The sequence below is a fragment of the Cherax quadricarinatus genome, unplaced genomic scaffold, assembly GCF_038502225.1.
Source record: "Cherax quadricarinatus isolate ZL_2023a unplaced genomic scaffold, ASM3850222v1 Contig4, whole genome shotgun sequence".
In the NCBI taxonomy this organism is placed as follows: Eukaryota; Metazoa; Arthropoda; class Malacostraca; order Decapoda; family Parastacidae; genus Cherax; species Cherax quadricarinatus.
The window spans coordinates 536,153-608,241 of record NW_027195030.1 but is presented as its reverse complement, the minus strand read 5'-3'; the positions used below and the strand labels follow the sequence as shown (position 1 = coordinate 608,241).

Genomic DNA, 72,089 nt, shown 5'->3' with positions numbered 1-72,089 from the left:
GGTGGGGAGAGGAAGGAACAGCAGGGTAGGACAGGTGGGGAGAGGGAGGCACAGCAGGGTAGGACAGGCGGGGAGAGGGAGGGTAGGACAGGTGGGGAGAGGAAGGGACAGCAGGGTAGGACAGGTGGGGAAAGGGAGGCACAGCAGGGTAGGACAGGCGGGGAGAGGGAGGTACAGCAGGGTAGGACAGGTGGGGAGAGGAAGGGACAGTAGGGTAGGACAGGTGGGGAGAGGGAGGCACAGCAGGGTAGGACAGGCGGGGAGAGGGAGGCACTGCAGGGTAGGATAGGCGGGGAGAGGGAGGGACAGCAGGGTAGGACAGGCGGGGAGAGGTAGGCACTGCAGGGTAGGACAGGCGGGGAGAGGGAGGGACAGCAGGGTAGGACAGGCGGGGAGAGGGAGGGACAGCAGGGTAGGACAGGCGGGGAGAGGGAGGGAGAGCAGGGTAGGACAGGCGGGGAGAGGGAGGGACAGCAGGGTAGGACAGGTGGGGAGAGGAAGGGACAGCAGGGTAGGACAGGCGGGGAGAGGGAGGGAGAGCAGGGTAGGACAGGCGGGGAGAGGGAGGGAGAGCAGGGTAGGACAGGCGGGGAGAGGGAGGGACAGCAGGGTAGGACAGGCGGGGAGAGGGAGGGAGAGCAGGGTAGGACAGGCGGGGAGAGGGAGGGAGAGCAGGGTAGGACAGGCGGGGAGAGGGAGGGAGAGCAGGGTAGGACAGGCGGGGAGAGGGAGGGAGAGCAGGGTAGGACAGGCGGGGAGAGGGAGGGACAGCAGGGTAGGACAGGCGGGGAGAGGGAGGGTAGGAAAAAGATGGGAATGATTGGAAGAGCGAGATAAATGAGAATGGGGGGAATGAGAGAAAAATATTAGATTTTTTCTCCCCGTCTCTCTCTCTCTCTCTTTCTCTCATGAGAGAGCACTTCAACTTACTTCAAAGTTGTGCCCCAACGAAAGCTGACATTTTATGTGTCTCTACAGCTGACTTAATTATCAACACGGACTACGGAATGGCTGCCCGTCTTGTTAAGTAATAGCTGCTCTTTTGGTGTCATAACATCTTACCTCACCCCCCTCTCCTTCCTCCCTCCCTTCCTCTTCTCACCTCTCCCTCTCTCCAACATTCTCACACTCCCACACTCACCTCTCTCACTCCCTCACTCACCTCTCTCACTCCCACACTCATCTCTCTCACTCCCACACTCACCTCTCTCACTCCCACACTCACCTCCCTCCCTCACTCACCTCTCTCACTCCCTCACTTACCTCTCTCACTTCCTCACTCAACTCTCTCACTCCCACACTCACCTCTCTCACTCCCTCACTCACCTCTCTCACTCCCACACTCAACTTTCTCACTCCCACATTCACGTTTCTCACTCCCTCACTCACCTCTCTCACTCAACTCTCTCACTCCCTCACTCACCTCTCTCACTCCCTCACTCACCTCCCTCACTCACTCACCTCTCTCACTCCCACACTCACCTCTCTCACTCCCTCACTCACCTCTCTCACTCCCACACTCCTCTCACTCCCTCACCTCTCTCACTCCCACACTCACCTCTCTCACTCCCACACTCACCTCTCTCACTCCTTCACTCACCTATCTCACTCCCACACTCACCTCTCTCACTCCCACATTCAACTCTGTCACTCCCACACTCACCTCTCTCACTCACACTCATCTCTCTCACTCCCACACTCACAACTCTCACTCCCACACTCACCTCTCTCACTTCCTCACTCAACTCTCTCACTCCCACCCTCACCACTCTCACTCCCTCACTCACATCTCTCACTCCCTCACTCACCTCTCTCACTCCCACACTCACCCCTCTCACTAACCTATCTCACTCCCGCACTCACCCCTCTCACTCCCTCACTCACCTATCTCAATCCCACACTCACCCCTCTCACTCACTCACTTATTTCACTCCCACACTCACCTCTCTCACTCCCACACTCACCTCTCTCACTCCCACACTCACCTCCCTCACTCCCACACTCAACTCTCTCACTCCCACACTCACCCCTCTCACTCCCTCACTCACCTATCTCACTCCCACACTCACCCCTCTCACTCACCTATCTCACTCCCACACTCACTCACTTATTTCACTCCCACACTCACCTCTCTCACTCCCACACTCACCTCTCACTCTCACACTCAACTCTCTCACTCCCACACTCACCCCTCTCACTCCCTCACTCACCTATCTCACTCCCACACTCACCCCTCTCACTCCCTCACTCACCTATCTCACTCCCACACTCACCCCTCTCACTCACTCACTTATCTCACTCTCACACTCACCTCTCTCACTCCCACACTCACCTCTCTCTCTCCCACACTCAACTCTCTCACTCTCACTCACCCCTCTCACTCCCACAGTCACCTCTATCACTCCCACACTCACCCCTCTCACTCACCTATCTCACTCCCACACTCACCCCTCTCACTCACTCACCCCTCTCACTCCCTCACTCACCTATCTCACTCCCACACTTATCTCTCTCACTCCCACACTCACCCCTCTCACTCCCTCACTCACCTATCTCACTCCCACACTCACTTAGTTCACACCCACACTCACCTCTCTCACTCCCACACTCACCTCTCACTCCCACACTCAACTCTCTCACTCCCACACTCACCCCTCTCACTCCCTCACTCACGTATCTCACTCCCACACTCACCCCTCTCCCTCCCTCACTCACCTATCTCACTCCCACACTCACCCCTCTCACTCACTCACTTATTTCACTCCCACACTCACCTATCTCACTCCCGCACTCACCTCTCTCACTCCCACACTCAACTCTCTCACTCCCACTCACCCCTCTCGCTCCCACACTCACCTCTCTCACTCCCTCACTCACCCCTCTCACTCCCTCACTCACCTATCTCACTCCCACACTCACCTCTCTCACTCCCACACTCACCTCTCTCACTCCCACACTCACCTCTCTCACTCCCACACTCACCTCTCTCACTCCCACACTCACCCCTCTCACTCCTTCACTCACCTATCTCACTCCCACACTCACCCCTCTCACTCCCTCACTCACCTATCTCACTCCCACACTCACCCCTCTCACTCACTCACCTATCTCACTCCCACACTCACCTCTCTCACTCCCACACTCAACTCTCTCACTCCCACACTCACCTCTCTCACTCACACTCATCTCTCTCACTCCCACACTCACCCCTCTCACTCCCACACTCACCTCTCTCACTCCCACACTCAACTCTCTCACTCCCACACTCATCTCTCTCACTCCCACACTCACCTCCATCCCTCACTCACCTCTCTCACTCCCTCACTCACCTCTCTCACTCCCTCACTCACCTCTCTCACTCCCTCACTCACCTCTCTCACTCCCACACTCACCTCCCTCCCTCACTCACCTCTCTCACTCCCTCACTTACCTCTCTCACTTCCTCACTCAACTCTCTCACTCCCACACTCACCACTCTCACTCCCTCACTCACCTCTCTCACTCCCTCACTCACCTCTCTCACTCCCACACTCAACTTTCTCACTCCCACATTCACGTTTCTCACTCCCTCACTCACCTCTCTCACTCCCACACTCAACTCTCTCACTCACCTCTCTCACTCCCTCACTCACCTCCCTCACTCACTCACCTCTCTCACTCCCACACTCACCTCTCTCACTCCCTCACTCACCTCTCTCACTCCCACACTCACTTCTCTCACTCCCTCACCTCTCTCACTCCCACACTCACCTCTCTCACTCCCACACTCACCTCTCTCACTCCTTCACTCACCTATCTCACTCCCACACTCACCTCTCTCACTCCCACATTCAACTCTCTCACTCCCACACTCACCTCTCTCACTCCCACACTCACCCCTCTCACTCCCTCACTCACCTATCTCACTCCCACACTCACCCCTCTCACTCCCTCACTCACCTATCTCACTCCCACACTCACCCCTCTCACTCACTCACTTATTTCACTCCCACACTCACCTATCTCACTCCCAGACTCACCTCTCTCACTCCCACACTCAACTCTCTCACTCCCACACTCACCCCTCTCACTCACTCACCTATCTCACTCCCACACTCACCCCTCTCACTCCCTCACTCACCTATCTCACTCCCACACTCACCCCTCTCACTCACTCACTTATTTCACTCCCACACTCACCTCTCTCACTCCCACACTCACCTCTCTCACTCCCACACTCACCTCTCTCACTCCCACACTCACCTCTCTCACTCCCACACTCAACTCTCTCACTCCCACACTCACCCCTCTCACTCCCACACTCACCCCTCTCACTCCCTCGCTCACCTATCTCACTCCCACACTCACCCCTCTCACTCACTCACTTATTTCACTCCCACACTCCTCTCTCACTCCCAGACTCACCTCTCTCACTCCCACACTCAACTCTCTCACTCCCACACTCGCCCTTCTCACTTACTTATTTCACTCCCACACTCACCTCTCTCACTCCCACACTCAACTCTCTCACTCCCACACTCACCCCTCTCACTCCCTCACTCACCTATCTCACTCCCACACTCACCCCTCTCACTCACTCACTTATTTCACTCCCACACTCACCGCTCTCACTCCCAGACTCACCTCTCTCACTCCCACACTCAACTCTCTCACTCCCACACTCACCCCTCTCACTCCCTCACTCACCTATCTCCCACACTCACCCCTCTCACTCCCTCACTCACCTATCTCACTCCCACACTCACCCCTCTCACTCACTCACTCACTTATTTCACTCCCACACTCACCTCTCTCACTCCCACACTCACCTCTCTCACTCCCACATTCAACTCTCTCACTCCCACACTCACCCCTCTCACTCCCTCACTCACCTATCTCACTTCCACACTCACCTCTCTCACTCCCACACTCACCTCTCTCACTCCCACGTTCAACTCTCTCACTCCCATACTCACCCCTCTCACTCCCTCACTCACCTCTCTCACTCCCACATTCAACTCTCTTACTCCCACACTCACCCCTCTCACTCCCTCACTCACCTCTCTCACTCCCGCACTCACCCCTCTCACTCCCTCACTCATCTGTCTCACTCCCACACTCACCTCTCTCACACACTTCTTACACTTTCTCATTTTCCACACACATCTCTAACATTCTCACCTCACCTCCCCTCCACATCACCTCCCCTCCACCTCACCTCCCCTCCGCATCACCTCCCCTCCACCTCACCTCCCCTCCGCATTACTTCCCCTCCACCTCACCTCCCCTCCACATCACCTCCCCTCCACATCACCTCCCCTCCACCTCACCTCCGCCTCATTTTTCACATGTACTCTCTGATAAATGAAGGTTCTGTAGTGGAGCTGATGCTTGCCCAGGATGACTATATCAGGTCACCTTACATCTTAGTGTTGCTGAGTACAAGTGTGAGTAGTGTTGCTGAGTATAAGTGTGAGTAGTGTTGCTGAGTACAAGTGTGAGTAGTGTTGCTGAGTACAAGTGTGAGTAGTGTTGCTGAGTACAAGTGTGAGTAGTGTTGCTGAGTACAAGTGTGAGTAGAGTGAGTTGTTGAGTACAAGTGTGAGTAGAGTGAGTTGTTGAGTACAAGTGTGAGTAGAGTGAGTTGTTGAGTACAAGTGTGAGTAGAGTGTGTTGCTGAGTACAAGTGTGAGTAGAGTGTGTCGCTGAGTACAAGTGTGAGTGGAGTGTGATGCTGAGTACAAATGTGAGCAGTGTCTTGCTGAGTACAGGTAGTAGTAGTGTTGCTGAGTACAATTGTGAGTGGAGTGTGCTCCTGAGTACAAATATGAGTAGAGTGTGTTGCTGATTACAAGTGGAGTTACGGAATATAACAGAGAAACAAAGAAACTAGCTTTTGTTCCCACTGTATAACTATTATACAGAATAATGTTGCAGAACACGGCTGATATCACGTCCCCCACTCACCACTCCCCCACTCACCACTCATGACTCCCCCACTCACCACTCATGACTCCCCCACTCACCACTCATGACTCCCCCACTCACCACTCATGACTCCCCCACTCACCACTCCCCCCACTCACCACTCATGACTCCCTCACTCGCCACTCATGACTGCCCCACTCATGACTCCCCCACTCACCACTCATAACTGCCCCAATCACCACTCATGAATGCCCCACTCACCAAATATGACTGCCCCACTCACCACTCATGACTGTCCCACTCATGACCCCCACTCACCACTCATGACTCCCCCACTCACCACTCATGACTCCCCCACTCACCACTCATGACTCCCCCACTCACCACTCATGACTCCCCCACTCACCACTCATGACTCCCACACTCGCCACTCATGACTGCCCCACTCATGACTCCCCCACTCACCACTCATGACTCCCCCACTCACCACTCATGACTCCCTCACTCGCCACTCATGACTGCCCCACTCATGACTCCCCCACTCACCACTCATAACTGCCCCAATCACCACTCATGAATGCCCCACTCACCAAATATGACTGCCCCACTCACCACTCATGACTGTCCCACTCATCACTCATGACTCCCCCACTCACCACTCATGACTGCCCCACTCACTCAAAACTCTCTCGTCCTCAGTCTTCGCTTTTGGCAGTACCTACTTCATCCTGTTCATCGCCCGGGCGGTCCAAGGCATTGGCTCCTCCTGCTCCTCCGTGTCTGGTAAGTCACCACTAATATCTTAACTGTCCATGGATACGTGGTCAGTAAGTGTCCATGGATACGTGGCCAGTAAGTGTCCATGGATACGTGGTCAGTAAGTGTCCATGGATACGTGGTCAATAAGTGTCCATGGATACGTGGTCAGTAAGTGTCCATGAATACGTGGTCAATAAGTGTCCATGGATACGTGGTCAGTAAGTGTCCATGGATACGTGGTCAATAAGTGTCCATGGATACGTGGTCAGTAAGTGTCCATGGATACGTGGTCAGTAAGTGTCCATGAATACGTGGTCAATAAGTGTCCATGGATACGTGGTCAGTAAGTGTCCATGAATACGTGGTCAATAAGTGTCCATGGATACGTGGTCAGTAAGTGTCCATGAATACGTGGTCAATAAGTGTCCATGGATACGTGGTCAGTAAGTGTCCATGAATACGTGGTCAATAAGTGTCCATGGATACGTGGTCAGTAAGTGTCCATGGATACGTGGTCAATAAGTGTCCATGGATACGTGGTCAGTAAGTGTCCATGGATACGTGGTCAATAAGTGTCCATGGATACGTGGTCAGTAAGTGTCCATGGATACGTGGTCAGTAAGTGTCCATGGATACGTGGTCAATAAGTGTCCATGGATACGTGGTCAGTAAGTGTCCATGAATACGTGGTCAGTAAGTGTCCATGGATACGTGGTCAGTAAATGAATATTCAAACACTCCAGTTAATAAAATATACAATAAAATATATTTCTCTATAAGAAAAACACACCCTCGCATATATATATATATATATATATATATATATATTATATATATATATATATATATATATATATATATATATATATATATATATATATATATATATATATATATATATATATATATATATATATATATATATATATATATATATATAATATATATATAATATATATACAATATATTATATATATATATTATATATATATATATATATATATATGTATGTATGTATGTATGTATGCGTAACAATTCGCAAACAGGCGAAATTACTTATAAACATTGTCTCTACGTCCACAGCAGGACTCGAACCTGCAAACTCTGTATCAAAGTAACAGTACTTTACCACGGAGCCAAACCCCAGATAAGTATGGGCGCCTAGCCGTAGCTAGAAGATGTTACCCCATATCCCAAGGTACCAGGCTTGTTTTTAGAGTTATTTCATCCAATCCTGCCACATGCAGTTGACAACATATACCCTCTGTATACATGTATTGTTTGTAAAGGCTTGACAAAGCTCCTGGAGAGCGAAACGTTGCCACAATAAAATGTCGCATTAGTTGCGCCTGTGTCCTTTTACCCAACATATTGTCGGTAATTCTACCAACCGTATTACAGGTATGGGCATGTTGGCGGAGCGATACCCAGACGACAAGGAACGAGGGAATGCCATGGGCATTGCCCTTGGAGGCTTGGCACTCGGGGTACTAATAGGGCCACCCTTCGGCGGTGTCATGTTCCAGTTTGTGGGCAAGACGGCACCATTCCTCATTCTGGCAGTCTTGGCACTGGGAGACGGACGTGAGTGCCTTAACTATTTCTTATGCAAAACAACCACGGTGGAGGGGGGGGGGAAGTTGAATGGCAGCTCTAGGCCTTTCGTTTTGCAATCAACACATCATCAGAAGCTTGCAATCTTACAGAAAAAAACGGAATTCTAAGGATATACGTTCAGATGACGCGTCATCTGTAATTCCTCCCTATTTCTGCAACATTGCAAATTCCTGATGATGTGTTGATTGCAACACGAAAGGCCTAGAGCTATCACTCAACCCCCCCCCCCCTCCGCAGTTGTTTTGGATTTTGTATCGTTTGTTCGCGATTATCGTATATTTCTTACACATATTTTTTTACGCTTTATTATATTCGTGGGGAAAGGCAAAAACCCTCGGGGTAGCTTCAGTTCCTTGGATCAAGAGCCCTCCACCAGCATCAAGGCACCTTGAAGGGTTTTATGAAATGAAAAGCCTTGATATCTCCCCCCAAAAAATTACGTTCTTTCAATTTTTCAAGCTTTTTTTTTTTAATTTTTCAGCATTTTTTCCGGTATTTTTCAAGCATTTTTCAGCATTTTTTCAAGCATTTTTTCAAGTATTTTTTCAAGCAATTTTCAGCATTTTTCAGGCATTTTTTTCAAGTATTTTTTCAAGCATTTCTCAGCATTTTTTCAAGTATTTTTTCAAGCATTTCTCAGCATTTTTTCAAGTATTTTTCCAAGCCATTTTAGGAACTTTAAATTTTTTCAATAAAACATATTTTGGCATTAAAAATCAATATAATTGTTTATATTATACATAACGTTTCGCATAGCTTTTAAAAAACCACATAGACATTTTAAAACTAGGGGGAGGGAGAGAGGCTCTTGATCCAAGGCGGTGAAGGTAACCCTCACCTTCGCTGGATCGAACCTGATTATCACCCATCCCCAAGAGGCCGTGTGAGTCTTACGTGTTTAGAGCTTCCCCATGCAAGTCTTGCCTCTCTCTCGCCTCAGTAATGACTGGTTCGTGGTAATTAGTGACGAAATACTGATGATATAACTGTGCTCTATGTAGAGCTCCACAAAGCTCTGCGTAGAGCTCCATCAAAGCTCCGCGTAGAGCTCTGCATTAGAGCTCTCCCACACGCCGTGCAACACAATCACTGACTCTCTAATCCTGTACATTGCACGCCTTTCCCCGGTGGTGGTCGTACCCAGTGTTGCAGCTACTGGTGCTTCAGCCAGCCGTCGTGAAGCAAGAGGAAGAGGCACCCACCCTGGGGGAGCTGGTCAGTGACCCGTACATCATCATCGCTGCCGGTAAGTTCCAAAGAGTGCCACAGTGTCACTGTATCTCAAAAGAGTGACTATTGTAGTGGTGTATTGTGGTGACGGGAGTTACATTGCTTTTCTCCCCCCCCAACTCTCACTTTTACTGCCCACTTCCCCTCCCACACAGGGGCTATCACCATGGCCAATATTTATCGTCACTCCTCCCACAGGGGCCATCACTCACCTTCACTCCTCCCACAGAGGCCACCACTCACCTTCACTCCTCCCACAGGGACCACCTCTCACCTTCACTCCTCCCACAGGGGCCACCTCTCACCTTCACTCCTCCCACAGGGGCCACCTCTCACCTTCATTCTTCCCACACGGGCTACCACTCACCTTCACTTCTCCCACAGAGGCCACCACTCACCTTCACTCCTCCCACAGGGGCCACCTCTCACCTTCACTCCTCCCACCCGGGCTACCACTCACCTTCACTTCTCCCACAGGGACCACCACTCACATTCACTCCTCCCACAGGGGCCATCACCTTCACTCCCACAGGGGCCACCACTCACCTTCGCTCCTCCCACAGGGGACATCAATCACTTTCACTCCTCCCACAGGGGCCACCACTCACCTTCACTCCTCCCACAGAGGCCACCACTCACCTTCACTCCCACAGGAGCCACCACTCACCTTCACTCCTCTCACAGAAGCTAACATTCACCTTCACTCCTTCCAAAGAGCCATCATTCACCTTCACTCCTCCCACAGGGGCCATCACTCACCTTCATTCCTCCCACAGGGGCCATCACCTTCGCCAACATGGGGATCGGCATGCTAGAACCATCGCTGCCACTCTGGATGATGGACACCATGGATGCACCTGAGTGGCAGCTGGGAGCGGCCTTTATCCCAGCATCCATCTCTTATCTGATCGGCACCAACCTCTTCGGTCCACTAGGTCACCTGATGGGTAGATGGCTCGCCTCCCTGATTGGCCTCTTCATCATCGGCATCTGTCTGATGAGTGTTAGTGTGTGTGTGTGTCTGTATATTTTTCTGAACGTGTTTGTGTACGTTTGTGTGTATGTCTCTGTGTATGCACCTGAGTGTCTGTGTGTATGTCTATGTGTTTGTCTTCGTGTGTGTGTGTGTATCTTTGTATATGTGTGTCGTCATGCGTGTCTGTGTATGTTAATATGTGCCTGTGTGCGTATCTGTATGTGTGTGTGTGTGTGTGTGTGTGTGTGAGAGAGAGAGAGAGAGAGAGAGAGAGAGAGAGAGAGAGAGAGAGAGAGAGAAAGAGAAAGAGAGAGCAAATCTTTAAATCATTTCTGTTAAATATTTCCATTTTATTACAGACGTCATCTATGTTCCAACACACTGTGAATATCTGAATCATTTTCCCCAAGCATATACATATTTTTAAACTCACCTATTAAAATACACGATTAGCGTAGCAGCACACTGCTGGTGTTCCCACTATGTAACTATCACACAGATTAGGGTAACATATACTGCAGGTGTTCCCAGTTGTATTCTATTAACACCACTTGCCGTCACTCAGATCCCCAGCGCCACTAGCATCAACCACCTGATCGCCCCCAACGCCGGCCTGGGCTTCGCTATAGGGATGGTCGACTCATCCATGATGCCAGAACTGGGCTACCTGGTCGACCTTCGTCACTCTGCCGTCTACGGCTCCGTCTACGCTATAGGCGACGTCGCTTTCTGTCTAGGCTTCGCTATTGGTGAGCTATGAGTGACAGAGAGAGAGAGAGAGAGAGAGAGAGAGAGAGAGAGAGAGAGAGAGAGAGAGAGAGAGAGAGAGAGAGAGAGATTGAGAGAGAGAGAGAGAGAGATTGAGAGAGAGAGAGAGAGAGAGAGAGAGAGAGAGAGAGAGAGAGAGAGAGAGAGAGAGAGAGAGAGAGAGAGAGAGAGAGAGAGAGAGAGAGAGAGAGAAAATGTGTGTTTGTGTGTATTCATCCAGTTATCGATTCATATTATTATTATTATAATCAAGGGGGAAGCGCTAAACCCGGAGGATTATACAGCGCCTGGGGGGGGGATGTGGAAGGCATTCAGGCTTAATTCGGGGAACTGGAGCACAGATCCAATTCCCCAAATCAAGAGCCCCTCACCAACATCAAGGAACCTTCCTTGAGGGGTATCGATTCATAGATCCTGGCTCTACAGTGGTTTTGAAACATTATTTCACCATAAACCAAGACGGACCGAAACGTCGTCTAAAGTTTCTTCTCTAAATTCTGGATCAGTAGTGAATCGTTCGTTTCACTCTGTGTTTACAGAGCTCACCCCTTATTGCACTACAACAGAAGGCGCGCTTCCTCTCACTGTATGACAGTAACTAGTGCCTTCACTATGACAGGCCCTGCTTTTAACCAGTGCCTTTACTCTGACAGGTCCTGCACTCTCTGGCACTCTAGTCCAGGCCTTCGGCTTCAAATGGATGCTGTATGGGGTGGCAATCATTAACTTCCTGTATGCACCATTTATGTACTGCCTTAAGTCTCCTCCTGCCAAGACCGGAGAACAACAGGTAAATCTCTCTCTCTCTCGCTCTGTTTTATTTAGATTCCATTATCTGATTATATAATTATTCTTATTTTAATTCTAACACTATAGTATATAATAATAATAAATATTTTGAATATATTCTGAGAAGTGTATCTCTCTCGATGTGTGTACGCAAAATAGTGTATATACAGAGAAAGGCATATATCATACAGAGTTTGCTTTAATCCCTAAATTAGGGATTTAAGTATCCTTAACTGGTATTGTGAAGGTGACATGAACCAGCCTTAATTACTTTAATAACTATGAGACTGTCACTTCCTCGTGTATATAATAATAGTAATAATAATAATAATAATAATAATAATAATAATAATAATAATAATAATAATAATAATAATAATAATAATAATAACGATGATAAATTAATTCACCGCTTTTTTGCAGAACTTGATTTACGGAGAGAAATCTTCAGTACGTTACGTTACCTACAAGAACGAGGAGGAAGAAGAAAACTATCCTTAAAATATCCATAGCGTGAAGGAAACTATCCTTAAAAACCCACTGCGTGAAGAAAACTATTCTATAAGATCCATAGCGTGAAGAAAACTAGCCTTAAAAGATCCATAACGTGTAGAATGTCCCGGGGAAAGGATTTGTTTTGCGAAAACTAAAGCGCAATCGGAGTGTGCTCGTGTGTGTATTGTTGTAAAGTTATCTTCCAAAAGGGCTAAGCAGCCATCTGGATAAATTTATTTTAAGCTATTTCGCTGTGTGGAACTAAGAACCTAGTAGCTCTGCAACTTCGCGAGCCGCACTGGTCAAGCCCCTCAGGCGCAGCGTCTTCGAGAGTTGCACCCGGCAGACCAGATCGAGTCGTGGGGTGCGAAGTCCGTGTTTGACACGCTCTTCTGGACGATGCGTGCTTGTGACAATGCTTTTCACAGATGATGCGCGCTTGTGACAAAGGCTCTCCAGGTCGACGTGAGGCGTCCATATTCCTTCTCGAAGAATGACTAGGAGAGACGCGGGTGGCGCAAGAAATAGCCGCTGTGCGATTGTTTCGAAGTGACTCAGGTTTTGATCAAAAGGCAGAAGTTGCGGTGACGGGAACAATGCCCCTACCCCCTACCGCACTGAATGTCTGAGATGGGTGGTAGACGCGTGAATTTACTACTGAGACGGTTGGTGGATGTGCGAATCTACCCTGAGAAGGATGGTAGATGCGTGAATCAACCCCTTGAGAAGTTTGGTAAATGCACAGTAGATGATCTACTACTGAGAAGGGTAATAAACAGTAGTAGTTGCACGAATCTACGACGTCTTGAACCTCCCAAATAATTTCTCCCAGACAGCTCGAGATGCACAAATTAAAAGTGAAACTCGTCAGAAGGGAGAGACTGAACGAATATTCTGACTACAACGACGATTTGCTAGGAGCCAGCGAGCAGCCAGCTCCGGCACCCACCTTCATAACAAACACAGGCACCTTCACCAACCTTATTCTGTTGCATGTAAATGAGAAGCATAGCCGTAAAAGAAACACCCATTACGAAATATATTTTCATAACTTAGAACGATGATGAGAAACACATTTCAGGCTGCACCCTGTCTTACCGATTATGTCTACACAACATGAAACAACATTCAACGGGACACTGAGCTGTCTCGTTCCTCGGTATAGATACCAAAACTGACTATCAGACGAGCATATAATGAAGTGGATAGGATACTGCATTTCTCGCGCTTCACACCTCTTTTTCTGGCTTATGTAGGACTGGTTACTGTATTTATTTTTGTGTCTATTTCTGCCTTATAGAAGCCCAGATACTACATTTCTTGTGTGTCATACCTTTATTCTGGCTTATATACGACAGTCTGCTACGTTTCTCAACTTTTTCGGCTCAGCCAGCTACTTTTCTGGCTTATGTAGGGCTACTATTGTATTTCTGGCTAACGTGTCAGCAATTAGATTCCACTGTAGTGCATAGAGTTGACCCCGCACATCAGCCTTGGAGAAATCCAATGCTTTTCTTATAAGTATAAAGGCCATTGCAGCGTAATTCCAATTTGCATGGGGTCAATCGAATGCATTTATGGTTTCCACACTGCTTGTCTGTCCACGGAAAGAGAAAGGTCAGTGACGTAACGACTTGGAAAGTGATGAATACAAAGAAAAGACTTTTACTAAATAAGCTTGTATACAACCGCAGTGCGCTGTTTCTTAATACTATTAAGTAATGGACAGAGGGAACGCGAAGAGAAGGAAAGAGGCGTGATGTGCTTAGCGGAGGGGGAGGGAGAGAGAGAGAGAGAGAGAGAGAGAGAGAGAGAGAGAGAGAGAGAGAGAGAGAGAGAGAGAGAGAGAGAGAGAGAGAGAGAGAGAGAGAGAGAGAGAGAGAGGTGAGGGACCTGGAGGAGATAGTCTGGTTCGTATACATGACCACACCATCGGTCAAACTTGGGAAGCACTCTATACTGCTCAGATGACCTTCTCTGGCACCTTATCTCTCTCTCTCTCTCTCTCTCTCTCTCTCTCTCTCTCTCTCTCTCTCTCTCTCTCTCTCTCTCTCTCTCTCTCTCTCTCTCTCTCTCTCTCCCTCTCTTTCTCTCTCTCTTTCTCTCTTTCTCTCTCTCTTTCTCTCTCCTTCTAGCATCTAGAAAAAATAGTTAGCTAGGTTATTTACTGTTTTGTGAGCAATGTCCAAATAATACCACAACTACCAGCACTACACAACGTTCTACCAGAAATACCAGCACTACACAACGTTCTACCAGAAATACCAGCACTACACAACATTCTACCAGAAATACCAACACTACACGACGTTCTACCAGAAATACCAGCACTACACAACGTTCTACCAGAAATACCAACACTACACAACGTTCTACCAGAAATACCAGCACTACACAACGTTCTACCAGAAATACCAACACTACACAACGTTCTACCAGAAATACCAACACTACACAACGTTCTACCAGAAATACCAACACTACACAACGTTCTTCCACAACTACCAGCACTACACAACCTTGTACCACAACTACCAGAACTACACAACCTTGTACCACAACTACCAGCACTACACAACCTTGTACCACAACTACCAGCACTACACAACCTTGTACCACAACTACCAGCACTACACAACCTTGTACCACAACTACCAGCACTACACAACCTTCTACCACAACTACTAGCACTACACAACCTTGTACCACAACTACCAGCACAGCACAACCTTCTACCACAACTACCAGCACTACACAGCCTTCTACCACAACTACCAGCACTACACAACCTTCTACCACAACTACCAGGACTGCACAACCTACCACAACTACCAGCACTACAAAACCTTCTACCACGACTACCAGCACTACACAACCTTCTACCACAACTACCAGCACTACACAACCTACCACAACTACCAGCACTGTACAACCTTCTACCACAACTACCAGCACTACAATACCTCCTACCACAACTACCAGCACTACAAAACCCTCCACCACAACTACCAGCACTACACAACCCTCTACCACAATTACCAGCACTACACAACCTTCTACCACAACTACCAGCACTGCTCAACCTACCACAACTACCAGCACTACACAACCTTCTCCCACGACTACCAGCACTACACAACCCTCTACCACAACTACCAGCACTACACGACCTTATACTACAACTACCAGCACTGCACAACCTTTTACCACAACTACCAGCACTATGATGTGTTGTTTGTCCGTCGATTCGACGAGGACCATCTAGTCATCCTGGGGTCGAAGTTGGTGGGTACGCAGATGACTTGTCAGGCCAATCCGCGCACGAAACGTTCTTTGGCAGTGTGGACAGGGAAGGGTGGCGGCATCGAGGGGTCTGATGGCTCTGGTCTTCCTCGCCTGCCTGCGCTGCTCAGCACTACACAACCTTCTACCACAACTACCAGCACTACACAACTTTCTACCACAACTACCAACACTACACAACCCTCTACCACAATTATCAGCACTACACAACCTTCTACCACAACTACCAGCACTGCACAACCTACCACAACTACCAGCACTACACAACCTTCTCCCACAACTACCAGCACTACACAACCCCCTACTACAACTACCAGCACTACATAACACTCTACCACAACTACCAGCACTACACAACCCTCTACCACAACTACCACCACTACACAACATTCTACTACAACTACCAGCACTGCACAACCTTATACCACAATCACTAGCACTGCATTAACACATACACACAAACACACAACACACACACACACACACACACACCACACACACACACACACACACACACACACACACACACACACACACACACACACACACAACACACACAACACACACAACACACACAACACACACACACACACACACACACACACACACACACACACACACACACACACACACACACACACACACACACACACACACACACACACACACACACACACAGACACACACACACAGACACACACACACACACACACACACACACACACACACACACACACACACACACACACACACACACACACACAACACACACACACACACAACACACACACACACAACACACACACACACACACACAACACACACAACACACACACACACAACACACACACAAACACACACACACACACACACACACACACACACACACACACACACACACACACACACACACACAACACACACACACACACACACACACACACACATACACACACACACACACACACACACACACACACAGTTGCCAGATACCCCCATGTTTTATCAACCTTACATCATCAATGTTAACATCCTACGGTCACTGCAGTATCGCCAACAACGATATCAGAAGAGTTCTTCCAGCTGCTTTATGCAAAAATCAGTGTTGCCACCACCAAGGCACAACATCCTCTCAGTCATACCAGCTTCTAACCCCCTAGACGCCTAGAGCATCGTAACCAGAGACATCCAGATATACCTATTTAAACCTAGATACCTATTTAAACCTTTTTAAAAGCAGATATCCCCATTACCTTATTGCCATATATATATATATATATATATATATATATATATATATATATATATATATATATATATATATATATATATATATATATATATATATATATATATATATATATATATATATTATAGCTTTTTCCACTCATGGTAGAGTATTACGTACCTATGGTACTTCATCACTTAACCACTATGGTAGGTGAGCACTTGACTATGGTAGGCTAGCACGTAGCAATGGTAGTTGATTAGTTAATCATTGTAGGTAAAAGAGCTATGGTTTAGAAACTATTTTCAGCAGTATCCTAAAACCACTTAACACCATTACCATGGTAGGGAAGCAGTTATTTCCATTACCATGGTAGGGAAGCAGTTATTTCCATTACCATGGTAGGGAAGCAGTTATTTCCATTACCATGGTAGGGAAGCACTTAACACCATTACCATGGTAGGGAAGCACTTAACACCATTACCATGGTAGGGAAGCACTTAACACCATTACCATGGTAGGGAAGCACTTAACACCATTAACATGGAAGGGAAGGACTTAACACCATTACCATGGTAGGGAAGCACTTAACACCATTACCATGGTAGGGAAGCACTTAACACCATTACCATGGAAGGGAAGCACTTAACACCATTACCATGGTAGGGAAGCACTTAACATCATTACCGTGGTAGGGAAGCACTTAACACCATTACCATGGAAGGGAAGCACTTAACACCATTACCATGGTAGGGAAGCACTTAACACCATTACCATGGAAGGGAAGCACTTAACATCATTACCATGGTAGGGAAGCACTTATTATCATTACCATGGTAGGGAAGCACTTATTACCATTACGATGGTAGGAAAGCATTTACTACCATCACCATGTTAGGGAAGTACCTAACACCATTACCATGGTATGGAAGCACTTTACATCATTAGTATGGGAGGGAAGCACTGTACACCATTACCATGGAAGGACAGTACTTATTACCATTACCATGGTAGGGAATCACTAAACACCATTACCATGGAAGGGAAGCACTTAACACCATCACTATGTTAGGGAAGCACTTAGCACCATCAACATGTTAGGGAAGCCCCTAACACTATTATCATGGTAGGGAATCACTTAACACCATTACCATGGAAGGGGAGCATTTAACACCATTACCATGAAAGGGAAGCACTTAACACCATTACCATGGTAGGGAACCCCTTATTACTATTACCATGGTAGGAAAACACTTAACACCATTACCATGGGAGGGAAGCATTTAACATCATTACCATGGAAGGGAAGCACTTAACACCATTACCATGGTAGGGAACCACTTATTACCATTACCATGGTAGGGAAGCACTTAACACCATTACCATGGAAGGGAAGCACTTAACACCATCACCATGTTAGGGAAGCACTTATTACCATTACCATGCTAGAGAAGCACTTAACATCATTACCATGGTAGGGAAACACTTATCAACATCACCATGGTAGGGAAGCACTTAACATCACCATGGTAGGGAAGCACTTAACATCATCACCATGGTAGGGAAGCACTTAACATCACCATGGTAGGGAAGCACTTAGCAGGACCATGGTAGGGAAACATTTAACACCAGTACCATGGGAGGGAAGCACTTAACATCACCATGGTAGAAAAGCAGTTAACAGCATTACCATGGTAGGGAAACACTTATCGACATTACTATGATAGGGAGGCACTTAACATCACCATGGTAGAGAAGCACTTAACATAGCCATGGTAGGGAAGCACTAATCACCATGGTAGGGAAGCACTTAATATCACCATGGTAGGGAAGTACTTAACATCACCATCGTAGGGAAGCACTTAACATCATCACGATGGTAGGGAAGCACTTAACATCACCATGGTAGGGAAGTACTTAACATCACCATCGTAGGGAAGCACTTAACATCATCGCGATTGTAGGGAAGCACTTATCATCATCATGGTAGGGTATCCCTTATTATCACCATGGTAGGGAAGCACTTAACATCGCCATGGTAGAAAGCACTTAACATCATCACCATGGTAGGGAAGCACTTATCACCACCATGGTAGGGTAGTACTTAACATCGCCATGGTATGGAAGCACTTAACATCGCCATGGTATGGAAGCATTTAACATCGCCATGGTAGGGAAGCACTTAATACCATCACCATGGTAGGAAAGCACTTCACGCAATTACCATAGTAGGTAGGTACTTAACATCACTTTAGTATGAAAACACTAATCATCGCCACGGTAGGGAAGCACTTAACATTACCATGGCAGAGAAGTCCTTAACATCACCATGGTAGGGAAGCATTTAACATTATCACCATGGTAAGGAAGCACTTAAGACCGTCACCATGGTAGGGAAGCACTTAACACCATCACTATGGTAGGGAAGCACACACCAATACCATGGTAGGGAAATACTTAACACCATCACCATTGTAGGGAAGCACTTAACATCACCATGGTAGGGAAGCACTTAACATCACCATGGTAGGGAAGCATTTAACATCATCACCATGGTAGATAAGGACTCAACAACATTACTATTGTAGAGAAGCACACACGTCATTACTATGGTAGGGAAACCTTTAACAACATCGTCATGGTAGGGAAGTGCTTATCACCATGGTAGGGAAGCACACACAATTACCATGATAGGGAAGCACTTAATATCATGGTAGAGAAGCACTTAACATCACCATGGTAGAAAACACACACCATTGCTATGGTAGGGAAGCACACACCATTGCCATGGGAAGGAAGCACTTAACATCACCATGGTAGGGAAGCACGCACCATTACCATAGTAGGGTAGCATTTAACAACATTGCCATGGTAGGGAAGCACACACCATTACCATGGCAGGGAAGCACTTAACATTATGGTAGGGAAGCACACACCATTACCATGGTAGGGAAGCACTTAACATCGTTATGGTAGGGAAGCACACGTCATTACCATGGTAGGGAAGCACACACCATTACCATGGTAGGGAAGCACACACCATTACCATGGTAGGGAAAGAGTTAACATCAATTTGGTAGGGAAGCACACATCATTACCATGGTAAGGAAGCACTTACCACAACCATGGTAGGGAAGCGCACACCATTACCATGATAGGGAAGCACTTAACACCACCGTGGTAGGGAAGCACTTAACCCCACCATGGTATGGAAGCATTTTCCACCATGGTAGGGAAGCACTTAACATCACCATGTTAGGGAAGCTCTTAACACCACCATGGTAGGGAAGCACACACCATTACCATGGTAGGGAAGCACACACCACTACCATGGTAGGGAAGCATAAATTCTCCACAATCCTTATATATTTGAATCTGTTACTCTGCGAGGCACTTACCATGTACTAGCTCACTCTGCAAGGCACTTACCATGTACTAGCTCACTCTGCAAGGCAATTACCATGTACTAGCTCACTCTGCAAGGCACTTACCATGTACCAGCTTATTCTGCAAGGCAATTACCATGTACTAGCTCACTCTGCAAGGCACTTACCATGTACCAGCTTATTCTGCTAGGCAATTACCATGTACTAGCTCACTCTGCAAGGCACTCCCCATTACCAGCTCAGTCTGCAAAGCACTTACCATGTACTAGCTCGCTATGCAAGGCACTTCCCATGTACCAACTCAAGTCACCCTGCAGAATTAAAATTACTAAGTAGGCTTACGATTTCCCTGTTACTGTCTATGGTCTGTTTATCCACTGGTCACAATGGATACAGTACACAGGGCCTACGATACTTTTTTACACCCATCATAATCTCCAAAGAATGAAAAACGTGAAAACTGATATATCAAGCTTCAGCAATTTGCTGTGAATTATTGTCATTGTACACAATGAATAGATTCCACTGGAACCATAGACACTATACAACGCGATTATCTATAGGCCTGTTTTAGTGGCCTACGAGACTTGAATCTTGCCCTGATGTTACCAGGTAGGTTTGTTCTTAATATGCAGTAATGCCACAAGTAAGCGTTGAAGAACAATGAACTGACACTAAACGCTGGTGGCATATAAAGTAACTATTTTTTACTTTCTGTGATCGTGTCGCTAAAGTTTTGTTTACATCTGCTTTATGTCGAGTTTCTTGTTTTCGAAAAAGCAGAGGAAGTCGTAGGTTGTCTTTAAATTCTTGTCTTCGCCAGATTAAATGAAAAATGGTTAATGTTGTTGCAGCTACGCTTTGAGGTTAGTTTAAAATCCTGATGTTACTGCATACATCAGGAAAAATTCTCAGACACGCTGCTGTAAGCAGTGTTGGCACGTACATACGTGTTATGTATTAGTACTACTGCAGACTCAGCACAAAGCACCAGCTGCTGTAGAAGGTGGTGTCTACTGACGAACGCGTGAGTGTGGTATTGAGTGGTCCCTAGGACTGGTCACAGCAGTGCTACCGTTGGCTTGCTAGTCGGACTCAGGTGGGGTCGAGTGGATGGCTGATTCAGCTGAAGTTGGATAAACGTTAGGATATCAGGTGTAGTGAGGCGGTCGTAGATGGACAGGCAGGGCAGGACGTGTTACACGATATACTGAAATGGATTAATTTTCATATATGTAAGAATTTATCAAAATTATCAAGTTAAACTAAAAGGATAACCGTGTCCGGTGTGAATGGCTGCACACTGAACATAGGAGCCACCATAAAAATTAGATATGAAGTTCAATAGTCACAAGGTGTCCATGTTTACGTCCTGGCCCTTGTCAGGCTCTGCCGACGCCCACGACGAGAAGGATACTGGCCGAGTATTACAGTATAAAAGACAATATACAGTCAGTTTCATAGGTTTTTGGGGAAAGTACTTGCTCTTCTTCCCTCTTTTCATTTGCAACGATCAAGACTGTTGTCAGTAAACAGCGTCTTGTACCAGGGAAGTGTTTGTTGTGGTGGTGACCATGTTGGATGACCTAAGTGAAGAGAATATAACATCAACCAGTTGAACTCTTCAGTGGACGGGTGTTGAACATCGATAAGCTGAACTTGTAAATTCAGCACCAACCAGCACCGCTTTCGCAAGTGCTGTGAATGTTAGCGCATCACAACTGTGATCAGTTTGTCATTCACCTATATAAAACCAATTTTACCTCCTTTCTTAAAGTACATGTATACATTTTATTTTACGATGAATTCATATACATAATTTTCTTTCACTCCGAGTGTATACATGCACTTTCAGCAGATGTAAGCAAGGTTTCTCAGTGTACAACACTCTATCATTATATTTTATATTTTTTGATAACTATTGTTTGGCTGGCTAATATAACAAAAAGAGAATACAGTGTAGATTAATAGATCCAGAGAGTTGAATTATAGAGCATTATACACCAATGACTGCAGTTTACAGAAGCTTCGATTATTAATGAATCATTTTATTTTTAAGAACAGAGTTGAAATCATTGCAGAGGTGCCAACAAGCGTATGTATGTTCGTGTTCTCTCAATATTTTACTCACACTGGTGATGGAAATGTGTAGCGAAGATTTTATATATATGTATATATATATATATATATATATATATATATATATATATATATATATATATATATATATATATATTATATATATAATTTACTATTGTTTTTAGTGTAGATGTTTGTTATTGGTAGTTTTATTATTTAATCCATACCCATCCTGTGGGCGGTGGTTAAAAAAACTATTATAGTCACATAATGGGCCATACAGTAAATGAAGCCCTCAAGTCTTCCAATCTTCTAATTGAATTATTTCGTGCCATAAGGTTTTCTGTTGTGTGTGTGAAAGTATGACTAAGAGGCTCTGGGTCACCTATGTCGGGTTATCCCTTGAGAGAGGCTTTGATACTTTGGTCTTCAAAGTTGCTTTAAGACGTTCACTTCGAGGAGAATCAAGATTATAATTTGTAATTATAAATTCATGTTAAGCACTAAACCCATGTGGGCTATTCAGTGCAAGACGCGAGACAGACACGAATGTACCCGGCCATTTGGCCAGGTACATTCGCTTTCGTCTTTCTTGTCGGAGTTCCTCGGTTCCAACCTACAGCGTTGACTCGTATCGTCGATGAAAAGTTAAAAGATATTTTCCCCCATGACTGCTTAGCTAAGTGACCTCGAGTGAAGATAACTATACAGAAGGAAAAATACCCATAGAATGAACAACTTTTCCTGGACACCTACAGTGATATACGTTCACTTTGCTTGAAATCGTTAACATGTCTATTTTACATTTGCCACAATATTGTTGCATCTTGCACGTGAACTGCATAGGCATGCAACGGAATTTAATGACGATTTAACCAAGGATAACTATTACAAATTGTAGGGTAATTTCCATACATAGAGCCAAGTATTTTTGTATTCCTGAAACTAGTCACTGAATACAACGAAGGGGCGGTTCCTCAAGCTCTGCTTGTAGACTTGACGAACCGCCCTCCAAATACCGAACTTGAGTCACCCATGTATTTATTGCGGCACGCAACCCGTTTTCTCCGATGAGTGGCCAATTACCATCCGTTTTCTCTGATGGGGAGCCATTTACCACCCGTTTTCTCTGACAGGCAGTAAATGGCCACCCGTCAGAGCAACTACCATCCGTACTTTCTGACGGGTGACCAACTGGACACACCACCCGTTCTATGACGGGTGACCAACTGGACACACCACCCGTTGTCTATGACGGGGATGACCTACTGGACACACCACCCGTTGTCTATGACGGGGATGACCTACTGGACACACCACCCGTTCTCTATGACGGGGGGTGACCTACTGGACATACCACCCGTTCTCTCTACATGTGACCAACTGGAAGTGAGAAGCTATCCATTCCGTGAGGAATCTTCAACAACCACCAGCCAAGCTCCAGGCGGGAGTTGACTGCATCAGTGTTGTATTTGCTGTGATGAAGAACAAAAACCTAACGTGTATCCTATGTTAGTAAAGGGATACATTGTTTCTTGTTGTTTTAATTTCATCCTCCTCCTCTTCCACCATCCGTGTGGGTTTCATGGCTGTCGGCTACATGAGGGCTGGATTGTTAAGTTGCACTGCCGACAATGGTGAAAGGCCGGCTTTGCAGGACAGGCTTTCAAAGGCGCAGCATTTCGATCTGAGTTCGTCTTCATCAAGTCTTGACTTGATAAACAGCGACACAGATCGAAACATAGACACACTAAACCTCGTTCTAAACAGATCTTCAATACACTAAAGTTATTAAATTGTTTGTAACCCTTGTACATCACTCCTCGAAGATATAATCTCTAACAGAGGGTATAATGTGTCAAAATACATACACAATGATACGCACTGAAGTGCGTATCATTGTGTATCATATCTATGCTCCTGCGATAATATTTTTTATTCAGGGAAATCTACAAATCTTTTTCCAGTCAGTGACGTGAATTTATGTAATGGTCCTGAAGGTACGAAGACGTTACAGGCATACAACACTGGCGCTTTACATAGGCTACATGAGAAATTACGAGGGGGAATTTCATAGGTACAATCCAGAATTAACATTTCACACATATAACTGGGAGAACTTTGGTACATCAAAAACAGATTACATTTACTGTTATTGATGTACTTTGGAACAACACTAGGTCGCACTTTCTCAGCTCGACAAACTTACACATTTGGACCTTAAATTATTTGAACATATAATTCTTAAAATTATTTGGAAAAAAAATTATGCCAGTAACACTTACAAATTGCATGGAATGGATATATATTCAGTAGTATCAACTACTTGACCTGAGTAAACTGATTAATATATATATATATATATATATATATATATATATATATATATATATATATATATATATATATATATATATATATATATATATATATATATATATATATATATATATATATATATTAATTACATAATTAGAAATTATTATTATTATAATCAAAAAGAAGTGCTAAACCTACAAGAGTACATAATTAGAAAAAAAAACATGAACATTTAAATATTACTCACCAAATTGTGATCTTGGTGATATATCCTAACGCCTCCCTATCAGTAGGCAACTAATATTGACCAAGTTACATTACTTGTAGTAAGATTTAATTCACACTGGGAAGTGTACAAGTGCTGATACATGTGGCTGGCAATGTAGTCTCCAGCAACCGTTCATGTTTTCATTCGTATCATCCTTATCTTAATAGTTTCACTTTATATCTGAACCCGTCCGGATACACGTTAAATGCACTTATTATATACGACACTATATTTGCCGATACTATTTCTAGCGTCTTAAATTAGACGAAATTAATTCTCCACAAATACCCGGCCTACTCCGTATTACTCCGCCATTTTCGTTGTTCTCTCCGGAATGTTGGTTCTTCTCTGACTTGACATTTTCTAAAAGTCACATCAACCCTAAATATCTACATTGCGTTATATAAACACTATTATGTACTTCAATTATTACCCAGATTACAGGAAAATTATCAAAATTTTCCACAGACCCCATCTAGGGCAGGGTTGCCCAACCTATGGCAGGTGTGCCCAAGGTGCCTAGAAATAATATATCGTTGTCACTGTTTTACTGCTGGCATAAGTTTTTTATATATTTTTTTATTTGAGCAAGTAAATATATACATTATATAAATATATAAATATATCTATATATATATATATATATATATATATATATATATATATATATATATATATATATCTATATATCTACATATATATATATATATATATATATATATATATATATATATATATATATATATATATATATATATGTATATATATATAAATATATGTATGTATAATGTGTGTGTGTGTCTGTTGATTTTACTGGATTCATAATGTTTATTTTCTTGGCTTACTGCTCTGTCTCAATAAATGTTTTAACCTCTAAAAACAATACCTTAAAAATAATTTTCTTGAGTTTCTGATGTATTGTCTCTGAATCAATCAACAAATCTTCGACATCAAACTTTTTCATGAGGAATGTCTATCTTGGGTGGTGTCTTGAAGCGTGGTGTATGATCACCTTGCTACTGATACTTCCCTGGTGTGAGAACCATGGGTAGTAGATCACCAGGATTTTTTCGAGGAGGATCTGGGATGGTGTCCTGGGGTAGTAAATCTTGAAATCCTTGCAGATTACCCACGAGGAGAGGACCTGGGGTGGTTGTATCTTTGGGCAGTAGGTCACCAGCTCCTTGGAGACGACCCACATTTAGAGAACTTGGAGTGCATGACGATCTAGTGTTTCTCACAGCTGCTGCTGTAGTCTGAAGGAAAAACCATTGACTTATTATTTTAACTCACATAACCTCAGAAACAATTTGAATAATGGCAGTAGGTACAAGGAGACTCATTTTAGCCTAGGGATTTCGATCCCTCGCCATTAAAAAAAATTATCGTAGCAGAACGACATATGTTATAATAGACAGTTTCTTACACAATTTTTATGTATTTGTTTCTTCTATACTTATTGATGTGAGAAAATATAATGAAAACTATAACACTCGTAGCGCAACGTTTCTAAGTCACTGACTTAGGCGCAAGCACAGAACACTAATACAATATTTATCTTAAAATCTAAGGAATAATCTTACCAATAGAACAATAAATGCTCGTCTGTAGCTTGCCTTACTTTAGTGAGCTGCAGGCCCGGCAGGAGCACCGCCAGCAGCACCAGCACAGGCACCAGGTACTCATGAATGATGCGGTACATGACAATGTCAAGCCATTTGTAGTTCGCCCAGCCATCCACCTCCGTCGCCTGAAACACCACATCGTCCTTTGGTGCGACACTCAATCCCATACAGTGTACTGGTTCGGTACCCAACACCATATTGTCCACCGCTACAACATTCAACTCCATACTGTAAGCACTAATGGCTGGCGTAGAAGGGCGAGGTGCCGCTGACACTAACACGCAGACTTGATATTTATATAGTATATGCCAGTCTCTAAGCAGCAAGAGTACGTGGTGGCGCTTTGTACCAGTGGATTATATTCGATGAGTCAATGTGGTAGTGGTGGTGGAAGATGTGTTGATGCTCGGGTGATCATGGTCTGTAGTGGAGATGAAAGGAAGTACAAGCTAGAGAAGACAAGCACATGCTGGAATATGAGAGGAAATAGTCTTAGCAAGTTTCTTTAGGTACAGGCACACATAAGTATATTTATCATACATAGGGTAAATTACCTTGGATACCCCCCCCCCCAAAAAAAAAAAAATGGTCAGACAAAGTGACTTATTTCTTCTCAGTACCGTGTCTCCTCTCCCAGGATAACCCAATACAGCCGACTTCAGACTAGCTTATTTACATCGGGGTCTGGTAACACCAGCCGATTAACCCTCAGGTACCTGTTTACTAACAGGTGAACAGGGGCAGCAGGTGTACGGAAACATGCTCAATGTTTCCCTTCGTTTGGGAGGTCGAGCCCCTGTCCTTCAGTGTGTGAGCTGAGGCCGCTATCAAACAGGTTCCAGCATCTTTACTACTTTTTATAATAATAATAATAATAATAATAATAATAATAATAATAATAATAATAATAATAATAATAATAATAATAATAATAATAATAATAATAATAATAATAATTCACACTGAGTAAATTCCGTCCAACATAACCTCAATTAAAACATGACCTGGTAGGCGGGTTGCTTATCAGGTCATGTTGGGCGTGTTTCCTTATACCTGTTGTTCCCGTTCACCTAGCAAGCAAGTAGGTACCTGGGTGTAAGTCGACTGGTGCGGGTCGCATCCTGGGGGACAATGGAAATAAGACAGGCAGTCCCTCGATGCCGAGCTGACTTTCTTGGGTTATCCTGGGTGACGAACCTTCCAGGGTTAAAAATCCAAACAAAATCTTACCTTACCTTATAACGACTTAGTATCTAGTATTTTTGGAATTACCGCATCTATGTGAGTATATATTTATTAATTTCACGGCGGAGAGCTAAATCCGTAGAGGAAGAATTGTTTGAGGAATCGTGGTTAATAATGGTGAGTTCATAATTAACTGAGGCAGTGTATGCCAGAGATGTTTGATCACGTCATAGGACTGGCAGGCTGTGACCGAGTTAATGTAATCCCAGCAAGCTTTTCAATGATCACGTCAATACATCACACACACACACACACACACACACACACACACTTTAAGAAGAGGTATGATAAAGCTCACGGAGGGAGTGCCCTAGTAGTGACCACTGAAAAGGCGGGGTCAGGAACTACTGACTCGACCTCAGCAACCACCATTAGGTGAGTATATATATATATATATATATATATATATATATATATATATATATATATATATATATATATATATATATATATATATATATATATATATATATATATCCGTATTGCAGTGGCTCTGCGCCTTGCTGCCCCAATTCACACAGAATATATGTGTATTTGCGGCGAAGTGCAAGCAGACCAATACGGTCTACATGGTCTTAACTGTTCCAAAACTAAGGGCTGGCATGCAAGACACAATGAGGTCAACGACATCATTAAGAGAACCCTTGCTACAGCTGGATGCCCAGCCGAGAGGGAGCCACGATCACTTGCAGCAAACAATACCCACAACCCAGCAAACCGCCCCGACGGGATCACCATCTATCCTTGGAAGAATGGCAAGCTCTTAGCATGGGACTATACCTGTGTGTCCACACTGGCTGACATCTATATCCATCACAGTGTGGGGCGACAGGGAGGAGCTGCTGACCACAGGGAGGAGTACAAGATCAGCAAGTACAGGGACATCAGCCAACAGTATCAATTTGTCCCAGTGGGATCAGAGACCTTGGGATCATGGGGAAAAAATGCCACACGTTTCCTTAAAGAATTGGGTTCCAGACTCATCGACACCACCAGGGACCCAAGGGCAGCCACTTTCATGTTCCAGCGCCTCAGCGTCGCCATTCAGAGTGGAAATGCTTGCTGCATACTTGGCTCACGTCCAGCCTCGGAGGAGCTGGAGGAAATTCATGATCTTTGATACATTGTGCTATTGTAATCATGTTTATGTTTTTTCTGTAAATGTATTTTGTTTATTAATAAATGTTCACATAGAATAAAAAATATATAGGGGGTGGTAGAAGAAAATATTCAAACAGCTCCGGGGAGAACCTTGAGTTTTCCCTTAGGTACGTTTATTGTCTTCTCTGAGGATGAGGGTCCCCATTCCAGCTATAGAGGTGGTACTTCCCTATATATATATATATATATATATATATATATATATATATATATATATATATATATATATATATGTGTGTGTGTGTGTGTGTGTGTGTGTGGTGCCGAATATGTAAAACTGGTCAATTAGCAAGAACTCTTTTAAAATTAAGACCTTTCTGAAATTTTCTCTTATACGTTTAAAGATATATTTTTTTTCATTAATGTTAATGAAAAAATTTTTAATTTTGCTCCAAAAGAATCTTAGAAAGCTTACCTAACCTTATTATAACAAGAACAATTTATTTTAGCCTAACCCAACTAAATATATTTTAGATTTGTTTACTATAATTTAATACTAAATAAACACAGTGAATTATATTTTTTCGTTAGGTTCAGAATGATTTTGGCGAAATTATTGCATACACAAATTTTCGCTTGTCCTATATGGCAAGATGAGCGTTGCTATTTAAGCCAAGATAGCAAGTTCTGCCTATTCGGCACGACATATATATATATATATTTGAGATATATATATATATATATATATATATATATATATATATATATATATATATATATATATATACCATATATATATATATATATATATATATATGACATATATATATATATATATATATATATATATATATATATATATATATATATATACATATATGCAAAACAACCACTGTGAAAGAGTAGTGAAATTCCAAGCGCTTTCGTGACTACTCACATTGTCAAGGAACTATATATACCAACATCCCTAAAAAATCTAATAATAAACGGTGAATTACAGGGGTTGGAACCTGGGGGAAGGGCAAGAATTTACAATTGTTATTATTGCATTCATAAAGTAGCGCTAAACCCGAAGGGGTAATATAGCATTAGAGAAATTGGGATTTTGAGGCAAACAAATTCGATCCAAGGAAAGGGATGGGAGTAGTTCCAGTTCCATGGACCAAGAGCCCTTCACCAGCATCGAGACACCTCCCTCGAAAGGTAAGAATTCATAAGCCATCCGGTCTTCCGCCGGACTTGCAAATGATCACAGAATGATAGTTGTAGAATCCTCTCTGTGAGCTCCATGGAGGAGTGATTCACAGTGTTAAGCTGCTATGTGTATGGACCAGGCTCAGAGTCCCCACCCACTATTCAGTTGCGTCAAACTTACATCTCGAAATCCTGGTAGAGAAATTTTGTTCTACAGTTGCAATGTTTGCCTAACCTATTGGCATGACCTACTTCCACTAGTGGGCTCTACCCACTCAAAGGTGTACCGCGACTCAAAGGTGTCTCGTGGCTCGGTTGGCAATATGCACTCGCCTCACGTTCGGTGTCCGTGGTTCAATCACCGGCATGAGTAGAGACATTGGACATGTATCGTTACACCTGCTTTTCCTGTTCACCTAGCAGTAAGCAGGTACCTGGGCGTTAGTCAATTAGTGTGGATCGCATCCTGGGGGACAAGATTAAAGAACTAGACAGATTTAAAACAGTTCCAGGTATTCCAGGTCCCTGATGACGCACTTTGGGTTAAAAATCCAAACAAATCTTATCCGTACTGTTTAACTTCAACTTTCTCTGTAAATAAATCTACATCATTGGGCACTGGAAGCGTTAAAGCCGTAGGGAGTTATACAGTGCTTGGAGTAAGCAAGCAAACAAGTTTGTTAAGGTACAACTTCACATTCTTGGATGATTACAATTGTCTTAGTACAAATATGTAAATTACGTAGTGCTGGATGGCCCTTGTGTGTTTAGCGCTTAGCTATGATGATGATTATGATGACGATGATGATAAAAATAATAATAATAATAATAATAATAATAATAATAATAATAATAATAATAGTATTGTGTAAATTACATAGGATAATAACCTCCCCAAAAAAGTCTCCATTGGTGTCCCTGAGGATGGGAAGTGTTAGGCTGTGAAGGATTTATAGAACAAAAAGTTAGAGATAAGATAGATCCCCTTAAAAATAACTCTGGGCATCTCACTGACAAGGAGAATGAAATGGGCTCTATTCTTAATAATTATTTTCACTCAGGAAGACACTAACAATATCCCAGTAATTAATTTTTATAGTGGGCCTGATGATGATAAATTATGCAATATCACAGTCACTACCGAATTGGTTATCAAACAGATAGACCGGTTAAAGCAAAATAAATCCCCGGGCCCTGATGAACTTTTTTCAAGGGTTCTTAAAGAGTGTAAAATGGAACTTTGTGAACCATTGACTAATATTTTTAATATTTCTCTTCAAACAGGTGTAGTGTCTGATATGTGGAAGATGGCTAATGTAATTCCTATTTTTAAAACAGGGGACAAGTCGTTACCGTCAAATTACCGCCCAATAAGCCTAACCTCAATTGTAGGCAAATTACTAGAGTCAGTTATAGCTGATAATATAAGAAGCCATCTGGATAAGCACAGCTTGATTAATGATACTCAGCATGGATTCATGAGGGGCCGTTCCTGCCTAACTAATTTATTAACCTTCTTCAGTAAAGCTTTTGAGGCCGTTGATCATGATAAAGAATACGATATTGTTTATTTAGATTTTAGTAAGGCTTTTGATAGAGTACCGCACCAGAGACTGTTAAAAAAAGTGGCAGCTCATGGCATTGGGGGAAGTCCACTCCTTCAAATTACCGTCCAATAAGCCTGACATCTATAGTGGGCAAGTTATTAGAATCAATTATAGCTGACATTATCAGAAGTCACCTTGAAGAGCATAACTTGATAAATGAATCTCAGCATGGATTCACGAGAGGTCGTTCCTGCCTGACAAACTTACTGACGTTCTTCAATAGAACATTTGAGGCAGTTGACAGTGATAAGGAATATGATATTGTAAAGTAAAAGGACACAAGTGCAACTAATGTGACATTTATTGTGGCAACGTTTCGCTCTCCAGGAGCTTTATCAAGCCATTACAAACAATGATATTGTTTATTTGGATTTTAGTAAAGCCTTCGACAGAGTACCTCACAAGAGACTCTTAAGAAAAGTGGCAGCTCATGGTATAGGAGGTAAAGTTCTAGCATGGATTGAGGCATGGCTTACCAATAGAAAGCAGAGAGTTACCATTAATGGAGTGAAATCTGAATGGGGATTAGTCACTAGTGGCGTTCCACAAGGATCAGTTTTAGGCCCTATCCTGTTCATAATTTACATTAATGACCTTGATGAAGGGATTGCTAGTGACATGAGTAAGTTTGCTGATGATACAAAGATAGGCCGTATAATTCACTCTGAGGAGGATATCAATGAACTCCAGGACGATTTGAACAAATTAATGTCTTGGTCTGAAAAATGGCAGATGAAGTTTAATGTGGATAAGTGTAAGGTACTTGCCCTTGGTAATGAAAATAACCTTCGAAGCTATAATCTAGGTGAAGTAGAGCTTGGTCATACAGAATGTGAAAAAGACTTAGGAGTCATGGTAAGCAGAAATCTAAAGCCAAGACAGCAGTGCCTTAGTGTGCGCAACAAGGCCAACAGATTACTTGGATTTATCTCAAGAAGTATAAGCAACAGAAGTTCAAAAGTTATTTTACAGCTCTATACATCACTAGTGAGGCCTCATTTAGATTATGCTGCTCAGTTTTGGTCCCCTTACTACAGGATGGACATAGACTCATTAGAGAACATACAGAGAAGAATGACTAAAATGATTTACTGTGTAAGGAACCTCCCGTATGAAGATAGACTTAAAGCCTTAAATCTCCACTCTCTGGAGAGGCGTAGATTATTATTATAATCAAAAAGAAGCGCTAAGCCACAAGGGCTATACAGCGAAGGAGAGGCGTAGAATGAGGGGAGATATCATTGAAGTGTATAAGTGGATGACGGGCATAAACAAGGGAGACATTAATAAAGTACTGAGGGTGTCGAACCAGGTAAGAACTAGGAATAATAGATTTAAGTTGGATAAATTTAGATTTAGAAAGGACATAGGTAAGTACTGGTTTTCTAACAGAGTTGTAGATGCGTGGAACAGTCTTCCCAGTGGGGTGATAGAGGCTAGGACCTTGGGTAGCTTTAAGAAGAGACTGGACAAATATATGAGTGGGAGGGGCTGGGTTTGATTGGTGTCCAGGGGTACAGGAGTTATTTCTTGAGTAGCTTTAGGTAGATGTCGTTTTGATAAGGACCTGCCTCGTATGGGCTAGTAGGCCTTCTGCAGAATCTCCACGACTATGGTGCTCTTCGCACCTACTCCTAGGTTGAGGGACTGATTACCTCATCTTCTGTACATAGTTCTACTGTCTTCAAGTTATGTCCTAGAATTTGTATTGATAAAGCCACTGGATGGCGAAACGTCTACAATAAAGATACCCAGATGTTGCACATGTGTCTTAATCTCACCTTCTGCAGTGTTCCTACATTCTTATGTTCTTATGTTCTTATGGATCGAGTCATGGCTCACTAATAGGAAGCAGAGAGTATGCTTAAATGGGGTTCAATCCGAGTGGGGATCTGTAACAAGTGGCGTACCACAGGGATCAGTCTTAGGCCCGTTGTTGTTTATAATATATATCAATGACCTTGATGAGGGTATTACTAGTGATATGAGCAAATTCGCCGATGACACAAAGATAGGTAGGATAATTGATTCAAACGTAGATGTTAGGGAACTTCAGGAGGATTTAGACAAACTCTATTCTTGGACAGAAAAGTGGCAGATGCGGTTCAATGTAGATAAATGCAAGGTTCTGAAGCTCGGGGGTGTCCATAACCCTAGGGGGTGTCCATAACCCTAGCACTTATAAGTCCTGGAAATAATGTAGAACTTACATATTGTCGGTAATTCTACCAACTTTATTACAATGTAGAACTTAGCCATACAGATTGCGAAAAGGACTTGTGGGTTATGGTGAGCAGCAACCTTAAACCAAGACAGCAATGCCTAAGCGTACGTAATAAGGCAAATAGATTATTGGGATTTATATCAAGAAGTGTAAGCAACAGAAGTCCAAAGGTTTTACTGCAGCTTTATACATCATTAGTAAGGCCTCACCTAGATTATGCAGCTCAATTCTGGTCTCCATATTACAGAATGGATATAAATTCGTTAGAAAACATTAGTAAGTAAGTACTTACTTAGAAAACATTCAGCGTAGAATAACTAAATTAATACATAGCATTAGAAATTTTCCTTATGAAGAAAGATTGAAGACTCTTAAATTACATTCTCTTGTTAGACTAGACACATGTGCAACTCTTGGGTATGAGACACTTATGCAGCATATGGGAATCTTTATTCAGGAAACGTTTGCATAAGTGTCTCAATCTTCAACTTGTCGGTTTTTCAAACCATTCATCACAACTCTTGGGTATCTTTATTGAGGAAACGTTTCGCCACACAGTGGCTTCATCAGTCCATACAAAGGATAAACTTGAAGAACAGGAGGAGAATGAGGTAATCAGTCCCTCAGCCTTGAGTCGATGTGGTCAGTCCATCAAGATTGATGGACTGACCTAACTGTTGCATATGTGTCTTACCTAACAACCTGTCGGTATTTTATACCATTTTAATGTTCAATCTGTCAGACACTGCAACACAAGGGTATCTTGGTACAGACCTGAAATCAACTTCGACAACCTCTACTAGTGAGAACGGCTGGATTTGAGAGGGACCTGACCTCCCAACATCTACGTTCTACTAGTGACCTACGTCTCACCTCCTGGCGCTATATAAGGCTCCATCCTGTCACCCGCGTCAGGAAACATTTGTCCTGTTTCCTGACGAACCTTACCTAACCTAACCTAACTTCAACTCCATATTGTTTCAGACTATGGAACAATGCTCTTCTCCAGACTGAGGGACTGACCACCTCAAAACTTTAAGGGTGATGGACTGATTACATCGTCTTCAAGTCTCTTCTGCTTCTATCAACTTTTCTGTACTCGACTGAAGAAGCCTACTGTGTACCTGGAGTTTACCTGGAGAGAGTTTCGGGGGTCAACGCCCCCGCGGCCCGGTCTGTGACCAGGCCTCCTGGTGGATCAGCGCCTGATCAACCAGGCTGTTGCTGCTGGCTGCACGCAAACCAACGTACGAGCCACAGCCCGGCTGATCAGGAACTGTCTTTAGGTGCTTGTCCAGTGCCAGCTTGAAGACTGCCAGGGGTCTGTTGGTAATCCCCCTTATGTGTGCTGGGAGGCAGTTGAACAGTCTCGGGCCCCTGACACTTATTGTATGGTCTCTTAACGTGCTAGTGACACCCCTGCTTTTCATTGGGGGGATGGTGCATCGTCTGCCAAGTCTTTTGCTTTCGTAGTGAGTGATTTTCGTGTGCAAGTTTGGTACTAGTCCCTCTAGGATTTTCCAGGTGTATATAATCATGTATCTCTCCCTCCTGCGTTCCAGGGAATACAGGTTTAGAAACCTCAAGCGCTCCCAGTAATTGAGGTGTTTTATCTCCGTTATGCGCGCCGTGAAAGTTCTCTGTACATTTTCTAGGTCGGCAATTTCACCTGCCTTGAAAGGTGCTGTTAGAGTGCAGCAATATTCCAGCCTAGATAGAACAAGTGACCTGAAGAGTGTCATCATGGGCTTGGCCTCCCTAGTTTTGAAGGTTCTCATTATCCATCCTGTCATTTTTCTAGCAGATGCGATTGATACAATGTTATGGTCCTTGAAGGTGAGATCCTCCGACATAATCACTCCTAGGTCTTTGACGTTGGTGTTTCGCTCTATTTTGTGGCCAGAATTTGTTTTGTACTCTGATGAAGATTTAATTTCCTCATGTTTACCATATCTGAGTAATTGAAATTTCTCATCGTTGAACTTCATATTGTTTTCTGCAGCCCACTGAAAGATTTGGTTGATGTCCGCCTGGAGCCTTGCAGTGTCTGCAATGGAAGACACTGTCATGCAGATTCGGGTGTCATCTGCAAAGGAAGACACGGTGCTGTGGCTGACATCCTTGTCTATGTCGGATATGAGGATGAGGAACAAGATGGGAGCTAGTACTGTGCCTTGTGGGACAGAGCTTTTCACCGTAGCTGCCTCGGACTTTACTCTGTTGACGACTACTCTCTGTGTTCTGTTAGTGAGGAAATTATAGATCCATCGACCGACTTTTCCTGTTATTCCTTTAGCGCGCATTTTGTGCGCTATTACGCCATGGTCACACTTGTCGAAGGCTTTTGCAAAGTCTGTATATATTACATCTGCATTCTTTTTGTCTTCTAGTGCATTTAGGACCTTGTCGTAGTGATCCAGTAGTTGAGACAGACAGGAGCGACCTGTTCTAAACCCATGTTGCCCTGGGTTGTGTAACTGATGGGTTTCTAGATGGGTGGTGATCTTGCTTCTTAGGACCCTTTCAAAGATTTTTATGATATGGGATGTTAGTGCTATTGGTCTGTAGTTCTTTGCTGTTGCTTTACTGCCCCCTTTGTGGAGTGGGGCTATGTCTGTTGTTTTTAGTAACTGAGGGACGACCCCCGTGTCCATGCTCCCTCTCCATAGGATGGAAAAGGCTCGTGATAGGGGCTTCTTGCAGTTCTTGATGAACACAGAGTTCCATGAGTCTGGCCCTGGGGCAGAGTGCATGGGCATGTCATTTATCGCCTGTTCGAAGTCATTTGGCGTCAGGATAACATCGGATAGGCTTGTGTTAGTCAAATTTTGTGGCTCTCTCATAAAAAATTCATTTTGGTCTTCGACTCTCAGTCTGGTTAGCGGCTTGCTAAAAACTGAGTCATATTGGGACTTGAGTAGCTCACTCATTTCCTTGCTGTCATCTGTGTAGGACCCATCTTGTTTAAGTAGGGGCCCAATACTGGACGTTGTTCTCGATTTTGATTTGGCATAGGAGAAGAAATACTTTGGGTTTCTTTCGATTTCATTTATGGCTTTTAGTTCTTCCCGCGATTCCTGACTCCTAAAGGATTCTTTTAGCTTAAGTTCGATGCTTGCTATTTCTCTGACCAGTGTCTCCCTGCGCATTTCAGATATATTGACCTCTTTTAGCCGCTCTGTTATTCTTTTCCGTCGCCTGTAAAGGGAGCGCCTGTCTCTTTCTATTTTACATCTACTCCTCCTTTTTCTTAGAGGAATAAGCCTTGTGCATACATCGAGTGCCACCGAGTTAATCTGTTCTAGGCATAAGTTTGGGTCTGTGTTGCTTAGTATATCTTCCCAGCTTATATCGGTTAGGACTTGGTTTACTTGGTCCCACTTTATGTTTTTGTTATTGAAGTTGAATTTGGTGAATGCTCCCTCATGACTAGTCTCATTTTGTCGGTCTGGGGCTCCATGCATACATGTCTGAACCTCAATTATGTTGTGATCTGAGTATATTGTTTTTGATATGGTGACATTTCTTATCAGATCATCATTGTTAGTGAAGATGAGGTCTAGTGTATTCTCCAGTCTTGTAGGCTCTATTATTTGCTGGTTTAAATTGAATTTTGTGCAGAGATTTAAAAGCTCGTGTGAGTGTGAGTTTTCATCAGAGCTGCCTCCTGGTGTTATTTCTGCAACAATATTATTTGCTATATTCCTCCATTTTAGGTGCCTTAAGTTGAAATCCCCCAGGAGCAAGATGTTGGGTGCAGGAGCTGGAAGATTTTCCAGACAGTGGTCAATTTTTAACAGCTGTTCCTGGAATTGCTGGGATGTTGCATCCGGAGGCTTGTAGACTACCACAATGACTAGGTTTTGGTTCTCGACCTTTACTGCTAAAACTTCCACTACGTCATTTGAGGCATTAAGCAGTTCTGTGCAAACAAGTGACTCTGCAATGTACAGGCCAACCCCCCCCCTTTTGCCTGTTCACTCTGTCACATCTGTATAGGTTGTAACCTGGGATCCATACTTCGTTGTCCAAGTGATCCTTTATGTGGGTCTCAGTGAAAGCCGCGAACATTGCCTTTGCCTCTGCAAGCAGTCCACGGATGAAAGGTATTTTGTTGTTTGTAGCTGGCTTTAGACCCTGTATATTTGCAAAGAAGAATGTTATCGGACTGGTGGTATTGTTGGTACTGGGGGGGGATTTTTTTTCCGGCATTAGTATCTGTATCTGTTGGTTTGGAGTGGAGGCCATCGACTGTGGTTCCACTCCAGGAATGACTGGATTTGGTGTACGATTTCTGCCATTTCCTGCCAGTTTTTTTTCCTTCCTGGCACTAAAAAACCTCTCCCTCTTGAGTGGCTGTGGCTACCCAGGTTTTCCCCTGGCCTGGATGTTTTGTATCTTTTTGTCCCCTTTAGATGGTATGCCTGGCAATTTAAGTTATAGCACAGTCTTTCCTGTACTGAAGAGGTACACATTTCAGGGTGAAAAAGCTTACAGGAAGGGAGTTTGCATTTTCCTGTTTTCATATGGGCATGGCATTTTCTAGGGTGGTCATAGTTGCATGTCCCATCTGTTTTTCCAGATTTCCCATGCCAGCAGATACCAAGTGCATAGTATGTGCACAGTCTTGGTTTCCGCTTGCCTTGGGTTTCTGTGACTGTATTCCCTGTTGGTGCATGTTTCCCTGTCTTACTTCTATCCTCCCTAGCACCAACAATGGAGCTCCCACCAGTTGTTTTTGGTAATTTATCCTCACTATTGCTATTGGAGTCCTCTTGTTTGCTATTTCCTGCGGTATTTCTAGTTTGCAATATTGGTTTTATCTTATCTTTGACTACACTTGTTTCCCTACTATGGCTCCTGTCCCCTATGAGGTCATTTATATGTATTCCTTCCTGCGTATAATTCCCGACTCCCTGGACAATATCTCCAGCTTCACCATTTCTGTCTCCCAGGACAGTATCTCCAGCTTCACCATTTCTGTCTCCCAGGACAGCACCTCCAGCTTCACCATTACTGTCTCCCAGGACAGTATCTCCAGCTTCACCATTTCTGTCTCCCAGGACAGCACCTCCAGCTTCACCATTTCTGTCTCCCAGGACAGTATCTCCAGCTTCACCATTTCTGTCTCCCAGGACAGCACCTCCAGCTTCACCATTACTGTCTCCCAGGACAGCACCTCCAGCTTCACCATTACTGTCTCCCAGGACAGCACCTTCAGCTTCACCATTACTGTCTCCCAGGACAGCACCTCCAGCTTCACCATTACTGTCTCCCAGGACAGCACTATCAGCCCCACATTTACTGACTACCAGGACATCACCTCCAGCCTTACAGTTTATGACTACATGGTCAGTATCAAGGGCAGTACCATTCAGCCCAGACATTTTATGTTCCCATCTGTTGTAGAAAGCTTCCAGGTTTTCTATGAAAGCAGCTTTGATGTTGTCCTCTTTTAATACCCTTGTGATTTTAGGCGAAACGTTTCGAAATAAAGATACCTAACTGTTGCATATGTGTCTTACCTAACAACATTGTAAAGGACCTGCCTAGTATGGACAAACAGGCCTGCTGCAGTGATCCTCCTTTATTATGTTCTTATTTAAAGGGCTGCAAATAACGTGGGAGTGAGATTTAAAGGGCCGAGGTAAACAATGAGTCACCATTTATATGACGTCACGTCAGACGCTGAGATGTAAATAAACATCAGCCACAGTTTAGACACATCTCCGCATCTTCGCCAAGCTATGTTGTTACTATGTCAATACAGCCTATTCCTTTGGTAGGAATATTAATGAGAAAATTATTTTCTCCGGCACGTACATTTTGTACCGCCTATACATTTTTTATACATACATTGTTATTGATAACTTTAGGAATCTAGGGGAAAGTTATATATATGTGTTGGATGATGCTCCAGTCACCTGGTGTACCTTCCAGGTTTGACAGGTAAGAGAGAGTAAGTAAGTTTATTCAGGTACTGATAAACATAAATACAGTTACATAAATTTTTATACATAGCAGCATATACATAATTACCTAGGGTAACCCAGTATAGTGATTTATTTCTATTTGGGTTCTCGAGTCTATGTAGGCACAGGTACACGTAAGTACATAGTGTAAATTACCTAGGATAACCCAGTTACATATATCATGAACAATTACATTTGTTATATATTTAGTACATGGGATTTATACAGGTGGGTTTGTGTAGAGTAACGTTATTACACAACTGAGTAATAGTGTTTGAGGGGCCGGGTGGAAATATAATGCTTTTATTTTGTTATTCTGGGTGTACCCCCCCCCCTCAGGGGAGGTTCCTTGATGCTGGTGAGGGGCTCTTGATCTAGGGAATTGGATCTGTGCTTCAGTTAACTGAATTGAGCCTGAATGCCTTCCATCCCCAACCCACCATAGGCGCTGTATAATCCCAACGGGTTTAGCGCTCCTTCATGATAATAATCTGGGTGTACCCTTCAAGGAAGGTTCCTTTATGCTGGTGAGGGGGGTTCTTGATCCAAGAAATTGGATTTCTCTTCCCCTTCCTTGGATTGAACCTTATTGTCTCCTATTCCCCAGGCACTATATTGTCCCTATGTGTTTAATGCTTCCCCATCCAAAAAAAAAAAAGAAAATTATATTCTAGTGTAAATCTATATTATGTACCATTAGTTTCTGTCAGCAACATCTGTGTTTCCTCAGAAATATTATACAAATTCGTACTAGGTTAGGTTAGGCAAGATTTGTCGGGAAACAGGACAAGTATTTCTTAGTCATACAGTGACCCACAGCTGGAGCTTTTGATCATCTGAAAGAGGCCTTACGCTGGATTACTGGTCCACCTCTTTAAAAATTATGGTTATACATAAAAAAAAATTGTATTAATGCCTATAAAATCATTTGGGGCCTAAGGACCTCAATGAAAATATTCCACTTGGCTTGATTTTCCTTGCAATATCCTGGGTTATTACCCCTTCATAAGTTACTAATGCAAATAAAACTTTTTCCTCTTATCCTTGAATTGTCCTACCCTTCAAAGGAGGTTCCTTAATGCTGGTGAAGGGTTCTTGATCTAAGGAATTGGGCTTACCCTTCCCTTGGATAAAAACTGAATGCCTTCCATTCACTCAGGTGCAAAAAGACTCCTCTTTGTTTAGCACTCCCCCTTGAACGTACTAATAATAATAATAATCCTGAATTGTTCCGAGTTGTTAGTAATACAGTGGACCCCCGAGTTTCGTCGGCATCGACTTTCGTGAAATCCGACTTTCGGCAAGTTTTTTCAGCAAAATTTAGCCTCGCGGTTCATGATTGGACTTGTGATTCGGCGACCGTCTGGTACCCGTCCGCCCGTCACCGCGCACACAAAGCCAGTCTCCCGCACCATTCACACTCAGTGTGCCATTGTTGACCAGCATGTAACCATCACCCCACGGGTTTATACAATACAATTAATAATAATCCATTGTTTTTTGTGCTTGCAACTGATAAATAAGTCACCATGGGCCCAAGGAAAGCTAGTGCAAGCCCTTTGGTAAAGAAAGCGAGGAACGCGATCGAATTCAAGAAGGAAATCATTGAAAAATATGAGAGCGGAGTGCGTGTTACAGAACTTGCCAGGATGTATGGCAAACACCATTCAACCATCACTTTGATTGTGGCGAAGGGAAAGGAAAAGTGTGCTGTTGTTGCAAAAGGGGTAGATATGCTGACAAAAAAGAGATCGCAAATCCTCGAAGAAGTGGAAAGGTTATTGTTGATGTTGATTACCCAAAAACAGTTAGCAGGAGATAGTAGGTGTTGGGAACGGATTAATTTTATTTCCATTATTTCTTATGGGGAAAATGGTTTCGCCATTTGGCAATTTCGACATTCAGCAGACTCTGGAACGGATCAATCACGAAACTCGGGGGGGGGGGCCACTGTAGTAAACTTATGAGAATAGACTTAAGAGAACACAGCCCCCATTTCACTTACAACATTCATCCATATTATATATTTTTCTCTTTTGTTGAAATTTTAACATTCATATTTATGCTAACTGTGGTATGTTATTTCACCTCTTTAAAGCCCATTTTTTTTGTTTTGACAGGTGAAATGCATACATTAAAATTTAACCTATAGTTATACTGTAAGTTAAATTTTATGCTAAAACTCAACATGCATCAGCAGTAATTAGAGCATAAGAAATCCATGCAGAAGATATGGATGGTGATGATAGTGTTGTAAGTATATCAGCAAGCATATGTTTTTAAAGTACAGTATGGTACATAAGTTCATTTTTAAAGTATTGTACAGTACTATAATATAACAAAAAAGAGCCAGTAAGACTATTATTTTTAAAGTACAGTTGAGCAACTAATTTAAAGTCTCTTGTAAATAAGCACTGCATACAAATCTTTGGAACATATTAATGAATTTTTATTACATATTTAATTTTAAATTGAAAATTCAGTATGCACTATTATTTAAAGTAGGAGCAAGTGATGGTGAATTTTTATTTTTTCCTTTGAGTTACCCTGCCTTAGTGGAAAATATCTATTATATTTAGTATAAAAATTGAAGCATTATAATTTTTTTTCAACACAATGGCCATCTCCCACCAAGGCAGGGTGACTTGAAAAACAAGAAATGTAAAGTTTTCGTTTTGCATTTGGTAAATTATACAGGAGAAGTGGTTACTATCCCCTTCCTCCTGACATTTTAGTCATCTCTTACGACACACATGGCTTACGGTGGAAGGATTCTTCTCCACTTTCCCTTAGAGAAGCATTATAATACCTTTCATATATACACAAACAGAATTATCCACCATACTATACAATCTCAACAGATTGAAGATGAATGGGTAGGCTTGCGCAGAAGGTTCACAATTGAAGGCTTGGAATGGGAGACCTTGGAACCTAGTTCACAAACTCTCCATGTGTGGCGTTGGGTGGTGGATGCTGAGGCCAACCTGAAGACAGCTCGTCATATTAATGATAAATTAAGAAGACAGCACGATGAGGAAAAAGTGGTGGGTTTTCAATTTATAAGTGAATTTCGATGCCTGAGTGTGATTTAGATGCCTGGGTGTGATTTAAATACCTGGGTATGATTTAGATATTGAGAGTAGAGTAATAGAAACACAGTGTTTATTGTGATTTATGTGATTCATTGGGAATGTTCACTGCTGCATCTCTAAATGTCAACATGTTAACAATGAGAGTAATAGAAATAATTAGAAAGAGCAGACATCAGAAGTCAGCCAAACCTTCTAAAATGCAACTCTAAAATGCAGAAATTGAGTTTTTACATTCCTGCTTCTTCAGTCTCCAGGGTTTTTCCTCTTTTGTTTTTGCTTCAAAAGATTGTCGCAAGGCCTGGTCACAGACCTGGCTGCGGGAGCATTGACTCCTGAAACCCTCTTCAGATATACTCCAGGTATACCTTAATGCATTAATGTATTTGTTGGTGCAGTGCATTTGTTGGTACAGTGTATTATTGGTTAATTAAACTGTTAATTAACATTAACTAATCTATTCTAAAGAGCATATTAAGAAAATGAGGTTAAGGAAATGAAACATAAAACCAATATTAGCATTAAGAAGACAGGCTGCAGAAGCACACATTGATTGAGTCATTTGAGGAAGTACATTTGCTGGATGTAAGATAAAAGTATAGTAAATTTAGATGGAAAAGACCAAGCTAGGTAGGTTGAGGGCAATTCTCTAAAGTTAGTATGTACTAGTAAACCCCAGGCATATATATGTATACAGGAAGGCCCCACTTATACGGCTGGTTAGGTTCCAGGCTACCGCCATAAAGCGGAAACTGCCGTAAAGTGGAACGCCCTTTTTTCCACTTACAAATGCATACAAACACTAGATAACAAGTTTACACTAACATATATTAAGTTAGCAATAGAACCAGGCATCAAAAAACAATAAAAAAGTACAATACACACATAGTGCACTCATTACTTACCTTAAAATATTTACAGTCTTAATCTAGGGTGAGACAAGTAGTATTTATTGTAAGAAATCAAGTGTGGTATGTATGGTAGTCAGCCAGGCTACCATACCAGGCCACCCCACCCACACATACAATTCTATGATATTTAAGCATCCCAGAGCGATAAAATGTATATACAGTTCACTCATTACTTACCTTAAAATATAGGGTGAGATGAGTAGTATTTATTGTAAAAAATCAAGTGTGGTATGTATGGTAGTCAGCCGGGCTACCATACCAGGCCAACCCACCTACACATAATATTCTTATTACATTTAAGCATCCCAGAGCGATAAAATGTATATACAGTTCACTCATTACTTACCTTAAAATATTTGTAGTCTTAATGTAGGGTCAGGAGTAAGTAAATGAGATAAAACGAATAAATGAGAGAGAGAAAGAATGAGTGCATGAGAGAGTACAGGCGCAGAGTTATGTAAACAAACCAGGCGAAGGTAAGTTTTGTAAACGAAGTGTACACGTCTGGTTTGTGTACAAGTTACATTGTGTACAGGTTGTCTCTACATTGATACGGTAGAATAAATAAAGAAGAACACTCCCATTCTCATGTAACATCATTTTGAGAAGAAATGATGCTCTGAGTGAAGGCAATGGAAATAAGTCACTCTGACTTTTTTGGGTTATCCTAGGTTCTCTACACATATGTTGTTATGTATGATAATCTATGTAACTGTATTTGTGTATACCTGAATAAACTTACTTACATACATACGAAAGGAATAATTTTCTACAGTTACCCCCAGTAACACATTTTCTCTTATGTTAGATTAGAGAAAATGTTATTCTTGGCATCACTTGTACAAGTTATCTGGGTACCACATCTCATATTTATGTTTATTTATTCTTTTGTAGGGTGTATTTATCATCTTTTTATGTTATGTATCGTGTTTATTATATAATTTTGAAAAAAATATCATAGATGGATTAATGAAAATGTGTATATTAACGTAATATACAACATTTAATGAGACTCGGTGATTATTATTATTATTATTATTAGCATTTCTAATATGGCGTCACTTGTTTACCTGGAGTTTACCTGGAGAGAGTTTCGGGGGTCAACGCCCCCGCGGCCCGGTCTGTGACCAGGCCTCCTGGTGGATCAGCGCCTGATCAACCAGGCTGTTGCTGCTGGCTGCACGCAAACCAACGTACGAGCCACAGCCCGGCTGATCAGGAACTGACTTTAGGTGCTTGTCCAGTGCCAGCTTGAAGACTGCCAGGGTCTGTTGGTAATCCCCCTTATGTGTGCTGGGAGGCAGTTGAACAGTCTCGGGCCCCTGACACTTATTGTATGGTCTCTTAACGTGCTAGTGACACCCCTGCTTTTCATTGGGGGGATGGTGCATCGTCTGCCAAGTCTTTTGCTTTCGTAGTGAGTGATTTTCGTGTGCAAGTTCGGTACTAGTCCCTCTAGGATTTTCCAGGTGTATATAATCATGTATCTCTCCCTCCTGCGTTCCAGGGAATACAGGTTTAGAAACCTCAAGCGCTCCCAGTAATTGAGGTGTTTTATCTCCGTTATGCGCGCCGTGAAAGTTCTCTGTACATTTTCTAGGTCGGCAATTTCACCTGCCTTGAAAGGTGCTGTTAGAGTGCAGCAATATTCCAGCCTAGTGCAAGTCGTCTGCTACCACATCTCATATTTATGTTTATTTATTCTATTGTGGGGTGTATTTATCATCTTTTTATGTTATGTATCGTGTTTATTATATAATTTTGAAAAAATATCATAGATGGATAAATGAAAATGTGTATTTAACGTAATATACGACATTTAAATGAGACTCGATGATTATTATTATCATTACTAATATGACGTCTGGAGACATAAGACACTCTTACTGATTTTAATGTGTACCTGCATGCCAGCACAGTATGTAAGTTTATTTAAGTACAGGTATACATAAGTATAATTATCAGAGTATATATAAAATATGAAATAACTTTTAAAAACATTTGAAATTTTGGAGTTTCCAGACAAAATGGAGAGACTTAGTGCTTACTGAGCTCACAAAGAATGTAAACAAACAAGGTGGGGCGCGGTGACCGTATTAGAAAGTCAGGTGGGGGGAGCCGTATAGCGAGTTTTGGTCATAATTTGAAATGACCGTATTAGCGGAACGCCGTAAAGTGAAACGCCATAAAGCGGGGCCTTCCTGTATATATATATATAAGCTTCACAATAACAAGTACTTTAGTAGAAGAGATAGTAGACATTGGTGTAAGAGATTAATAATTTTACATGAGGATGTATGTGATTAAACAGATTGTTAGTAAGGGCTATTGAAAGTTGGAAAGTGAAGAAAAAATTATAAGTGAATCTGAAGTATGCATAATGACACGTACACAAATAACCCGCACATAAGAGAGAGAAGCTTATGATGACATAATGGTCCGAATTGAATGGTTATGTTGTCATAGGCTTCTCTCTCCTATGTGCGGGTTATTTGTATATTGTTCCAGTCATGATATTATGCCATTTTGTTCTTTATGACCCAATTTACTTGATATGAATCTTACTTTTGTAGATTCTGATACTGAGAAAACTTTATATTACAGGAACTAGATGAATACACTCAACACATACGTGCCAGATGTGAGGAACGTGTAAAAGAACTCGATGATGAAGTTCGGAACTTGAGGGAAGATTTGGAATCTCTGCTGGCTGGGACACAAGCAGTAACATCCTTGCTTCTCAAGGAAGGATTAGAGGATGTAGCTCAGAGTTCACTAGGTGAACAGGTGTGTATTTGCAGAAGAGAGGAATAGTTTACAACAGTTAAATTGTAAATGGAAATTGGATAATGTTTCAGTCAGTTCTTCCAGTGTATGAGTTTTTTTTAATTGCTCCATTCATGGTACAGGTCTGCCATCACAAATCCAGCAGTCACACATCCGGTTCCATCAGTTATTCAGCACTAATTTCGGCTAGCATAATTTCAAATTTCCAGGGTCACCTCACCAACCTGCTGGTACTGTTTGGTGGCACTACTTGCTGCATAAGTCATTCCAATTTCTTTTTCTCCATTTATTGTTATAACCTGCTTACTATTAGCGCTAGCCATGGTTCCAATGAATAAAAGAAATGCTTTTTGTTGTGTAAAGCACATACACAGTACATTGTCCATAAAAGATAAGGTGGCTTTGAAGCCGCTGTCAGTCGCCATGAGCTCAGTCTTGTGATGCATTGGAATATGCTTTATTATTACACTAATATCAACACTACGGCTTATTTACCTATCAAAATTGATCTAATATGACTTTCTTATCCTCTGAGATGAATAGTATTTGTGGATGGTATTGTACATTTTTGTACAATGGTTAGTAGGGTTTAAAGTGCATTGACTATACAAGGGTCATTAAGTCTGCATGTAACCTTTTCACCACTGGTCAAGAATACTTTAATCCCTAAAATAAGGATTAAAAAAACTGAGCATATATGGTATATGGCGAGAGAAATACACCCCTCAGGGTATATATCATCTTATATTTTTATATAATAGGCAGGAAATACATAAGCTGTGTTTGTCAAATGTGTGGCATTGTCCTTCACTAATACCTGGTAGTATTATATAATCAGTGGATTGCACTTCTCTTGGCATTACTAATTGCTTTGAATTTTGTTGTAGTTCAGTGAAATTCAGTGTTAAAAAGATTGTCTTTTGAACTCAGATACTGTATAGAATTTTAAAAGTGAACACTTGCAGATTCCATATGAATAAAGATGGTATTTATATGAAATATTGGTATCTATTATATTAATGTTTTAGAAGAAGGTACTGGAGGAATGCTTCAGGTTTTTCCACTGCTGTGTATTCAGTAGATTGCCTACCTGCTTGTGGAGCGGTTGAAGATGAATGAGGAGCTTGTAGCTGCTCGAACCAATCCGGTTTCCAGTCGCGAGAGAGAACTGACAACACAGCTCATCAAGGTAAAGTGGAACCTAGGTATCTAAACTAACATCCTGACTTGCTCTCTTTGCCTGCTCTTTTATCTGATAGTCTGGCATTAGCTACAAAATCTTTCTTTGATTCCTTAACTGACACTGGTTTGTTATACGAGCTGTGACCCTGCTCCTTTTAGATGGTGTCCTTTCCTCAATATCATGACCTCTCCCTTACCTTCCCTTCCTCACCTTTATCATACAGCATTAAATGACACTTATATGTTTATCATTCTCCATGAACATAGTAATAATAAATTAGTGCATTAATAAATTTAAATTCATTGGAACATAGAACTATGAAGTAAAATATGTGAATACTAGTAGTGTATTTATCAAAGATTTCAGTAGCTATTATCCATAATACATCTGTTCTACTGTTAAAAATATTTTTATATGAAAATGATATGCCTCTAAAGTTTATTGTCATAATTAAAAAAATGTGTTAAAATAGAGAGATAGTAAAATCTGCCTATTGTATTGCTTTTATTTCTTTATGTTGTGATTCTAATAGAAAACCTGCAATATATCAAACTAATGGAGGCAAATGGGTGGCCAGCAATGGCAATTGTGGTAACTAGAGAAAAAAATTGTTTTGCTTTGATAGCAAAAATAACAAGCAATTCTATAACCAGCAGTCTTTGTCATTTGCTCTCGATCGATTGACCCAACGGGTTTTGTTCTGCATTTCCAAAGTTCGTTATACTGAAGGTTTACTATAAAGAGTGTACTGTGAATGTTTGATAATGTAGCTTATTTACAAGTTTTTGTGTAATGCAACTTTTGCTGTATTTTAAACCCATTGGGGTAAAGTGTACCTTGATGCTGGTGAATCTTCTTCAAAGAAATGAACTACTCTCCTAATCCTTGGAACAAAATTATTCCCTGGGTGCTGTACAATCCTATGGATTTAGAATTTCCATATAAATATAATAATACCCTTAAAATATCTTTTATTTGCAGGCAAGCACTGAATTAGAGTTATTAAAGCGTACCCATCAAGATGTAGTGTGTCAAATGGCAGAAATGTCAGACCGAGTCACCTTATTGGAAAAGGCTTCACGTCAGCTAGAATTGGATAATGAAACTTTGGCTTATAAGGTAAGACTACTGAAATTACAAGGATGCACACAACTATAAGTTTCTTAGTACACCAACAGGGAGAGGAAGCAGTTATAAGTTACAAAAGAAAATAAGATACTCATAAAGTACCGGAACTAAAATTTGTCTTTCAGAGATTCTCTTGTTGGCATCACAGTAGTAAAGAAGGAGACCTGATAACCATCTTCAGTATTATAAAATAGTACTACCAAAATATAGATAATATAGATAAAATGGAAGAAAAAGTGACAGTTGCAAGCTTAGAAAAAAATTAATGCCAGGAGGCAGTGAGAAATATTTTTTCACAGTTTAAATTGATTTTTATGATAAAAACCAAAGACAGGACACAGGAAAAGGCACAGGTCTGTTATAGATAATTATTCATTTATCTATTTTTTTTTTTCAAACAAACCAGCCGTATCCCAAAAAGAAAAACGAAAGTTTCTCTTCAAATTTAGTAATTTATACGGGAGAAGGGGTTACTAGCCCCTTGCTCCCGGCATTTTAGCCGCCTCTTACAACACGCATGGCTTACGGAGGAAGAATTCTGTTCCACTTCCCCATGGAGATAAGAGGAAATAAACAAGAACAAGAACTAGAAAGAAAATAGCAGAAAACCCAGAGGGGTGTGTATATATATGCTTGTACATGTATGTGTAGTGTGACCTAAGTGTAAGTAGAAGTAGCAAGATGTACCTGAAATCTTGCACGTTTATGAGACAGAAAAAGGGACACCAGCAATCCTACCATCATGTAAAACAATTACAGGCTTTCGCTTTACACTCACTTGGCAGGACGGTAGTACCTCCCTGGGCATTTATCTATTTCTTCTTCTTCTTTCAACACACCGGCCGTATCCCACCAAGGCGGGGTGGCCCAAAAGGAAAAACGAAAGTTTCTCTTTTTACATTTAGTAATATATACAGGAGAAGAGGTTACTAGCCCCTTGCTCCCTGCATTTTAGTTGCCTCCTACAACACGCATGGCTTACGGAGGAAGAATTCTGTTCCACTTCCCCATGGAGGTAAGAGAAAATAAACAACAAGAACAAGAACTAGTAAGAAAATATTAGAAAACCCAGAGGGGTGTGTATATATATGCTTGTACATGTGTGTGTAGTGTGACCTAAGTGTAAGTAGAAAGTAGCAAGATGTACCTGAAATCTTGCATGTTCATGAGACAGAAAAAAGGACACCAGCAATCCTACCATCATGTAGAACAATTACAGGCTTTTGTTTTACACTCACTTGGCAGGACGGTAGTACCTCCCTGGGCATTTATCTATTTATATGAAGAAAATACTTGTAGGACACGGCAAGCATCAGAGGGGAACCTGCCAGTAGGAGTCACCTTTAACAAACGATTGTCACTGGAATATCATATTATTAAAACAAAATGAGAAACTCATATTCTGTATTGGCTAACTTAAAATAGCCTTTAAATATATGGATGGGGAATTGTTAAAACAAGTCTTTAAAGTGTCTGTTAGTCCAAAACTGAAATATTTAACACTTACGAGAAATCCTAAGACTAGCTTCCAAATGGCTCCCAGCATTATAAAAAAATACTAGTTACATTAAAAAATTGAAACTATTAACACTCATTAGCTGACAGGAGGAAGAACAAACACACACACACACACACACACACACACACACTCACTCTTACACTCGCTCTTATGAATGTAAACAAATTACAGTGGACCCCCGCTTAACGATCACCTCCAAATGCGACCAATTATGTAAGTGTATTTATGTAAGTGCGTTTGTACGTGTATGTTTGGGGTCTGAAATGGACTAATCTACTTCACAATATTCCTTATGGGAAAAAATTCGGTCAGTACTGGCACCTGAACATACTACTGGAATGAAAAAAGTTCGTTAACCGGGGGTCCACTGTATATTTGTTAGTTTTCACTGAACATACACAATAGCATGGACTGACAGCTTTTCATTAGTGTACTGTGACTTCTTCATTCTCTTTTAGTTTAATTTCCTTCAGAAAATCTCCCCATTATTTGAAAATTCTGTTAAACCTTACCAAATGTTTTTGATTACCCAGATGCATGACCCATTTGTAACTTTGTAACAAAATTCAAGGTAAAGTTTTTTTTTATATATGTATATCAAGTGTGTATATGCAGAGCATGATAATTGGTAACCTCCAACCTTAGCTTTCCGAGGCCTTGGCTGAGATAGAGGAGAACGAAGGCCAGCTCCGACGATATGCCAAGAGTGAGTCTGTATACAGTGTGTGATGTGTATGCATCTTTTTTTTTATATAATTTTTTTTTTGTTTGATCATTCTTATTTTTGAGTGTACTATATCAAGCATGAACCTGCAGTCATTTTTTATATAGCATTTTTTTTTTGTTAAATTATTTTTATTTCGAGTGTACCATAACTAATGTATGGACTTTCAATCTTTTTGAGTCATTTAGCTACTGTTTCCCTAATTTTTTTGGTTCATGTTGCTTTTTTTTATATATTCATGTTGCATGTTTTATTTTGTAAAACCTAGCATCACATGCACCAGTAACATGAAGAGAATATTAGCATTCAATAAGTTGCACCTATTATGCCATTACCTATTTTTGTTTTTATGTGAAAAATCTACTAACCTGGGCTATCATCACTGAGAATAATGTAATTGCACAAAGCTCTTCATTAGCAAATTGCACCTGTGTGTATAGGTACAATATCAGAATTATTAATGTCACTTATCATATAGATAATCCAACAAAATACTAACAAGAAATAAGAAAAAAGCTAACAGAAGAAGAAAAAAAAGGATGTTCAATTGAAACTCCCAATACTAGTAACTGTTTTCCTGTGGATTTAGCAGAGCTTGTGCACACCATATACTCCACATATTTATACTTTCCCTTGGAATTCTTTCATCCTGCCACTGCTGATGGTCTTTTCAACACTTCACCCACATGCACCCTTATTTTCATATGTTGTATTTCAATAATGCACAGTTTTTTATTATTTATATATTGTAATACAGTATATGACAATGTGTGACATTGAATATTCAAGTACTCTGCAGTACAGCCTCTCCTCATTTAGCGACATACTCGTTTACTGATGACTCGGACTTACGAAGGCTCTCTGAGCAGTATCCAAACCTAAATAATATATATTAGAGCTATTTCCTCTATTCTGTTTATTGCAATATACAGTCCACTGCTGTATAAACAATTAAAAATATACCACAAATGTTATAAATGGTGCAAAGGTGGCATTAAAACAATATCAAAGATGGTTGACACAAACCAACTACCATTATAGTATGCTTCTTACTTAGCAACAAATTCGTTTACTGACATGGTCTTAGGAATGGAACTCCATTGTTAAGTGTGGAGAGGCTGTATTTGCCAATTTAAATGGTACAGGGAATGATAAACATAATTTTACAAATAAATGATTTGCAGTATCTCTCTGTTTATACAGACAACCAAATATGCAGACCTATCAAAAATTATAATTCCTGATATACTACATTTAAAATATATCAGGCAAATTTCAATGCTCTTTTCCAGACACCAATTTCAGACGAGGAGAATCACCTTGCACCAGCTTGCGGAGTCACGAGGAGTACGGACCACCAAGCTTTGTAAGCCTACCACCCTCAGAGTGTGTAGTCATACATGGAGATTCCCAGAGGATGGGCATTCACAGGAGAGAATCCTCAAGAAGTAGTGGCAGAAGAAAAATTACGTGAGAAACCATCATGAATTCTCGTACTAAAAAAAACACACATTCTTGACATGTTCAGTATGTTCAAAGGATGTCATTTCTTTGATCTTTCATGATCCATTTAAAGCTGAAAATTGTGGTTCAGAAATAGGTTAATATCTGTTTTCTAACTAGTATTGTTACTGCCGGAACTCCTCTCTGAGAGGTTGAAAAATCATATTAAAATACTATCTTTTCCTTCACCTTATTATTCCATTTGTAGCTGTAAATTATGACTCAGAAGTACACTGATATCTATGTTGTTCAACTCCTCTGCAGGGGATTGGACCATGACAGGAAATCCTCCTAAGTGGTTGTACTTAACATAACCTGGACTGTTCTATATTCATATCTTCAAAGGGGTGTCTTAATGCTGAAGGCTCTTGATCCTAGAAATTGAAACTACTTTCTCCTTCCTTGGATCAAACTTATTTATCTCCCATTCTCCAGGTGCTTTATGACTAATAAGGGTTTAGTGTGCACAAATAACCCACACACAGGAGACGGAAACTTATGTAGTCACATGTGAACCATTAACTAGTTGCATATGTATCATTAACTAGTAGCATGTGTATTATTAATTAGTTGCATGTGTACCATTAACTAGTAGCATGTGTACCATTAACTAGTCACACATGACTCATTAACTAGTTGTGTGACTCGTTAATGGACCAGTTCAGACTAAAACATCATTATAAGCTTCAGTCTAGTATGTGCAGGTTATTTGTGTATTGTTCCAGTCATAGTATTGTGCTTTATTATTCTTTAAGGTGCTTCCCCATTATAATAATAATAATAATAATAATAATATACTTATGACAATATTAAATCTGTCTTAGAGTATGTATCTTTCAATATCTGTTTTAAACAATAGATAAGTTTAGAAGAATGTATGTTACTTTATTTATCACTCATTCTCTTCAAAAATAAAAACAAATATTTCACTTCAAGTCTGCATAACTTTAAAAAATACAAAAATACAAGAATAAATTACTATGGGTATTAATCTGTATCTCCAGAACTGTCATTCATATAAGACTAAAAATTTTTATTCATATTTAAATTGTAACAATATAACATAGGAAAACACAAGCAAGTTCAGTTGATAATTTGTTCTCATAATCCTGGAGGAACTAATGCAGGTGATTCTTGAGGAACTAATGCAGGTGATTCTTGAAGAAGTAATGCAAGTATTCTTGAGGAAGTGATGGAGGTAATTCTTGAGGAACTAATGCAGGTGATTCTTGAGGAACTAATGCAGGTGATTCTTGAGGAATTAATGCAGGTGATTCTTGAGGAACTAATGCAGGTGATTCTTGAGGAACTAATACAGGTGATTCTTGAGGAACTAATGCAGGTGATTCTTGAGGAACTAATGCAGGTGATTCTTGAGGAACTAATGCAGGTAATTCTTGAGGAACTAATGCAGGTGATTCTTGAGGAACTAATGCAGGTAATTCTTGAGGAACTAATACAGGTAATCCTTGAGAAACTAATGCAGGTAACTGATGTAGGTAACTCATTCAGGGTAGAGATGAACAAGCAGTCTCATTTTCATATATACAATGCTATTGAAATTGAATGCAACACTTTAAATGTCATAGAACTCCTTTCCTCAACAAAGCAAGTAGAAGTGGTGGCCTTTAAATGAGCCCAGCCAAGCATCACAAAAACTGAACTTTTTTTTTTTTTAAACACGCTGACTGTCTCCCACTGAGGCAGGGTGACCCCAAAAAAGGCATACAGATATGACAGTTCAGCAAATATATACTATGTAATAACTTAATTTAACATTTTTCTATTGCATTTATTTATAATTGTTTGACTTGCCCTCCAGAGAGCCATTAAGAGCAGAAAGAGGCAAGTCACCAAGGAACAGTCAGAGGAGACAACACAGCAGTAAACTGAGAGGTGTTGGGGGAGATGGTGGCAAGAGTAACGAGGCAGTACAGAATGATGGAGAGTTAGCATTATCATCACTTGGAAAAGACCATGTGTAAGAAAGCTCCTAACTTTGTTTTATTATTATTATTTGTTGGATTATGTATTGGTAGATAAAAGACTGTTGAGTAGACTTCAGGATGTACATGTTTATAGAGGGGCCACAGATATATCAGATCACTTTCTAGTTGTAGCTACACTGAGAGTAAAAGGTAGATGGGATACAAGGAGAATAGAAGCATCAGGGAAGAGAGAGGTGAAGGTTTATAAACTAAAAGAGGAGGCAGTTAGGGTAAGATATAAACAGCTATTGGAGGATAGATGGGCTAATGAGAGCATAGGCAATGGGATCGAAGAGGTATGGGGTAGGTTTAAAAATGTAGTGTTAGAGTGTTCAGCAGAAGTTTGTGGTTACAGGAAAGTGGGTGCGGGAGGGAAGAGGAGCGATTGGTGGAATGATGATGTGAAGAGAGTAGTAAGGGAGAAAAAGTTAGCATATGAGAAGTTTTTACAAAGTAGAAGTGATGCAAGGAGGGAAGAGTATATGGAGAAAAAGAGAGAGGTTAAGAGAGTGGTGAAGCAATGTAAAAAGAGAGCAAATGAGAGAGTGGGTGAGATGTTATCAACAAATTTTGTTGAAAATAAGAAAAAGTTTTGGAGTGAGATTAACAAGTTAAGAAAGCCTAGAGAACAAATGGATTTGTCAGTTAAAAATAGGAGAGGAGAGTTATTAAATGGAGAGTTAGAGGTATTGGGAAGATGGAGGGAATATTTTGAGGAATTGTTAAATGTTGATGAAGATAGGGAAGCTGTGATTTCGTGTATAGGGCAAGGAGGAACAACATCTTGTAGGAGTGAGGAAGAGCCAGTTGTGAGTGTGGTAGGTAGGCAGTAGGTAAAATGAAAGGGGGTAAGGCAGCCGGGATTGATGGAATAAAGATAGAAATGTTAAAAGCAGGTGGGGATATAGTTTTGGAGTGGTTGGTGCAATTATTTAATAAATGTATGGAAGAGGGTAAGGTACCTAGGGATTGGCAGAGAGCATGCATAGTTCCTTTGTATAAAGGCAAAGGGGATAAAAGAGAGTGCAAAAATTATAGGGGGATAAGTCTGTTGAGTATACCTGGTAAAGTGTATGGTAGTTATTATTGAAAGAATTAAGAGTAAGACGGAGAATAGGATAGCAGATGAACAAGGAGGCTTTAGGAAAGGTAGGGGGTGTGTGGACCAGGCATTTGCAGTGAAACATATAAGTGAACAGTATTTAGATAAGGCTAAAGAGGTCTTTGTGGCATTTATGGATTTGGAAAAGGCGTATGACAGGGTGGATAGGGGGGCAATGTGGCAGATGTTGCAGGTGTATGGTGTAGGAGGTAGGTTACTGAAAGCAGTGAAGAGTTTTTACGAGGATAGTGAGGCTCAAGTTAGAGTATGTAGGAAAGAGGGAAATTATTTCCCAGTAAAAGTAGGCCTTAGACAAGGATGTGTGATGTCACCGTGGTTGTTTAATATATTTATAGATGGGGTTGTAAAAGAAGTAAATGCGAGGGTCTTGGCAAGAGGCGTGGAGTTAAAAGATAAAGAATCACACATAAAGTGGGAGTTGTCACAGTTGCTCTTTGCTGATGACACTGTGCTCTTGGGAGATTCTGAAGAGAAGTTGCAGAGATTGGTGGATGAATTTGGTAGGGTGTGCAAAAGAAGAAAATTGAAAGTGAATACAGGAAAGAGTAAGGTTATGAGGATAACAAAAAGATTAGGTGATAAAAGTTTGGATATCAGATTGGAGGGAGAGAGTATGGAGGAGGTGAATGTATTCAGATATTTGGGAGTGGACGTGTCAGCGGATGGGTCTATGAAAGATGAGGTGAATCATAGAATTGATAAGGGGAAAAAGGTGAGTGGTGCACTTAGGAGTCTGTGGAGACAAAGAACTTTGTCCTTGGAGGCAAAGAGGGGAATGTATGAGAGTATAGTTTTACCAACGCTCTTATATGGGTGTGAAGCATGGGTGATGAATGTTGCAGCGAGGAGAAGGCTGGAGGCAGTGGAGATGTCATGTCTGAGAGCAATGTGTGGCGTGAATATAATGCAGAGAATTCGTAGTTTAGAAGTTAGGAGGAGGTGCGGGATTACCAAAACTGTTGTCCAGAGGGCTGAGGAAGGGTTGTTGAGGTGGTTCGGACATGTAGAGAGAATGGAGCGAAACAGAATAACTTCAAGAGTGTATCAGTCTGTAGTGGAAGGAAGGTGGGGTAGGGGTCGGCCTAGGAAAGGTTGGAGGGAGGGGGTAAAGGAGGTTTTGTGTGCGAGGGGCTAGGACTTCCAGCAGGCATGCGTAAGCATGTTTGATAGGAGTGAATGGAGACAAATGGTTTTTAATACTTGACGTGCTGTTGGAGTGTGAGCAAAGTAACATTTATGAAGGGGTTCAGGGAAACCGGCAGGCCGGACTTGAGTCCTGGAGATGGGAAGTACAGTGCCTGCACTCTGAAGGAGGGGTGTTAATGTTGCAGTTTAAAAACTGTAGTGTAAAGCACCCTTCTGGCAAGACAGTGATGGAGTGAATGATGGTGAAAGTTTTTCTTTTTCGGGCCACCCTGCCTTGGTGGGAATCGGCCAGTTTGATAATAAAAAAAAAAAAAAATTAATAATTGTAGGTAGTAGGTTGGTAGACAGCTACCGCCGAGGGTGGTACTACCGTCCTGCCAAGTGAGTGTAAAACGGAATCCTGTAATTGTTTTACATGATGGTAGGATTACTGGTGTCTTTTTTCTGTCTCTTAAACATGCAAGATTTCAGGTACGTCTTGCTACTTCTTCAGGTACGTCTTGCTACTTCTACTTACACTTAGGTCACACTACACATACATATACAAGCATATACATGTATATACACACCCCTCTGGGTTTTCTATTTTCTTTCTAGTTCTTGTTCTTGTTTATTTCCTCTTATCTCCATGGGAAAGTGGAACAGAATTCTTCCTCCGTAATCCATGCGTGTTGTAAGAGGCGACTATAATGCCGGGAGCAAGGGCCTAGTAACCCCTTCTCCTCTATGAATTACTAACTTTAAAAAGAGAAACTTTAGTTTTTCTTTTTGGGCCACCCTGCCTTGGTGGGATATGGCCAGTTTGTTAAAAAAAAAAATATTTAATAATAAAAATAATACAGGAGGGCCCTATTTATACATGTTTACACTATCATATTTTAAGTGAGCAATAGAGCTAGGCCTAAAAAATGCATATACAGTACACACATTACTTTAAAATATTTTTGTCCTTAGCTTAAAGTGAGTGGTGAATATATCTATTGTAGGAAGTCTGAATAATGAAGAATGGTTAAAACTGAAAACTGCTGCATTAGCAAAATGCTGTTAAGCAGGGCCCTCCTGTAATAATAATAATAATACAACAAAAATAATAATAATAATAATAATAATAATAATAATGGGAAGTACAATGCCTGCACTCTAAAGGAGGGGTTCGGAATATTAGCAGTTTGGAGGGATATGTTGTGTATCTTTATATGTATATGCTTCTAAACTGTTGTGTTCTGAGCACCTCTGCAAAAACAGTGATTATGTGTGAGTGAGGTGAAAGTGTTGAATGATGATGAAAGTATTTTCTTTTTGGGGATTTTCTTTCTTTTTGGGTCACCCTGTTCGGTGGGAGACGGCCGACTTGTTGAAAAAAAAAAATAATAATAATAGTTATTGTAATCAAATGAAGCATTAAACCCAAAATGGCATATTGTTATAATAGAATAGAATGTTTAGCTTTTCCATAGCCTTTATGTGTAGTTATAAATGCATGACAGTTGCAACGATGCACCGTCCTTCTTTTTTTTTTTCTCAAAGACAAGCCGGTCAACCAATTTAGTTTTTTATTCAGCCTGGCTATACATGTTTTAAATTAATGTTCTGAATGTTTTATTTTGTTTTGTTGTGACCCTCATTGCAGTAGCATTGCAAGTTTGGGATCTGCATCCCCCAAGAAGCTCCACTCACTCTTTGATGAACAAATACAAAGTTCCAGGAACAGAATCAGTATGTTGGAGGAGATCAGGAAGCTCCAAGTAAGTTTACTTATCTTCCACATTCTTTTTTTTTTTGCTACATAGGCTATTTTTCACAAAGGTAGGGTGACCCTAAGAAGGAAACACATTCACCATCTCTCATACAATAACTGTTTTGCCCGCAACTCAAATGATCACCCATGTATTTGTAATTTTTATTGTAATCTTGAAATGTAACTCCTTGGATATATGGTACTCATTACATTTTATAAATAATGTAGATTACAATAGTAAGGTTTATAAGGAATTAAGAACATTAAAAAACTATAACAGAAATGTAATGTTATTTTTAGATTCAAGGATTTTAATTATTTATTTTACTTTTAATTTTTTTTTTTCAGAGTGAGTTGGAAAATATTAAGAAGGACCTTATTGAAGCTGGGGACAGATATGAGCTTATTGTGCGAAAATATGAAGTCTATAAAATTAAGAGTAAAAATAAAGTTTATTCAGTCAGGTAAGTTCAGTAAATGATTTGAATTTTTTTAAATACACTGATCATCTCCCAGGGCAGAGGGACCCAAAAAGGGACAAAGAAGAAGGGGTTATTGGTCCCTTGCTCCCAACATTTTAGTCCCTCTTACAGCACACATGGCTTACAGAGGAAAGATTCTTCTCCACTTATCCATGGATAGTTCTGTTTATATCCAGAGATCGAATCTCCTCTGGTACAGCTGGAAAACATTAGGGACGTGTTTCCATAAGACACCTGCTGTCCCTGTCCCTGTTCACCCATCAGTTTAAAATGGGTACCTGGGTGTAAGTCGCCTGGTGTGGGTCGCATCCTGGGACAAAACTGACCTAACTTGCCCTGAATGCTCAGCATAACAAGGGGCTTTCTATATAGTAGTGTGTCATTGATGTCAGCTAGGCCTGTATACCATGTACATGTACTTGTAGTAAATAAGGATATTATGTATCATAGTGGTTTCAGATGAGATGGCATGTGACTTAATTTTTTTTTTTAACAAGTCGGCCATCTCCCACCTAGGCAGGGTGACCCAAAAAGAAAGAAAATCCCAAAAAAGAAAATACTTTCATAATCATTGAACACTTTCACCTCACTTATACATAATCACTGTTTTTGCAGAGGTGCCCAGATACAACTGTTTAGAAGCATATATAAAGATCTAACATATCCCTCCAAACTGCCAATATCCCAAACCCCTCCTTTAAAGTGCACGCATTGTACTTCCCATTTCCAGTACTCAAGTCCAGCTATATAAAAATAACCGGTTTCCCTGAATCCCTTCACTAAATATTACCCTTCTCAAACTCCAACAGCTCGTCGGGTTCCAAATACCATTCGTCTCCACTCACTCCTATCTAACATGCTCACACATGCTTGCTGGAAGTCCAAGCCCCTCGCCCACAAAACCTCCTTTACCCCCACCCTCCAACCTTTTCGAGGATGACCCCTACCCCGCCTTCCTTCCCCTACAGATTTATATGCTCTCCATGCCATTCTACTTTGATCCATTCTCTCTAAATGACCAAACCACCTCAACAACCCCTCTTCAGCCCTCTGACTAATACTTTTATTAACTCCACACCTTCTCTTAATTTCCACACTCTGAATTCTCTGCATAATATTTACACCACACATTGCCCTTAGACAGGATATCTCCACCACCTCCAACCACCTCCTCCAACCACCTCCTCGCTGCAGCATTTACAACCCACGCTTCACACCCATATAAGAGTGTTGGTACCACTATACTTTCATACATTCCCTTCTTTGCCTTCATAGATAATGTTTTTTTGTCTCCACATATACCTCAATGCACCACTCACTTTTTTTTCTTCATTAATTTTATGGTTAACCTCATCCTTCATACATCCATCCGCTGACACATCAACTCCCAAATATCTGAAAACATTCACTTCTTCCATACTCCTCCTCTCCAATTTGATATCCAATTTTTCTTTATCTAAATCATTTGATACCCTCATCACCTTACACTTTTCTATGTTCACTTTCAACTTTCTACCTTTACACACACTCCCAAACTCATCCACTAAATTTTGCAGTTTTCTTTAGAATCTCCCATAAGCACAGTATCATCAGCAAAAAGTAACTGTGTCAATTCCCATTTTGTATTTGATTCCATGCAAATTTCTTGGATATTGTGAACTCCATTTTTGGCTATTAAAAAAAAATGTGAGCTTTCTTTCCTAAAAGGTAAGATGTTTAACAACAAACTGGAATCATGGAACCTCCCTTGAAGGTTATTATGCATGTATATAACAATATTATATGATTTAGGTGATACCAACATATTTTTTGGGTATGGTGCATGGTTTTTTAAACTTTGTGGCTAGGAGGCTGAAGGCAGTGGAGATGTATTGGAGAACAATGTGTGGTGTGACCATTATGCAGAGAATTCATAGTTTGTAGATTAGGAAAAGGTGCAGAGTCACTACAAGTATTATACAGAGGGCAGAGAAGAGATGGTTGAGGTAGTTTGGCCATTTAAAGAGGACTGAGCAAAATAGGATGACATGGAGAATATGTGAATCTGTAGTGGAGGGAAGGTGGAGTAGTGGTTATTTTACAAAAGGATGGAGGGAGGGGGTAAAGGAGGTTTTGTGTGCAAGGGGCTTGGACATATAGCAAGCATGTGTGAGTGTGTTAGATATGAATGAGTGAAGACATGGTTTTTGGGCCCTGATGAACTGTTGGAGTGTGAGCAAGGTAATATTTTGTGAAGGGATTCTGGGAAATTGGTTAGCTGTACTTGATGATGACGATGAAAATGTTTCTTTTTCGGGTCACCCTGCCTTGGTGGGAGATGGCTAGCTTGATGGAAAAAAATTGCATTTACTCAGTTTATATAACAGTATTTTTTGTTTGTTTAGGTCAGCTTATCAGTCAGAACTTGACACGTTAAAGCGAAGAATTAACAAATTAGAAGCAGAAGTGGCACTCCAGGGAGACCAACTTCAGGCTGAAGAGTCCTTAAGAAAGCAGCTGGATGAGGACTTGTCCAGCATCAGAACAGAACGTCAGGAGTTGGCCATGAGGTATGTTGAAGGAAGGGTTGCATAATTTATCCATAAATTGTTTTTATCAAAGTGAAAACATGTAGTATAGTATTTGCTGACTTACCTGTTTTTCAATTTCATATTTTGTTCAAACAAATTTATTCTATGTCATATTAATAGATGAGGTAATGCACAATGTAACATGCTTTTGATAAAATTAATCCATGAAGGTGTATAAATGGAAAACAGGAATAAATAAAGGGGATGTAAATAGCGTACTGAAAATTTCCAGCCAAGACAGGACTCGGAGCAATGGTTTCAAGTTGGAAAAACTCAGATTCAGGAAGGATACAGGAAGGCACTGGTTTGGTAACAGAGTTGTGGATGAGTGGAACAAACTCCCGAGTACAGTTATTGAGGTTAAACCTTGTGTAGTTTTAAAAATAGGTTAGATAAATGCATGAGTGGGTGTGGGTGGGTGAGAGTTGGACCTGACTAGCTTGTGCTGCTGGGTCTGGTGCTGTGCTCCTTCCTTAAGTGAATATGACCTGACCAGACTGGGTGGGTCATTGGGCTAATCCAGGGGGGGGGGGGACATGGAACTGCTCTGCATGGGTCAGTAGGCCTGTTGCAGTGTTTCTTCTTTCTTATGTTCTTATGAAAATGGCATCCTGTTTATTGTCCTGTCAATTTTTACTGGTCTGCATAAACAAATGTCTTGTGTCACTACCACTACTTCCCCTACCTACTACTATTACTACTTCCCCTACCTACTACTATTACTACTTCCCCTACCTACTACTATTACTACTTCCCCTACCTACTGCTATTACTACTTCCACTACCATCATTGCCTCTACCACTATTATCTCCACTTCCTTATTTCTTCCAACTCTCTCTGTCCTGTTCCTGCCCTCCTCTCATATATGTACTGGCTCCCTTACCTTCGTGTGTTAGTGGAACTATATCATGGTCCAAGTCGGACCAAAACATTGCCATAAGTTTCTTCCTCCTATGTGCGGATTATTGTGCATTGTTACCCGTGGCCTGGTGGTAAAAGCTCTTGCTTCACACAGTGAGGGTCCGGATTTGATTCCTGGTGAAGGGGTAGAAACATCAGATGTGGTTTCCTTACACCAGTTGTCTATGTTCACCCATCAGTAAAATGGGTACCTGGGTGTTAGTCGACTGGTGTGGGTCGCATCCTGGGACAAAACTGACCTAATTTGCCCAAAATGCTCTACATAACAATCGGCTTTCTATATACAGTAGTAGTACAGTGGTACCCCCGAGTTTCAGCCATAATTCGTTCCAGAAGGCTGCTCGAGTGCCGTTACTGAACAAATTTGCTCCCATAAGGAATAATGTAAATTAGGAATAATGTAAATCAGACCCCCAAAAATACACTTGCAAAAGCACTTACAGTAATACACTTACATAATTGTTTGAGTTGGGAGCTATACGAAACTCGGGGTACCACTGTATATCATTGATGTCAGCTAGGTCTGTATACCTTGTACATGTACCAGTAGTAAATAAAGATATTGCATAATACTCCCTAGATCATTATTAGGATATAAATGAAAATGCCTCAGGACAGACTTAAGGTTTGCCTAGTGTACATTTCCAGTTTATAGGTTAGCTGTGAATTGTTACAGCTACAGTATTGTAACTTATTCTTTGTTTTTATTTGCTGTTTATCAGTGTGTTGATGTGTTAAAATTTTTAATAGTGTAGGGATTTGGGTGTGTGTCTGATAGCTACAGTAAATTTTTATATCTACTCTACATCTAGATGAAATAAGTTAATATACATTTAAATGCTGTACTATATATTTGACCTTAAATACAATATTTTTATTTGTTATTTCTTTATTTGGATACTCCCTAACTCTTCCTATGTATCTAATATAAAAAATAATTTCAGAGTGCGTGAAAGTGAGAGAATAGCCAATGACCACAGACAGGAAGTGAAGTTACTTCAGGAGAAAGTTCGACTTATCCAGAGTATGAACCAGGAGTTGAGTGAAAAACTTCAGGAATTAAGTGTAGCAGCTATTGTTGGGTAGAACTGCATAATCTTGCGAGATAAAACAGATGACAGTGAAGATTAGGTCTGCATTTTTATCTTTCCTGAATTTATAAAACAGATTAAAATACATTGTTTTTCAGTGTACAATACTGTAGTTTTTCTACAATGTACACCCTGCAAACCAAAAAATTATACATTTCTTCTGCCTGCCTGAATTTCAGAGGTGGGGAAAGTGTCTACACTTTAAAAGCCAAATGAATAATAATAATACTGTAGTACAATATAATCAAATTAAGCTCTAAATCCTAGAGAGTCATACAACAAATTCAAATTAAGATGCCTGAGTTTTATGGGAAGTACAGTGCCTGCACTTCGGAGGAGGAGTGGGATATTTGCATTTTCGATGGGTGTCTGAGCTGTGGTGTTGGCAGTACTCTGGCGAGACAGTGATGGAGTGAATGATGGTGAAAGTGTTTCTTTTTGGGCCACCTACCTTGGTGGGAGACAGCCGGTGTTTTAAAAAAAAATTGTACCTTTCTGAATAGGCAGCTTAGGAGAATATAATGGAATGTGTTTTTCATCACCCTACCTTAGTGGACAACAGCTATGTTAAACAAAAATGTTGCTGATTTTTAATTTTTTTTTCAGTCTCCTGTTTTCTTTATTGCAGAGAAAAATGGCAAAATTCTTCAGAATGAAGTTTGTGCTGACCAGTTGCTAAGGTCAAATATTTATAAACTCTTCCATAAAAATAAAAAAATTTGTTCATATTTACTATATTCAGTGTTTTAGAAAGACATATTTCTTCCATGAATGTCAATTCCCCTTTCCATATCTACTGTACTTTGTAACTGCAATAACTCCTATATCCGTCCATACTTGTAAGGTTGTGGTGGAGATGTTTGTTTAAACTTTGCAACATTTATAGTCAACTTGCAGCATAATGGTTGCAGGTGGATCTGAATGTTAAAGATTACATTGTAAATTTTTAGTGTATGAAATATACTGTTTATGGGGAAGTAATTTCTACATTTCTAGTTTTCTAATTTTCTATAATGCTTGGTAAAACTGGTAGTAGGAAATTTATAGTATATACTATTTACATGATAATGTACTTAACATTATATGGGATGCCCCTTTGAGCGATGTCAGCTTTTGAACTAGGAAAATGAAATACTGTGCTTCCTTATAAACATAATACAGTACTATATTAGTTATGTATATTAAAAAAAAGAAACTCAGGGTCATGTGTTCAAAATGAAAATGTTTCTTTGGTTAGCCAAGTAAAATTCTTGAATACTGTAATAATATTTAATTCTGTTTAAGGATCTTTTCACTTCAGCATAATGTTGAGATATGTACTGTGTATGATATTCTTCCATAAATGAAAACTGCATAGATTAGAGATTTTAAAATTTTTGTTATCTGTAGCCAAAAAAAACAATGACTTCATTCAGGGGTACTGCACTGTTAGTGTTACCAGATTTATCGTCTTTATTAAATATTAAGAGAATAAGTGAAATTAAAGCCCCCCCTCTTTACAATATTATATTGTTCCACATGTTATGTTTACTTGATATTTTGGTATGCAAATTATACCCATAGCAAATCAGTTGCTTATTTTGAAATAGATGAAGAGCAGTACGGTATTCAGTTTATGTATTACTTATTCCTGCAAGAGAATTTTGAAAATGATTGATATAATATTTCTTATACTCTTATTATATAAAGTGTATTAGAATAAGTGGCTATATTGTAAAATTATGTTTGTATCAACAATCCTATTACTTTATGTACCAAAAACAATATTTATAACTGCAGTAGAACCCCCATATCCACTGACTGGGGTATGTGTGGTTTCAGTTGTCCACTGTTTAATGTGGCCAAAAAATACCTCTTAATTTTGCATAATAATGGCTCCAAAGCATAAAAGTAGAAAAGCTAGCAATTCTTCAAAGCCTAAGAGAAGCCTGAAGTGCTTCCCATCAGTGAAAAAGTGATAATTCTCCACTTATTGTGCATAATCTATCAATTAAACTTTATGATAGGTATGCATAGGACTTTCATTAGGGTTTACTACTATCCACAGTTTTGGTATCTACAGCAAGTCTTTAGAATGTATCCCCCATGGATACAGGGATCTTATTACACTACTAGATTTTTTAACATCTTATTTTTATATTATTTATGTAATATCTTTATGTAGAACAATTATTTTATCTGTTTTATGAATAAGATATATAGTAAATAACATATGACACAAATTGTATGTTTTTATGGCATTAAACTCAATGAATTGTCAGAAATAGTTTTCTTCAATGCAACATCAAATGTATTTAATGTATGTTAAGGGGAAAAATATCTTCATAACAAAATTTGAGTCTTTGAGTTTTGTTTTAAAGTTTGGCTGGCATCAATGGAGGGGCATTCATAGTGGTTAGGAGCTCTTGAAACAAGGAAGTGAACCTGCCATCTCCTTATTTGGGCTGATCATGATTTTCTCCCATTTATATATGACCCTTATATCTTTAGACCTTCAAAATAATAATAATGAGAAGAAGAATAACTATTTTTAAGTAGTTTGCAGCACTGTATGACCCTTATGAGTTTAGCACTTAATTATGATATAATAATTTGAGGCAGTTTAGGCATGGAGATGGATATGATGACAAAGAGGGTGTATAAATTTGTGGTGGAAAGTAGAAGGGGAAGGAGGTCATCACAAGAATGGCTGGAAGAGAGAATAAAGGAGGCTTTGGGTTTTAGGGGCTTGAACATCCAACAGGATTGTGTAAGTGTGTTATATAAGAGTGAAAGGAGACAAGAGGCTTTAAATGGATAGGCTGTTTGAATGTAAGGAAGATAACACTTATGAATTGATTTAGGGGGAAACCGGTTAGCTGGACTGGTGTCTTGGAGGTGGGAAGGGCAGTGCCTGCACTCTGAAGGATGGGTGGGGATGTAACAGTCAGGTTATCTGAATTGTGATATCAGCACACTTCTAGCAAGACAGCAATTGAATGATAATGAATGTATTTTTTTAGGGTCACCTTGACTAGATGGGAGACAGCCATTGAGGAGGAAAGAGTTGATAAAGAAAGTACTATATATGAAATACTGGTTTGGCAATAAACTTATAGATGAGTACAATAAATGCCCAGGTACCATTGCCAAAGAGAGAACTTTGGATAGCTTTAAATATAGGTTGCATGGGTATGCAGGTTGGATCTGTGTACCATGGGCCACCTGGAGTCTACCTGGACGGTATTCTGGGGATCAACACTCCTGCGGCCCGGTCCACGCCAGGCCTACCAGTGGATCAGGGCCTGATCAACGAGGCTGTTATTGCTGGCTGCACGCAATCAGGTCTCTGGTGGCCTGGTGGCTAACGCTCTCGCTTCACACGGCGAGGGCCTGGGTTCGATTTCCAGCCAGAGTAGAAACATTGGACGTGTTTCTTTCCACCTGTTGTCTATGTTCCCCATCAGTAAAATGGGTACCTGGGTGTTAGTCGACTGGTGTGGGTCGCATCCCGGGACACTGACCTAATTTGCCCGAAATGCAGAGCATAACAAGGGAGTTTCTATATAGTAGTATGTCATTGTTGTCAGCTAGGACTATACCTTGTAGTAAATAAAGATATTATTATTATTATTATTATAACATACAAACCACAGCCTGGCTGATCTGGCTAAGGGGCCTATTTTCTTAAAAAACTGAGTTATGATACCAACAAGCTGAAGAAAAGAACATGTGTGCAAACCCTTAAGACATTTTAGCAGAGCTGTATGACGCTTGTGGGTTTAGCAAATAGTTTTAATTATTAAAATAACAAGACATTTTATTGCTGTACGTTTTACTCCTGGTACTAAAGGAGTGAACAAGAGCCCAGGACTGAAGCATATCCTGTTAGAATGCTTTAACCCTTCATCGCGCAAGGGGTCCGAAAATTTGAAATTCGAACTGAACTCCCTATGGTGGATAGAGTAACTCAATACAAGATCACTGATCCCATATAAATTGATTTCTGATGGTTAGTTTTCGAGCAATTGCTAATCTCCGAAGACCGAAAATATTCGGCTGCGCCCGACAAAGGGATTAAAAAATTTTATGTTGCAAACTTGCAATTGTTAATAAAACACACCAAAACAATTTTTTAAATTTAATATACAAACAGACAATATAAAAAACATAAATGGAACTTGTATCAAAACATTTTTTAATTGTTACAAAAATATAAAAAGGAAGCAAATATCAACAATGCCAAATTGCAAAGTGATGCAAGTTTCAATCCCTATATTCCTGAGATTCATTTGGAAGACCAATGATTCTATATTGCTAAATGGAAAGATGGAAGTCTGAGAAACAATTTCTATCCGTCTTTATGCACAGATTTACTTTGCATACACTACACACGAATGACGATGTTACCGGTTTCTTCGTGTTGCTGCAATACTTGCAAGTAAACGGCCTTTGCCCTGCCATTGGGAAGTGCATTAGACTAAGGTCTTTCCTAACACTGTCTTCAGGCATTTCTGTACGTTTTCCCCTCCCAGGTTTCACTATGCCAACACCATTGGAAGTACATGGTGAATTAGTTGGTGAAGGTCTTGGAGTTGTTCTTAGGATGCTGCCTCTAAGGTTTTGTCCTTTAGACCTTGCAATTTCAGAGATACAATTCCTGAAATACTTCAGTTGCATACACTTTTGCTTTATTGCTCGAGAATCACGGCAATAAAGCAGCCATGCATTCACAACAGCAAGATCAAGAATATAGGCAAATAGCCGCATGTACCAACGTTTTGATTTCATTGGTGTTTTGTAGAGATGCACCAACATGTTGCTTTTGTCAATACCTCCCATGTTTGCATTATAGTTCTTGATGACTGCAGGGCACGATATTTGGTCTTTCCTCTTTGTAACCCTGTTATATCTGTCAACAAGACTCAGAGGCTCGACCCCAATATCAGTTGTCACTAAAGTCACAACTTTGGTGTCCTTCCATCTTACAACAAGGACACCATCATTGTTGTTGAAGCAAAAATTGCCCCTGACCACAGTGTTCCTTTCCATTTGTTTGATAGGCGCCAGATCTGGCTTACCACATCTATTGTCACGTACTGTTCCAGTGTATCTGCAGTTATACTTATCTCTTAGTAGCTTGACCAAAGGTATACTTGAAAAGAAATTGTCAGCATAGATTGCTGATGTGTTGGTCTTGTTCATAGTTTGTGCAAGTACCAGAACAATCTTTGTACTTATTGGAAGTTTAGATTCTTCCTGTGGAAGCTGTATGGGATGTGTGTCAAAAGTTGTTGTGCCTTGATACATGAGTATATCATGTATGAGTCCATCTTGACTTGCACGACAAAAAAGTTTGAAACCCCACTTATCTGGTTTTGTTTTGATGTACTGCCTTAGGTTTCCAGCAGTTTTACCCTTGAAACCAACCATGACTTCATCAATAGATTGCTTGGGTGTAGCTGGAATTTTCAAGCAAGCATTAGTTAGTTCAGTGTAAAGAGGCCTTACTTTGTAGAATCTGTCATTATCCTTTTTTGTGTTGTCATTGAAATGAATATGACTTCTAAGGTACCTAAACCTCTTAGACGCCATGCTATCTACAACCTGTGGGATCCTAAAAGCAGCTTTCCAATAGTCTTCGAGGGATGGTAGTGAAGCAATACCCATGAACAACAAAATACCTATGAACCTCAAGATCTCTTCAGAATCTGTTGAAAAAGTACTATTTACGTCTTTTTGCCTTGCATACAAATTTGTTTGATATGCTATGTTATCTATCATGGCTGGAGTAACGAACATACGAAAATACTCATATGGAGACCTAATTGCAAGAGGCTTTTCATGTTCATATGCCGGCAAAGGATCATTTTGAATGTCATCTACGGTCCACTGAGATGAAACTTGAAGAGCAATATTCTCATGGATCTCTTCCTCATCCGGGTATTCCTCAATCCTAAAAGTTTTCTTTTTCCTCATTACTTTCTGCTTTTTTGGCTGGCCTTTCTTTCCTTTCTTCCTCCTCATCATCACTTGACATCTCTGCATCCTGTGCATCCGGTGGCAAGTATTCATCACCACTATCCAGCAATTCTGGTTCGTCTACCTCTGGTTCCGAGTCACTGTCTTCAGAAACGCAGACATACCTCGACCTGCTGGTCGACTGCTCCCCATAAAACAGCCTCTCATGGAACTGGAAGGACAATAGAAACCTCCTGTATAAATCGAGACCACTACAGAGTTCATATATGCAATTGAAAATTTTTTATAAATATTTATTTGACTAAAATTGGACATTCCTGGAAACTCGCGCAAGACCGAAATAATTCGGACTAAAATGCTTGCACTTTTTTCAACTGCATGCTACACTCATATTATGCTTCACACGGACTTTAGGTATATATCAAAATATGCCTAAGCTATTCATGTAAGCACTAAACACAACAATCAGTACTTACCGACATTGTAGAATGTATAATCCAAGAGTAGATTAGTAAGAGTGGAGGGAAAAATGCGTGTGTGGGCGAAGCCAAGCCACCAGTGTTTATATTTTGATCTCTCAACCAATGGGAAGGCGGCAGAAGCGAACTGTACTTAGCTGAAGAGACTCAGGGAAGGCTTGTGATTGGTTGGAACTAAAGAACGGGAAGCTGGCCGCGCGGGGCGCGGAGTATGACACGCGCCAAAAACACGTAATTTGGGAATGCTTGGCTTACAATATACTAATATAATACCTTTATTTCTACAAGTACATGTACAAGGTATATAGACCATAGCTGACATCAATGACATACTACTATATAGAAAGCCACTTGTTATGCAGAACATTTCAGGCAAATCTGGTCAGTTTTGTCCCAGTATGCGACCCGCACCAGTCCACTAACACCCAGGTACCCATTTTTACTGATGGGTGAACCATCTCCTGTGTGTGTCACCTTGACTGTTACTGTCCCAAGATGAGTTTCTCCAACAGAGTCAAGATAAAACCATCCAGTGGTACGATCAATGACTCCACCAAGCTTGCCCTTGCTGTGGTAATCAGGGGTCTACAGGTCAAGAGTAATACCATCCTCTCACTCCACGAAGCCTTCATTATTGTCTGTGAAGACGATGTTGAAGCTGAAAAACTACTGACCTCCTCCGCTTTGTCCACTCTATCAGACCGTGGCTTCAAAGTCATGTCCTCTCCTGCCTTACGAGCTAAGAGGACTGTCTTCTTGAAGAGACTTGACAGACTGATTACCATACAACCTGTTGAAGACCTAAAGACCTCCATAGAAGAACCGTAGGCAGGAGAGGTGCTGCACCTCTCCTGCCATACGGTTTATAAGCTCCTTCTCCGCACATATGCCGTATTCTATTCAAGATTGATGGACTGACCACATCGATTCAAGGTTGAGGGACTGATTACCTCAATCTCCTCCTGTTCTTCAAGATTCTCCTTTGTATGGACTGACGAAGCCACTGTGTGGCGAAACGTTTCCTCAATAAAGATACCCAAGAGTTGCACATGTGTCTGATTTATCTGGGGAGTGTCTCGAGACCTAAGTCTCCTATGAGATAGGAGGCCTGGTCACAGACCGGGCCGCGGGGGCGTTGACCCCCGGAACTCTCTCCAGGTAAACTCCAGGTAAGTACAAGTACCCCCTCATCGTCACGGGAAATAAGTCCCTCATCGTCACGGGAAATAAGTCACTTTGACCCAAATGGAAATAAGTAACTTTGACCTTATTTTGGGGTTATCCTAGGTAATTTACGCTATGCATAATAATTGTACTTATGTGTACCTGTTCCTAAATAAATTTACTTATCCAAAAATTGCATTAGTGTATCTAAATAAACTTACTTTAATTTTACTTACACTTTTACTTACCGTTTCTTGCTTTTATTTACGTTTACTCTTACTTAAAGAGCCCCAATGGAAATAAGTCACTCGGACTAACTTTTTTGGTTTATCCTAGGTATTTTACACCTAATTTACCACGTATAATAATTGTAATTATGTGCACCAGCACCTAAACAAACTTAATTAGAATAATAAGATATTATCTCCTTTATATTATAATAATAAGGTATTAAAAGGACCCCAATGGAAATAAGTCACTTCGCCTGAT

The 72,089-nt window shown here is 41.1% G+C and overlaps 4 protein-coding genes across 9 annotated transcripts in view; 2 read left to right on the top strand and 2 right to left on the bottom strand.

Annotated features, from left to right (window-relative positions):
* LOC128699499 (Vesicular monoamine transporter) overlaps positions 1–15,231 on the top strand; it is a 176,856-nt gene extending 161,625 nt beyond the window's left edge. For all 3 annotated transcript variants that reach the window (XM_070079702.1, XM_070079700.1, XM_070079701.1), the window contains 7 exons: positions 6,607–6,690; positions 8,068–8,250; positions 9,428–9,529; positions 10,290–10,516; positions 11,055–11,238; positions 11,911–12,047; positions 12,470–15,231. In XM_070079702.1, coding sequence (XP_069935803.1) covers positions 6,607–6,690; positions 8,068–8,250; positions 9,428–9,529; positions 10,290–10,516; positions 11,055–11,238; positions 11,911–12,047; positions 12,470–12,547 — 995 coding nt within the window. In that variant the 3' untranslated portion in view covers positions 12,548–15,231. The remainder of the gene's footprint in view (positions 1–6,606; positions 6,691–8,067; positions 8,251–9,427; positions 9,530–10,289; positions 10,517–11,054; positions 11,239–11,910; positions 12,048–12,469) is intronic.
* Positions 15,232–25,912: 10,681 nt separating this feature from the next.
* On the bottom strand, positions 25,913–27,302 carry LOC128699251 (uncharacterized). Its single transcript, XM_053791852.2, has 2 exons — positions 26,746–27,302; positions 25,913–26,380 (listed from the first exon to the last, which is right to left on the bottom strand). The coding sequence occupies exons 1-2, from the start codon at positions 26,974–26,976 to the stop codon at positions 26,141–26,143; spliced, it is 471 nt and encodes a 156-aa protein (XP_053647827.1). The 5' UTR covers positions 26,977–27,302; the 3' UTR covers positions 25,913–26,140.
* Positions 27,303–39,981: 12,679 nt separating this feature from the next.
* Positions 39,982–66,260, top strand: LOC128699351 (CAP-Gly domain-containing linker protein 1). 4 transcript variants are annotated; one of them, XM_053792008.2, is made up of 13 exons: positions 39,982–40,069; positions 42,213–42,345; positions 42,954–43,136; positions 46,697–46,879; positions 47,961–48,068; positions 49,044–49,181; positions 51,355–51,415; positions 52,726–52,903; positions 54,759–54,917; positions 58,824–58,938; positions 59,280–59,395; positions 61,798–61,962; positions 63,850–66,260. In XM_053792008.2, the coding sequence occupies exons 2-13, from the start codon at positions 42,325–42,327 to the stop codon at positions 63,989–63,991; spliced, it is 1,569 nt and encodes a 522-aa protein (XP_053647983.2). In that variant the 5' UTR covers positions 39,982–40,069; positions 42,213–42,324; the 3' UTR covers positions 63,992–66,260. The 4 variants fall into 4 exon arrangements, with proteins under 4 accessions (XP_053647983.2, XP_069935799.1, XP_053647984.2 ...); XM_070079698.1 differs by having other exon boundaries at positions 40,004–40,079; positions 58,827–58,938; XM_053792009.2 differs by having other exon boundaries at positions 40,004–40,079.
* Positions 66,261–68,102: 1,842 nt separating this feature from the next.
* LOC138851128 (piggyBac transposable element-derived protein 3-like) lies at positions 68,103–70,583 on the bottom strand. The gene is made up of 2 exons (XM_070079696.1): positions 70,434–70,583; positions 68,103–70,168 (listed from the first exon to the last, which is right to left on the bottom strand). The coding sequence occupies exon 2, from the start codon at positions 70,048–70,050 to the stop codon at positions 68,293–68,295; it is 1,758 nt and encodes a 585-aa protein (XP_069935797.1). The 5' UTR covers positions 70,051–70,168; positions 70,434–70,583; the 3' UTR covers positions 68,103–68,292.
* Between the last annotated feature and the right edge of the window lie 1,506 nt (positions 70,584–72,089).

Excerpts from the sequence above, each read along its gene's own strand:
- LOC128699251 (XM_053791852.2), bottom strand. The coding sequence starts at position 26,976 with ATGGAGTTGAATGTTGTAGCGGTGGACAATATGGTGTTGGGTACCGAA. Across the intron at positions 26,381-26,745 it reads CGGGCCTGCAGCTCACTAAA|ACTACAGCAGCAGCTGTGAG; the intron begins GTAAGGCAAGCT and ends TTTTTCCTTCAG.
- LOC128699351 (XM_053792008.2), top strand. The coding sequence starts at position 42,325 with ATGGATGGTGATGATAGTGTT. Across the intron at positions 43,137-46,696 it reads AGCACGATGAGGAAAAAGTG|GAACTAGATGAATACACTCA; the intron begins GTGGGTTTTCAA and ends TTTATATTACAG. Across the intron at positions 61,963-63,849 it reads CGTCAGGAGTTGGCCATGAG|AGTGCGTGAAAGTGAGAGAA; the intron begins GTATGTTGAAGG and ends AAATAATTTCAG.
- LOC138851128 (XM_070079696.1), bottom strand. The coding sequence starts at position 70,050 with ATGAATACTTGCCACCGGATGCACAGGATGCAGAGATGTCAAGTGATG.